The sequence below is a fragment of the Heterodontus francisci genome, chromosome 1 (genome assembly GCF_036365525.1).
Source record: "Heterodontus francisci isolate sHetFra1 chromosome 1, sHetFra1.hap1, whole genome shotgun sequence".
Lineage (NCBI taxonomy): Eukaryota > Metazoa > Chordata > Chondrichthyes > Heterodontiformes > Heterodontidae > Heterodontus > Heterodontus francisci.
The window spans coordinates 27,004,789-27,076,877 of NC_090371.1; the positions used below are offsets into that span (position 1 = coordinate 27,004,789).

General features: G+C 45.2%; 1 protein-coding gene across 1 annotated transcript; it reads left to right on the forward strand.

Moving 5' to 3' along the window:
- Positions 1 to 17,336: 17,336 nt before the first annotated feature.
- On the forward strand, positions 17,337 to 56,455 carry thnsl2 (threonine synthase-like 2). The gene is made up of 9 exons (XM_068028753.1): positions 17,337 to 17,433; positions 26,326 to 26,558; positions 29,428 to 29,622; positions 37,575 to 37,727; positions 41,245 to 41,475; positions 43,115 to 43,263; positions 44,031 to 44,156; positions 49,178 to 49,329; positions 50,764 to 56,455. The coding sequence occupies exons 2-9, from the start codon at positions 26,336 to 26,338 to the stop codon at positions 50,966 to 50,968; spliced, it is 1,434 nt and encodes a 477-aa protein (XP_067884854.1). The 5' UTR covers positions 17,337 to 17,433; positions 26,326 to 26,335; the 3' UTR covers positions 50,969 to 56,455.
- The last annotated feature ends 15,634 nt before the right edge of the window (positions 56,456 to 72,089 follow it).

A 72,089-nucleotide genomic window follows, 5' to 3' on the forward strand; every position in this document is an offset into this window, starting at 1 on the left:
GGGATTTGAACCCATGTCCCCAGGGCATTAGCCTGGACCTCTGGATTACTTTTCCCGTGACATTTCAATCATGTCACTGAATCGACTCAGCCACCTCCAAATGTCCGAGTGGCATTGTCAGCGAAGACTGCAGCTCTCCAGGGAGGTTGTCACTGACTCATGCACCATGCTGCAGGACGGGTTACAACCTATGGGATTCAGTGGACACCCTATGCCTGTGATCTAGAACAAAGAACAAAGAACAATACAGCACAGGAACAGGCTATTCGGCCCTCCAAGCCTGCGCCGATATTGATGCCTGCCGAAATTAAAATTTTCTGCACTTCCGGGACCGTATCCCTCTATTCCCATCCTATTCATGTATTTGTCAAGATGCCTCTTCAACGTCGCTATCATACCTGCTTCCACCACCTCCCCCGGCAGCAAGTTCCAGGTACTCACCACCCTCTGTGTAAAGAACTTGCCTCGCACATCCCCTCTAAACTTTGCCCCTCGCACCTTAAACCTATGTCCCCTGGTAACTGACTCTTCCACCCTGGGAAAAAGCTTCTGACTATCCACTCTGTCCATGCCGCTCATAACTTTGTAAAACTCTATCATGTCGCCCCTCCACCTCCGTCGTTCCAGTGAAAACAATCCGAGTTTATCCAAACTCTCCTCATAGTTAATACCCTCCAGACCAGGCAACATCCTGGTAAACCTCTTCTGTACCCTCTCCAAAGCCTCCACATCCTTCTGGTAGTGTGGCAACCAGAATTGCACGCAATATTCTAAGTGTGGCCTAACTAAAGTTCTGTACAGAACTACCAGGGTCATGTGTTGGGTGTCCCAGACAGCAGCCCACTGCTGCATCAAGGAGGTGTCATTGCCCTGTTCAAGAGGGCCAGCAACCATGTGCACGATTGGAATGATCCTGTCAGGCAGAGAGGGCCATCGGATTCCCCCAGGTGCAAGGTGTGATAGATTATACAGATATGGCCATCAAGGATCCAATGGACCAGCCAGCTGCCTTCATCAATAGGAAGGGCTTTCATTTCATCAACATACAACTGCTCTGTGACCACTGAAAGTAGGTGTGTGCCCATTTGGTGGGAAGCAGACATGATGCCTACATATTTCTACAGTCCCAGGTGCCACAGATTTTCAGGCTCCCCCACCCCACACCCCTCACCTTCAGGGATGGATTCTCGGGGACAAGAACAAAGAACAAAGAACAATACAGCACAGGAACAGGCCATTCGGTCCTCCGAGCCTGCGCCGATCTTGATGCCTGCCTAAACTAACACCTTCTGCACTTCCGGGGACCGTATCCCTCTATTCCCTTCCTATTCATATATTTGTCAAGATGTCTCTTAAACGTCGCTATCGTATCTGCTCCCACCACCTCCCCTGGCAGCAGGTTCCAGGCGCTCACCACCCTCTGCGTAAAAAAATTGCCACGTACATCCCCTCTAAACTTTGCCCCTCTCACCTTAAACCTATGTCCCCTAGTAACTGACTCTTCCACCCTGGGAAAAAGCTTCTGACTATCCACTCTGTCCATGCCGCTCATAACTTTGTAAACCTCTATCATGTCGCCCCTCCACCTCCGTCGTTCCAGTGAAAACAATCCGCGTTTTTCCAACCTCTCCTCATAGCTAATGCCCTCCAGGCTAGGCAACATCCTGGTAAACCTCCTCTGTACCCTCTCCAAAGCCTCCACGTCCTTCTGTTAGTGTGGCGACCAGAATTGCACGCAATATTCTAAATGTGGCCTAACTAAGGTTCTGTACAGCTGCAACATGACTTGCCAATTTTTATACTCTATGCCCCGACCGATGAAGGCAATCATGCCGAATGCCTTCTTGACTACCTTATCCACCTGCGTTGCCACTTTCAGTGACTTGTGGACCTGTATGCCCAGATCTCTCTGCCTGTCAATACTCCTAAGGGTTCTGCCATTTACTGTATACCTCCCACCTGCATTAGACCTTCCAAAATGCATTACCTCACATTTGTCCGGATTAAACTCCAGCTGCCATTTCTCCGCCCAAGTCTCCAAACGATCTATATCCTGCTGTATCCTCTGACAATCCTCATCAGCGTCCGCAACTCCACCAACCTTTGTGTCGTCCGTACACTTACTGATCAGACCAGCTACATTTTCCTCCAAATCACTTATATATAATACAAACAGCAAAGCTCCCAGCACTGATCCCTGCGGAACACCACTAGTCACATCCCTCCATTCAGAAAAACACCCATCCACTGATACCCTCCGTCTTCTACGACCGAGCCAGTTCTGTATCCATCTTGCCAGCTCACCTCTGATCCCCTGTGACTTCATCTTTTGTACCAGTCTGCCATAAGGGACCTTGTCAAAGACTTTACTAAAGTCCATATAGATAACATCCACTGCCCTTCCTTCATCAATCATCTTCGTCACTTCCTCAAAAAACTCAATCAAATTAGTAAGACACGACCTCCCCTTCACAAAACCATGCTGTCTCTCGCTAATACGTTCGTTTGTTTCCAAATGGGAGTAAATCCTGTCCCATATAATCCTCTCCAATAGTTTCCTTACCACTGACGTAAGGCTCACTGGCCTATAATTTCCTGGATTATCCTTGCCACCCTTCTTAAACAAAGGCACAACATTGGCTATTCTCCAGTCCTCTGGGACCTCACCTGTAGCCAATGAGGATGCAAAGATTTCTGTCAAGGCCCCAGCAATTTCTTCCCTTGCCTCCCTCAGTATTCTGGGGTAGATCCCATCAGGCCCTGGGGACTTATCTACCTTAATGCTTTGCAAGACACCCAACACCTCCTCCTTTTTGATAATGAGATGACTGAGATTATCTGCACTCCCTTCCCTAGGCTCATCATCCACCAAGTCCTTCTCCTTGGTGAATACTGATGCAAAGTACTCATTTAGCACCTCGCCCATTTCCTCTGGCTCCACACATAGATTCCCTTCTCTGTCCTTGAGTGGGCCAACCGTTTCCCTGGTTACCCTCTTGCTCTTTATATATGTATAAAAAGCCTCGGGATTTTCCTTAATCCTGTTTGCCAATGACTTTTCATGACCCCTTTTAGCCCTCCTCACTCCTTGCTTAAGTTCCTTCCTACTGTCTTTATATTCCTCAAGTGCTTCATCTGTTCCTCGCCTTCCAGCCCTTACAAATGCTTCCTTTTTCTTTTTGACTAGGCTCACAATATCCCGTGTTATCCAAGCTTCCCGAAACTTGCCAAACTTGTCTTTCTTCCTCACAGGAACATGCTGGTCCTGATTTCTAATCAGCTGACGTTTGAAAGACTCCCACATGTCAGATGTTGATTTACCCTCAAACAGCCGCCCCCAATCTAAATTCTTCAGTTCCTGCCTAATATTGTTATAATTAGCCTTCTTCCAATTTAGCACCTTCACCCGAGGACTACTCTTATCCTTATCCACAAGTACCTTAAAACTTATGGAATTATGGTCACTGCTCCCGAAATGCTCCCCGACTGAAACTTCGACCACCTGGCCAGGCTCATTCCCTAATACCAGGTCCAGAATTGCCCCATCCCTAGTTGGACTATCTACATACTGTTTCAAGAAGCCCTCCTGGATGCTCCTCACAAATTCTGCCCCATCCAAGCCCCAAGCACTAAGTGAGTCCCAGTCAATATAGGGGAAGTTAAAATCACCCACCACCACAACCCTGTTACCTTTACATCTTTCCAAAATCTGTCTACATATCTGCTCCTCTACCTCCCGCTGGCTGTTGGGAGGCCTGTAGTAAACCCCCAACATTGTGACTGCACCCTTCCTGTTCCTGAGTTCCACCCATATTGCCTCGCTGCATGACCCCTCTGAGGTGTCCTCCCGCAGTACAGTTGTGATATTCTCCTTAACCAGTAATGCAACTCCCCCACCCCTTTTACATCCCCCTCTATCCCGCCTGAAGCTTTTAAAGCCTGGAACATTTAGCTGCCAATCCTGTCCTTCCCTCAACCACGTCTCTGTAATAGTAACAACATCATATTTCCAAGTACTAATCCAAGCTCTAAGTTCATCTGCCTTACCTATTATACTTCTCGCATTGAAACAAATGCACTTCAGACCACCAGTCCCGCTGTGCTCAGCAACATCTCCCTGCCTGCTCTTCTTCTTAGTCTTACTGGCCTTATTTACTATGTCCTCCTCATTTATTTCACTAGCTGTCCTACTGCTCTGGTTCCCACCCCCCTGCCACACTAGTTTAAACCCTCCCGAGTGACGCTAGCAAACTTTGCAGCCAGGATATTAGTGCCCTTCCAGTTTAGATGCAACCCGTCCTTCTTGTACAGGTCCCATCTGTCCCTGAAGAGAGCCCAATGTCCAGATATCTGAAACCCTCCCTTCTACACCAGCTGCTCAGCCACGTGTTTAGCTGCACTATCTTCCTATTTCTAGCCTCACTGGCACGTGGCACAGGGAGTAATCCAGAGATTACAACCCTAGAGGTCCTGTTTTTTAACTTTCTACCTAACTCCCTAAACTCCCCCTGCAGGACCTCATCACTCTTCCTGCCTATGTCATTGGTACCGATGTGTACCACAACGTCTGGCTGTTCACCCTCCCCCTTCAGAATGCCCCCTGTCCGTTCAGAGACATCCTTGACCCTGGCACCAGGGAGGCAACATACCATCCTGGAGTCTCTTTCACGTCCACAGAAGCGCCTATCTGTGCGCCTGACTATAGAGTCCCCTATAACTATTGCTCTTCTGCGCTTTGTCCCTCCCTGCTGAACAACAGTGCCAGCCGTGGTGCAACTGCTCTGGCTGCTGCTGTTGTTTTCCCCTGATAGGCCATCCCCCCCCAACAGTATCCAAAATGGTATACTTGTTAGAGAGGGGGATAGCCACAGGGAATTCCTGCACTGACTGCCTGCCCCTTCTAGGTCACCCATCTATCTGCCTGCACCTTGGGTGTAACCACTTCTCTAAAACTCCTGTCTATGACACTTTCCGCCACCTGCATGCTCCTAAGTGCATCCAGTTGCCGCTCCAACCGATCCATGCGGTCTGTGAGGAGTTGCAACTGGGTACATTTCCTGCAGATGTAGTCGCCCGGAACGCTGGAAGCGTCACGGACTTCCCACATCTCACAGGTGAAGCACTTCACCTCTCTAACTGTCATTCCTAGCACTAATTAGTTAATTGATATAAAATAAAAAAATAGTTATCAAATCCTTCCTAAATTCTGATACACTTCACTATATGGTCCCTCGTGATAGATTTCTACAATAAATACTAAATGCTCACTAAATACCGTAATCTCCTCCCTCTGGTTTAGTTACTCTACTTATTAATTAGTTAATTAGTGCTTTAATCAATTTTTATCAGTTTTATTTTCAAATTTGGTACAGATTCCCTACCAGCCAATCAGGTCACAGCTTTCCTGTGACGTCACTTTTTCCGTTTATTTTTCCCCACCCGAGGTAACCTACCGGTCTGGAACTCCGCCCTCCGAGTCTTCTCCAAGAATCCCCGACAAGGGCGACCCGTTGAAGACATGGCTTCTCACACCTGCAGAGGAGAGGTACAACACTTTCCATGGCTCCACCCAAGTGACCATTGAGCAGAACATGCGGTACCTGCAAGGGTGTCTCATATTGTGGTGGTCTGCTGTGCTCTGCACAATCTAACACTGCAAAGGAGGAAGGCCTGGCATGAAGATGATATGATTGATCACCACTCCTCAACCGGCAAGGAGGACATGAAGGAGGCTAATGAGCACTGAATCTTGACCCCTTGCACTGGAGGCCAGGCACATGGAGCAATAGACCAGGAAGGCAAGAGACAGTTTCATACTTACCCTCTTTCAGCCACCATGATGGCCTCTCAGAGTGAATTCAGTAAAGACTCACCTCAATGGATTCAGTCTGTCAGGTGAGCTGTCAATACCACTTTTGTATTTGGGTTCATGCCTAATATCCAGCTTAACCACGCACTCTGGCACATCTGAGATACTTACCAAATGAGGGCTGTGCCTACACTGGCAGCCACTAAGGGGGAAGGGTGAAGTCAGCATCTCACAATAAAGGCATGAAAGAATAATGAGTACACAATGAGTATTAATCTCAATAGTGGAAATCTTTATAACACAAAACAAATGGAAAATGTCAGACACCTTATAAATCCCAAGTGTCTCTCGGTGGTTTTCCTTATATGTTTTTGTGTGCTTTTACAAAGGGTGATCCCTGCGCTAGCAGCTGGGCTGGGATGACTTTGGCAGCTATTTTTTATTCTTTCATGGGATGTGGGCATCATTTGTTGGCCATCCCTAATTGCCTTTGACAACTGAGTGGCTTGCTAGGCCATTTCAGAGGGCACTTGAGAGTCAACTGCATTCTTGTGGGTCTGGAGTCACATGCAGGCCAGACCAGGTAAGGATTTCCTTCCCTAAAGGACATTAGTGAACCAGATGGGTTTTTACAACAGTTGATGATAGTTTCATGGCACCATTACTGAGACTAGCTTTCAATTCCAGATTTTTATTGATTAATTGAATTTAAATTCCAACAGCTGCTGTGGTGGGATTTGAACCCAGATCTCCAGGGAATTAGCCTAGATTTATGGATTACTAGTCCAGTGACGTTAATACTACGTCACCATCTCCCCTTGCTATTGACCTCAGTCTCCCTGCGGTAAGAAGTGGAAACATACTGCTGATTGTTGCCCAGTGGCCATTGCTGGAGACCGCACCTGTGTGAAGTTGACATAATGAAATGTGGCTATGTGATGCTTCTCACGGTCAAATAGCCTGCCAATACACATTGTCCAGGTGCACATGATAGCTCCTATGGTGAGGCTCAAGGGTTGTCAGTGAATGAGCATAATTTCATTTAACCTATCATTCAATAGCTTAACACAATAGTTAAATAGACAACAACTTGCATTTATATAGTGCTTTTAATGTAATAACTCAACAAGCAGCAAATGTATCAAATCAGCCTAGTGAAGAACAATTTTCCTTTTAGTCTCTTTTCAAAAAATAGTTCTCTCTTCTAGCTTTAACGGGGGTAGACTAAGCTGACAAAACAAATACTGCATCCACAGCAGGAGATATATTTAAAGTAAACTTTACTCTGTCATTGCCTGACTATCTCAATAAATGAATAATCACTGACCTTGGCAGAAGGATGAAACATAGAAACATAAAAAATAGGAGCAGGAGTAGGCCATTCGGCCCTTTGAGCCTATTCCACCATTCATTATGATCATGGCTGATCATCCAACTCAGTAACCCGTTCCCGCTTTCGCCCCATATCCTTTGATCCCTTTAAACCCAAGAGCTATATCTAACTCCTTCTTGAAAACATACAATGTTTTGGCCTCAACTGCTTTCTGTGGTCACGAATTCCAGAGGTTCACTGCTCTCTGGGTGAAGAAATTTCTCCTCATCTCAGTCCTGAAAAGTTTACCCCGTATCCTTAGACTATGACCCCTGGTTCTGGACTCCCCCACCATTGGGAACATCCTTCCTGCATCTACCCTGTCAAGTCCTGTTAGAATTTTATAGGTTTCTATGAGATCCCCCCTCAGCGAATATAATCCTAACCGACTCAATCTCTCCTCATATGTCAGTCCTGCCATCCCAGGAATCAGTCCGGTAAACCTTCGCGGCACTCCCTCTACAGCAAGACCGTCCTTCCTCAGATAAGGAGACCAAAACTGCACACAATATTCCAGGTGTGGCTTCACCAAGGCCCGTATAATTGCAGCAAGACATCCCTATGCCTGTACTCGAATCCTCTCACTATGAAGGCCAACGTACCATTTGCCTTTTTTACCGCCTGTTGCACCTGCATGTTTACCTTCAGCGACTGGTGTACAAGAACACCCAGGTCTCGTTGCATAGTCCCCTCTGTCAGTTTATAGCCATTCAGATAATAATCTGCCTTCCTGTTTTTGCTACCAAAGTGGATAACCTCACATTTATCCACATTATACTACATCTGCCATGCATTAGCCCACTCGCTCACTTGTCCAAATCACCCTGAAGCCTCTCTGAATCTTCCTCACAACTCACTCTCCCACCAAGTTTTGTGTCATCTGCAAATTTGGAGATATTACATTTAGTTCCCTCATCTAAATCATTAATATATATTGTGAATAGCTCGGATCCTAGCACAATACATTACCCCCAATCCCCTGCGCTTTAATTTTACACGCTAATCTCTTATGTGGGACTTTGCCGAAATCTTCTGAAAGTCCAAATAAACCACATCCACTGGGTCCCCCTTATTAACTCTACTGGTTACATCCTCGAAGAATTCTAGTAGATTTGTCAAGCATGATTTTCCTTTCGTAAATCCATGCTGACTCTGTCCGATTCTACCACTGTTCTCCAAGTGCTCTGCTATAAAATCTTTGATAATGGACTCTAGAATTTTCCCCACTACTGACGTCAGGCTGACTGGTCTATAATTCCCTGTTTTCTCTCTACCTCCTTTTTTAAATACTGGGGTTACATTAGCTGCCCTCCAATCTGTAGGAACTGTTCCAGCGTCTATTGAATCTTGGAAGATGACCACCAATGCATCCACTATTTCTAGGGCCACTTCCTTAAGTACTCTGGGATGCATACCATCAGGCCCTGGGGTTTTATCGGCCTTCAATCCCATCAATTTCCCCAACACCATTTCTCTACTAATACTGATTTCCTTCAGTTCTTCTCTCTCACTGAACCCTGTGTTCCCCAACATTTCTGGAATGATATTTGTGTCTTCCTTTGTGAAGACAGAATCAAAGTATGCATTTAGTTGGTCAGCCATTTCTTTGTTCCCCATAATACATTCCCCTGTTTCTGACTGTAAGGGACCTACATTTGTCTTCACTAATCTTTTTCTCTGCACATAACTATTGAAACTTTTACAGTCAGTTTTTATGTTCCCCGTTTGTTGTTAAAAATGGATCTGGTATCTGGATCGGCGTCAGTTGGTTTTAATTTCAGTATGTTATGATCATTAAAGGAGGTCAATATCATTTTTATCCCTGTAAATTTTGTAGTTTAGAGAAAGAATGATTAATAATGTCAAAATTAGATGTCAGCTGTGAGCCAGACGCCAGCAGGCAGATGTAGGTTCAAATCCCATTCATGAGACATGAGCACAAAGTTTTGGCTGACATTCCAATGCAGGACTGAGGGAGTGCTGCTCTGTCGGAGGTACCAACTTTCAGATGAGACTTAAAACCAAGGCCCTGCCTGCCCTCTCAGATTGGAGTGAAAGACTCCACAGCACTATTTTGAAGAGCTGCGGTAGTTCACCCAGTGTCTTGATCAATACTTATTCCAAAACCAACATCACTAAAACAGAAGATCTGGTTGTTATTTTTGGGAGCTTGCTGTACATAAATCGGCTGCCATGTTTCCTACAATACGACACATGACTACACTTCGAAGGTCATTCACTGGCAATACAGTGCTTTGAGACATCCTGAGGCTGTGAAGAACACGGTGTAGATGCAAGCCTTTCTTTTCTCTCTTTCTCCAGGGGTACTCTATTACAAGTCAGAATGACCCAATTGAATGGAAACTTCCTGAATTCCAACTGTGCATTGATAAGATTAGTTATAATGGGTCAGGATTTTGGCTGTAAAAATTTCAACATGTTAACAACGCACAGCAGTACTAACGTGCAAATCAGACAGCCAGGGCTTAAGAGATACACCGTGAGTTGTGTTTCTCCTGAAATTGCTGGTCGATTTGCTGTCTTCCATCACTTGTTTCTTGCAAACAGCATCTCACCTCTTACCACCCTCCGTTATTTTAAAGAACTTGCTGGATTTGCACATTAATTGCCCATCAAACTGGCTGCACAAAAGTTAAATTTGGTAATCAATAGTGTAAGAAGCCTTTAACTAAGTTTTTTTTTATTCGTTCCTGGGATGTGGGATCGCTGGCTAGACCAGCATTTATTGCTCATCTCTAATTGCCCTTGAGAAGGTGGTGGTGAGCTGCCTTCTTGAACCGCTGCAGTCCATGTGGGGTAGGTTCACCTACAGTGCTGTTAGACAAGGAATTCTAGGATTTTGAACCAGTGACAATGAAGGAACGGCAATATTGTTCCAAGTCAGGATGGTGTGTGGCTTGGAGAGGAACTTGCAGGTGATGGTGTTCCCATGCATCTGCTGCCCTTGTCCTTCTAGGTGTGGAGGTTGTGGGTTTGGAAGGTGCTGTCTAAGGAGCCTGTAGATGGTACACACTGCTGCCACTGTGCGTCGGTGATGGAGGGAGTGAATGTTTGTAGATGGGGTGCCAATCAAGCAGGCTGTTTTGTCATGGATGATGTCGAGCTTCTTGAGTGTTGTTGGAGCTGCATCCATCCAGGCAAGTGGACAGTATTCCATCACACTCCTGACTTGTGCCTTGTAGATGGTGGACAGACTTTGGGGAGTCAGGAGGTGAGTTACTCGCCACAGGACTCTTAGCCTCTGACCTGCTCTTGTAGCCACAGTATTTATATGGCTACTCCTGTTCAGTTTCTGGTAAATGGTAACCCCTAGGATGTTGGGGGATTCAGTGATCGTAATGCCTTTGAATGTCAAGGGGAGATGGTTAGATCTGAGCCATTGGTTGTAGGATCGCTTAACTCTATCGCATGCTGCTTACACTGTTTGGCATGCAAGTAGTCCTGGGTTGTAGCTTCATCAGGTTGACACCTCATTTTGTGGTATGCCTGGTGCTGCTCCTGGCATGCCCTCCTGCACTCTTCATTGGACCAAGGTCGGTCCCCTGGCTTGATGGCAATGGTAGAGTGGGGGATATGCCGGGCCATGAGGTTACAGATTGTGGTTGAGTACAATTCTGCTGCTGCTGATGGCCCACAGCGCCTCATGGATGCCCAGTTTGAGTTCCTAGATCTCTTCAAAATCTATCCCATTTAGCAGGTGGCAGTGCCACACAACACGATGGAGTGCATCCTCAATGTGAAAACGAGAGTTCGACACCACAAGGACTGTGCAGTGTTCACAGCTGCCAATACTGTCATGGACAGATGCCTCTGTGGCAGGCAGATTGGTGAGGACAAAGTCAAGTATATTTTTCCCTCTTGTTGGTTCCCACACCACGCGCTGCTGACCCAGTCTAGCAGCTATGTCCTTTAGGACTCGGCCAGTTCGGTCAGTAGTGGACTACCAAGCATTGGACATTGAAGTCCCCCACCCAGAGTACATTCTGTGTCCTTGCCACCCTCAGTGCTTCCTCCAAGTGGTGATCAACATGGAGGAGTACTGACTCATTAGCTGAAGGGGGGCAGTAGGTGATAATCAGCAGGAGGTTTCCTTACCCATGTTTAAATCGCAGGGCAACTACCTCCCGAATGTATACCATTGTGCCACCACCTCTGCTGGGTCTGTCCTGCCGATGGGACAGGATATATCCGGCAATGGTGATGGTGTGTCTGGGACATTGTCTATAAGGTATGATTCAGTGAATACGACTATGTCAGGCTGTTGGTTGTGGGACAGCTCTCCCAACTTTGGCACAGGCCCCCAGATGTTAGTAAGCAGGACTTTGCAGTGTCAACAGTGCTGGGTTTGCCATTGTCAATTCTGGTGCCTAGGTCGATGCCGGGTGGTCCGTCTGGTTTCATTGTTTTTTTATTGACTTCGTAGCGGTTAGTTACAACTGATTGGCTTGTCAGGCAATTTCAGAGTAAAGGCCTGCTACCCGACCCGAACCCGACGGGACCCAGTGACATGTGTCGAGTTCAGGTCGGGTCGAGTTGCACTTCCGGGTCTGGCATTTGGGCTCGGGTCGGGCCAGGTCGGACGCGCTCTATCACAGGTAAGTGGCTCCATTGTTAATTTAATTTTTGGACTAGAAAGGTGGTTTTGTTACAGTTATTTTAAGCTTGTGCAGATTAGCAACAAAGTAAAAAACGGAAGGTAAGTTAACTGATGGTCGGGCGCAGGAAAAATGGAAGGACTCAGGCCGGGTCGGGCTCGGGTTGGATGTGGTTCTGTCGGGCTTGGGTCGGGTTTTTTTTTTGGAAACCCAAGCAAGCTTTTATTTCAGAGGGCATTTAAGAGTCAACCACATTGCTGTGGGTCTGGAGTCACATGTAAGCCAGACCAGGTAAGGACAGCAGATTTCCTTCCCTAAAGGACATTGGTGAACCAGATGGGTTTTTACAACAATCGACAATGGTTTCATAGCCATCATTAGATGAGCTTTTCTAATTCCAGATGTTTTTTTCTTAATTGAATTCAAATTCCACCTTCTGCAATGGTGGGAGTCAAACTCATGTCCCCAGAACAATACCCTGAGTCTCTGGGTTACTAGTCCAGTAACAATACCACTACGCCACCGCCTTCCCATTTAGGAGACCCCATCGGGGGATGAGGGGCTGCCACTAGCTAAAGTGTCCTGTTGTTCTACATGTGAGGTGTAACTGTGTCTCTCTTTCCACTCAGAACATGAGGACTGGCGGCAGGATCCCTGATGTGCGTCCTCTGATGCTGGCAGAGGAGGGGGCTCTGGAGCAAGCAGGGGCCCAGAGCAGCCATGCAATTGCGGTCTGTGAGACTGGAGTATCGCACAAGAGAGTGAGGATTGTGTTCATGTATCCTCCACCACACTCCACGACACATCGCGCATGGTTGACATGAGGAAATCTGAACAACCGAACCCACAAATGTTTGTAACACAAACAAGAAATGCTGGAAATACTCAGCAGGTCTGGCAGCATCTGTGGAGAGAGAAGCAGAGTTAACGTTTCAGGTCATTGACCCTTCTTCGGAACTGGCAGATATTAGAAATGTAAAAGGTCTTAAGCAAGTAAAGCGGGGGTGGGGCAAGAGATAACAAAAGAGAAGGTGTTGATAGGACAAGATCACAGAGGTTTGTGTTGTCTCATTGCAGGTCATGGCACATTGGAGGCAAGTGCAGCTGCTAGGATTGGGGCCTGCTGTTGACTTCTGAAGAGGAGGAGGAACAGTCAGATAATGCACTGTCACATCATTCCCCTGCAACCTCCATCAGCACAGATACGTTTACCTTGGTGCGTATATGGTCGGGCTTAGATTCAGGTGTACTAGCTGGTGAGAGCACCACACATGCACCCGAGCAGCTGGCTGAGGCTGTAACAGCCAAGGCCAATGACAGACGGAGGACTGTGGGTGGCTAGGCCCAGGCTGAACCCCAGGCTGATGATGAGATTCTGGTGTCGATAGCACAGGGCATGCTGGAGTTGCAGAGTGAGGTAAGGCAACATCTGATGGAAATGCCAGAGGCAATGCGTGGCCATGAACGGACGATGGAGGAATCCATCCATGCCATGAATACTGCCATGTCTCAGGCATGTGAGCATATTGTTTCCTCCATTGAGAGGTTTGCGATCCTCATGGTGAGCCTGATCCCACAAATGTGCACAGACCTGCACACTGTCGCCTTGGCCATGAGCTCAATGCAGCAGTGGCAAGATGAGAGAAGGACAAGGGCACCTGGAGGCTTCTGCAGCTGCTCGTCCTTCTCTGGACAGCATGGAGGTTCAGGTGAGCCTTGAAAGGGAGGAGGACAGGTGGACTTCCACATCTGGGGTCTCCCCTCAGGGTGCTCTGAGTGTGGACAGTGGCTCCCCAGCCCTTCCGCCAGTGAGTCCAGCTCCAGTAGCCATGACGACTGAGTTGGCTCCAGAACCTGTGCAGGAAACTCCCAGTCACCAGGGCCCTCCCAGCCTAAGGCAGCCGCAGGATGGCCGTCAAATTCATCCCAGGCCAAGGGACAGCCCGATCAGCAGTCAGCCTCCACCCTAGCTGCCAGGTCAGTGGTCACACCATATAGAAGCACACAAAAGCATATAAAGAAGAGCACATAGACACACTTGGCCTTCATGGGTGTATTAATGGTGGTCTTTGCATTGGTTGCTGTATTTGTGCTCATAAATAGAGGTCAGATTCATTGTTGTAAATGGCTCATGCCTTCATTGCTGAATTGTGAGATGCTGCCTTCACCCTTGTTCCCTCAATGGGCTGCCAGTGTCAGCACAGGCTGCATTTGGTCAGCATCTCAGAAGTGTCAGAGAGCATGGTGAAGCTGGAGGTTAGGCACTGGAGAGTGATAAGAAGGGAGGCAACAAGCAGATCACAATGAGGTGAGTCTTTATGGAGTTTGCTTTGCTTTGAGAGACCTTCATGGTGACAAGAACAGGTATCTATGAGATTGTCTCATGCCTCCTTTATTTGTCTTTCAGTGGCCTTGGCCTCTGGAACAAGGGAAACGAGATCCAGTGCTGGCTGCTCTGCATCCTCCTCCAAATCCTCCTCACCGGAGAGGATTGGCGATCAATCATATCAATCATGTCCTCTTCATGCAAGGCCTCCCCCCTCTGCAGCGCTAGATGGTGCAGAGCACAGCAGACCAGCACAATACGTGAGACGCTCACTGGGACATACTGGAGGGCACCACTGGATTAATTGAGGCACTGAAAACTCACCTTCAGCACCCCAATAGCCAGCCCGATGGTAACTTGGGCGGACACATACCAGCTGTTGTACTGCTCGTCCATTGTAGTGCGAGGGTTCCTCACAGGCATGAGTAACCATGTCTTCAGTGGGTCGCCCTTGTCCCCAAGAATGCATCACTGAAGGCGAGCGGGGGTCACCTGGAACTGTTGAAGTATGTCAGCATCGTGGTTGTTTCCCGGGAAGTGGGCACACACCTGCACAATGCACTTCCAGTGGTGGCAAAACAATTATATGTTGATGAAATGGAAGCCTTTCCTGTTGATGAAAGCCATTGACTGCTCTGTAGGAGCCTCAATTGCCACATGTGTGCGGTTGATGACACCTTGCACCTGGGAGAATCCAGCGATGACCCCGAATCCGATGGTCCTCTCGGCCTGACTGTCAGGGTCGGTCCAGTAGCGCGCATAGTCCTGGGCCCTCTTGAACAAGGCATTGGTCATCTCCTTGATGCAGCGATGATCTGCTGTCTGGGAGACCCTTCACATGTCCACTGTGGATCCCTGGAAAGAGCCAAACACATCGACATTGAGTGATTTGGTGATCTTCAGGGCCATGAGCACTTGGTGTCCACTGAAACCCTTGGGTCGCAGCTTGTTCTGCAGTGTGGCGCATTAGTCGGTGATAGCCTCCCTGAAGAGCCGCAGTTTTCACTGACACTGCCGCTCGGACATTTGGAGGTAGCTGAGGCGAGTCTGGTGCACTCTCTGATGCAGGTGGGCCCTTCTTGGCGTGGCTGGTGGCTGGTGGTTGGCTGCTACTGCTATCCTACTGGAGCTTCATGGGCTGGTCCAGCTGGATCCTGGCCCCTCCCTCCCTCTGAACTGCTGCTGTGTGCCACGGGGATGCACAAAGACCAGGTGTATGGGACACATGCCATCTGATTTTGTCCCTCCCGTGTGCTGCCATAGACTTGCCTTAGAACTTTCCCGTTGCTACTCTCCTCTGAAGATGCACTATTGCCCCTCAGTGCCAACCCTTGCAGAGAGCTCATCACCCATGACTGCACCCATCGTTGCAGACAGGCCCGTACTGCAGACTGACAATGGCTGCTGTTCCCCCCTCTCCACTGGTCCCCATGGCTGCCCTCCCATGGTGGCACTGAGGCTTGTCTCGGTCTTACTGCTCAGACTCCTCCCTGACAGCTGTTGACGTGTTCCTCCAGCGCTGTGATGATTAAACTGTAAGTTTCATTCCCAACTGTAGACTGTAGTCTTTCGGACAAGGTATTAAGCAGAGGCCCCAGTACTGTTGATTTCAAACTCAGAATGAGTACAGCAGGATACATATGGGGAAGGACATTTAAAAGACAGAGCAGGATACAGTCACCATTCAAGTATCACAGCCTCTGGAAGAATGGAACAATCGCTGATAAGAACATGTTGGCTGAAAGGAGTTAGGTCAATGGGAAAGTACATTTGCAAATGCCTTACAGCATGAAGGTTTAGTAAGTCAAAGGGTCATGGCGATTACCAGTTTATGGTAAGAATAGACCTGAAGGGGCCGTAGAGGCAGGAACTCTCACAACATTTAAGAAGTATTTAGATGAGCACTTGAAATGCCATAGCATACAAGGCTACGGGCCAAGAGCTGGAAAATGGGATTAGAATAGATAGGTGCTTGGTGGCCAGCACAGACACGATGGGCCAAAGGGCCTGTTTCTGAACTGTATAATTCTCTGACTCTATTATTCTTCTTGTCCATCGGGGATTTGGCATGGAGGTTGTTGCACGCGACAGTCCCGTGCAGCAGGTTTTTAAATCGATTCACGAACTCCCAGGCCGTCTGTAATTTCTGCGAGCTGGAGGAGTCGTGTTTCATGTTTATGTTTAGTGTGTGAGGTTGTGGCCTCTCTTCCACTATTTAAAGGGACTGCTGATCAACGTCTGGCTGCGGTGCAGTCCCACGCTCCTGATCTTTGGCCACCGGGTGCAGAGGGGAGAGGGCAGATCAGAAGACTTCCTCGCGGCATTGCTCTTGGACCTGGTCAAAGTGGTCAGTAACAAGGTCCAGAAAGCAGGTGGTCAAGGGGGTCATTCAGCCTGACTGCCTGCCTCTCTTCTATGGCTGCATCTGTGCCCGTGTTAGGGAGCATGCAGTGTCCACCGGTCCACTTCAGGCCTTCCATGACCAGTGAGCACTGAAGGGACTGGAGTGCATCATCACCTCCTAGAAAGTTTAATTTGATTTGTTACATTTCCTTTAAAGTTTTGTTTTTTGTTACAATTCATTAGTGATGATCCTTTAAGAAGGAGCACTTATTACCTCTTTTCATTGATAAACACCTGTCATTGGTCAAAATAAAAGAGGTAGAAAACCTGACTAGATGATTGGATAGCACCACAGCCTCACAGCTCCAGCGACCCAGGTTCAGTTGTGGGTACTGCCTGTGCGGAGTTTGCAAGTTCTCCCTGTAACCGCATGGGTTTCCACTGGGTGCTCTGGTTTCCTCCCACAGCCAAAGACTTGCAGGTTGATAGGTTAATTGGCCATTCTAAATTGCCCCAAGTGTAGGTAGGTGATAGGAGAATTGAGGCAAGGTGGGGATGTGGTGGTGAATAAGGGATTAATGTAGGATTAATATAAATGGGTGGTTGTTGGTTGGCACAGACTTGGTGAGCCGAAGGGCCTGTTTCAGTGCTGTATCTCTCTCTCTCTCTATGGGGTGCTAAAAGATCACAGGTGATCTACACAAAAATATACATGGCCACTAAGATGTAAATTCTGATTTCCTTACAGCTGTTACTTGTAAATGTGTATCGTTGCTGAAAGACACAGCCTAGGTTTGGCAGCTTTGCATTGCTATTTCAGAGTGTGATCAGAAAGCTTGTTGAAGCTTTCCTGTGTAGAGGGTGCTGTGTGGGGAGTTTGAACTGTTGGTGGAGCTGAGCTGTTCTTATTTACATTTGCTTCCATCCAAAGTCCTGAGAAGTTTTCTTGTTTTACTGTCTGCTGAAAGTAAGTAAAATAAGAGTTACAAAAGGAAAATTATAACCAGTGCTTTGAACAGTGCTAAAAGCAAAGTGAATTGTGAGCTCAGCCTCGATATTCTACCGTTATATTTTTAGCTGGACATTCTCTGTGTTATAGATAAGATTGACCGTTTAGAAATGTTTAAAGGGGCAGCCGTGCTGAGCTCTTGTGTGACACGCATAACATTATTTATACAGGGCTGTCAGCTCTGGTGGTTTAGTGACTTGACATTTGCTGCAGTCTGCCACTGTCATCACATTTGCTTTAAACGGGAATGGCCCTCCTGCCCGAAGCCAATCAAGGACCTTAAGTGGCCACTTAAAGGCTCCACGTCCGCCTCCATGGGTATTTTACCCGTGGCAAGCGGGCGTGCTGGGGACGTGAAAGGCCACCCAGCGATAGCTGGTGGTCTATCTGCGCGCGACCCAACCCGAACCTGACGGGACCCGACGAAATGTGTCGGGTTCGGGTCGGGCCAGGTTGTACTTCAGGGTCTGGCATTCGGGCTCGGATCGGGTCGGGCCGGGCCGGATCGGACACGTTCTATCACCACCTCAGGTAAGTGACTCTAATGTTAATTTATTTTTTGGACTTTAAAGGTGGTTTTGTTACAGTTATTTTAAGCTTATGCAGGTAAGGAACAAAGTGACAAACGGAAGGTAGGTTAACTGATGATCGTGTCGGGTCGGGCCCGGGCTGGGTCGGGCTCGGGGTCGGATGGGGTTCTGTCGGGCTCAGGTCAGGTCTCATTTGCAGACCTGAGCGGGCCTTTACAGTCGGAGACTTTTCTGTCTTGGGGTTTATGTGTCTTCAATGGGTCTTCATTCCATGAGAAAGAGATGGGAGCAGACAGGAGAAAGGTATTCTCAGTCCAGGAGCAAACAGCTTTCAGAGTTTCCAGCACTCTATGGCAAGTTCAAAAACAGCCAGTTAGTCATGTGACTAAACTGATCTGACCAGGTTTTCTGTGTATTGGAGAAGCGGGGATTAGGCCCTTTGTTCCAACACTTTCTGCCAGTATGCAAAAAAGGTCTTTCTGGAGAGGGGCCTGACAATTCCTTGCGATAGGCCCTCTTTTCTTCCCAGCAGCAACTTTTTAAGTTCTAATGTTCATGTGGCGAAATAATGTGTGCCTCATTCTTGGCAGGTGGGGGTCTGCATGACAAAGGTTGTCATTTTAACAACTGACCTGGGTAAGATAACATTGAAATTGAAACTCAAGAATGACCATGCATACTTCTGTTCCTTTAGTAACTAGACAATCTAACCATGCAAATATAAAATTAAGGGTTTTGAGAAGGTAGACTTAGAGAAGATGTTTCTGCTTGTCAGGGGAGCCTAAAACTAGGGGCCATAAATATAAGGTAGTTGCTAACAAATCCAATAAGGAATTCAGGATAAAATTCTTTGCTCAAGAGAGTGGTTAGAATGTGGTTGAGGTCAATTAAAGGCCAGCTACCTGACCTGAATCCGACGGGACCTGACGACAAGTGTTGGGTTCGGGTCAGGTTGCACTTCCGCGTCCGGTATCCGGGCTCTGGTCAGGTCGGACACGCTCTATCACAGGTAAGTGGCTTCACTGTTAATTTAATTTTTGGATTAGAAAGGTGGTTTTGTTATAGTTATTTTAAACTTGTGCAGATCAGCAAGAAAGTGAAAAACGGAAGGTAAGTTAACTGATGGTCAGGTTGGGCGCAGGAAAAAATGGAAGGACGCGGGCCGCATCAGGCTCCGGTCGGATGTGGTTCTGTCGGGCTCGGGTCGGGGTTTTTTTTGGCAGACCCAAGCAGGCCTTTAAGGTCTGGGTGCATTCACAGGAAACTACATAAACACATGAAAGAGAAAGGAATAGAAGTATATGTTGATAAGGTGAGATGAAGTAGGATTGAAGACGGCTCGCGTGGAGCATAAACACCAACATAGACCAGTTGGGCTGAATGGCCTGTTTTTGTGCTGTAAAATCTATGGAACATGAATCTATATATTTTCACTGGATTCCTCTTTGGAGCTGGAGACCGTGCCCTTTTTGTCACTTGGCTCCTCTACCAGGTACGTTCTGTCCTGTTCTTGCTGTTATTGGTAAATAAAGCTGCGGACACAGCGAATCTCCTCAGGGCTGGTCCTGCTCGACTGCCATAACTTCACAGGAAGTTAAACTGGCATGCAGCAGGGCACAGAATCCCATTTCCAAGACGCAGTTGGCAAAGTGATCCTGCAGGCGATCAATGACGGGAGTGTCAGTGACACTGACATACTGGGGATCCCAAGGAGAGCACCAGTAGAAAACAGGAAGGAGTTAACAAGCGAGGTAAGTGCCAGTTCTGGTGTTTGATGCAGGACTACACAAGGCTGAAACACTTTTAACGGCCGGGCAAAGTAAGAGAACGGGAACGGCAGCATTCTTTTGGGCCTCCTTATCTCGAGAGACAATGGATACGCGCCTGGAGGTGGTCAGTGGTTTGTGAAGCAGCGCCTGGAGTGGCTATAAAGGCCACGAGGGAGCAGTACCCCAGGACATGCGCGATGCCAACATCATCACCCTCTATAAAAACAAAGGTGACCGCGGTGACTGCAACAACTACCGTGGAATCTCCCTGCTCAGCATAGTGGGGAAAGTCTTTGCTCGAGTCGCTCTGAACAGGCTCCAGAAGCTGGCCGAGCGCGTCTACCCTGAGGCACAGTGTGGCTTTCGTGCAGAGAGATCGACTATTGACATGCTGTTCTCCCTTCGTCAGATACAGGAGAAATGCCGTGAACAACAGATGCCCCTCTACATTGCTTTCATTGATCTCACCAAAGCCTTTGACCTCGTCAGCAGATGTGGTCTCTTCAGACTACTAGAAAAGATCGGATGTCCACCAAAGCTACTAAGTATCATCACCTCATTCCATGACAATATGAAAGGCACAATTCAACATGGTGGCTCCTCATCAGAGCCCTTTCCTATCCTGAGTGGTGTGAAACAGGGCTGTGTTCTCGCACCCACACTATTTGGGATTTTCTTCTCCCTGCTGCTTTCACATGCGTTCAAATCCTCTGAAGAAGGAATTTTCCTCCACACAAGATCAGGGGGCAGGTTGTTCAACCTTGCCCGTCTAAGAGCGAAGTCCAAAGTACGGAAAGTCCTCATCAGAGAACTCCTCTTTGCTGACGATGCTGCTTTAACATCTCACACTGAAGAATGCCTGCAGAGTCTCATCGACAGGTTTGCGTCTGCCTGCAATGAATTTGGCCTAACCATCAGCCTCAAGAAAACGAACATCATGGGGCAGGATGTCAGAAATGCTCCATCCATCAATATTGGCGACCACGCTCTGGAAGTGGTTCAAGAGTTCACCTACCTAGGCTCAACTATCACCAGTAACCTGTCTCTAGATGCAGAAATCAACAAGCGCATGGGTAAGGCTTCCACTGCTATGTTCAGACTGGCCAAGAGAGTGTGGGAAAATGGCGCACTGACACGGAACACAAAAGTCCGAGTGTATCAGGCCTGTGTCCTCAGTACCTTGCTCTACGGCAGCGAGGCCTGGACAACGTATGCCAGCCAAGAGCGACGTCTCAATTCATTCCATCTTCGCTGCCTTCGGAGAATACTTGGCATCAGGTGGCAGGACTATATCTCCAACACATAAGTCCTTGAAGCGGCCAACATCCCCAGCTTATACACACTACTGAGTCAGCGGCGCTTGAGATGGCTTGGCCATGTGAGCCGCATGGAAGATGGCAGGATCCCCAAAGACACATTGTACAGCGAGCTCGCCACTGGTATCAGACCCACCGGCCGTCCATGTCTCCGTTATAAAGACGTCTGCAAACGCGACATGAAATCGTGTGACATTGATCACAAGTCGTGGGAGTCAGTTGCCAGCATTCGCCAGAGCTGGCGGGCAGCCATAAAGACAGGGCTAAATTGTGGCGAGTCGAAGAGACTTAGTAGTTGGCAGGAAAAAAGACAGAGGCGCAAGGGGAGAGCCAACTGTGCAACAGCCCCAACAAACAAATTTCTCTGCAGCACCTGTGGAAGAGCCTGTCACTCCAGAATTGGAACGGCAGCATAGTAGTAATGTTACAGGACTATTAATCCAGAGGCCTAGACGAATGCTCAAGACACAAGTTTATATCTCACCACAGTAGCTAGGGGAATTTCAATTCAATTAATTCAGTGCAGGAGTTCCTCAGTGTAGTGTCCTCAGCCCAAACATCTTCAGCTGCTTCATCAATGACCTTCCTTCAATCATAAGGTCAGAAGTGAGGATGTTCGCTGATGATTGCACAATGTTCAGCACCATTCAGGACTCCTCAGATACTGAAGCAGTCCGTGTAGAAATGCAGCAAGACTTGGACAATATCCAGGCTTGAGCTGATAAGTGGCAAGTAACATTTGCGCCACAAAAGTGCCAGGCAATGACCATCTCCAACAAGAGAGAATCTAACCATCTCCCCTTGATATTCAATGGCATTACCATTGCTGAATCCCCCACAATCAACATCCTAGGGGCTACCATTGACCAGAAACTGAACTGGAGTAGCCATATAAATACCGTGGCTACAAGGACAGGTCAGAGGCTAGGAATCCTGCGGCGAGTAACTCACCTCCTGACTCCCCAAAGCCTGTCCACCATCTACAAGGCACAAGTCAGGAGTGTGATAGAATACTCTCCACTTGCCTGGATGTGTGCCACTCCAACAACACTCAAGAAGCTCGACACCATCCAGGACAAAGCAGCCCGATTGATTGGCACCCCATCTACCAACATTCACTCCCTCCACCACCAATGCACAGTGGCAGCAGTGTGTACCATCTACAAGATGCACTGCAGCAACGCACCAAGGCTCCTTAGACAGCACCTTCCAAACCCGCGACCTCTACCAACTAGAAGGACAAGGGCAGTAAATACATGGGAACACCACCATTTGCAAGTTCCCATCCAAGTCACACATCATCCTGCCTTGGAACTATATCGCCATTCCTTCACTGTCGCTGGGTCAAAATCCTGGAACTCCCTTCCTAACAGCACTGTGGGTGTACTTACCTCACATGGACTGCAGCGGTTCAAGAAGGCAGCTCACCACCACCTTCTCAAGGGCAATTATGGATGGGCAATAAATGCTGGCCTGGCCAGCGATGCCCACTTCCCATGAATGAATTAAAAAAAACTTAATAAATCTGAAATAAGACGCTAATCTCAGTAATGGTGCTCATGAAACCACCTGATTGTCATAAAAACCCATCAGGTTCGCTCACGTCACTCAGGGAGGGAATGCTACACGGTCTGGTCTACATGTGATTCCAAATCCACAGCAATCTGGTTGACTCTTAACTGCCCTCTGAAGTGGCCTAGCAAACCTCTCAGTTGTATCAAACCACAACAGAATAAGTCGAATAAGAACAAAACCATATGCACCACCTGGAATTGACCTAGGCGCTGGAAACGACAAAGGCACATCTTGTCCAGTCAACTCTGCAAAGTCCTCCTCACTAACATCTGGGGATGTGTACCAAAATTTGGAGAGCTGTCCCATAGACTAGTCAAGCAACAGCCTGACATAGTGTTACTCACCAAATCATACCTTACAGCCAATGTCTCACATTCTTACATTACCATCCCTGGGTATGTCCTGCCCAACAGGAAGGACAGGCCCATCAGAGGCGGTGGCACAGCGGTATACAGTTGGAAGGGAGTAGCCCGGGGTGACCTCAATGTTGACTCCATGCCCCATGAAGTCTCATGGTATCAGGTCAAACACGGGCAAGGAAACCTCCTGTGGATTATCACCTACTGCCCTCCCTCAGCTGATGAATCAGTACTCCGCCATGTCGAACACCACTTGTAAGAAGCGCTGAAGGTTTTGTGGTACAGAAGGTACTCTGGGTGGAGGACTTTAATGTCCATAACCAAGAATGGCTCGGCAGCACCACTACTGACCAAGCTGGCCAAGTCCTGAAGGACATAGCTGTTAGACTGGGTCTATGGCAGGTAATAAGGGAAAAACCTACTTGACCGTGTCCTTACCAATCTACCTGTCACAGATGTGGAGATAAAGTCCTGTCTTCACACTGAAGACATCCTCCACCATGTTGTGTTGCACTACCATCATGCTAAATGGGATAGATTTCGAACAGATCTAGCAGCTCAAAACTGGGCTTCCATGAGATGCTGTGGGCCATCAGCAGCAGCAGAATTGTATTCAGCCACAATTTGTAACCTCAGGGCCTGGAATATCCCCCACTTGACCATTACCATCAAGCCGAGGGACCAACCCTGGTTCAATGAGGAGAGTAGGATAGCAAGGCATGAGCAGCACCAGGCATACCTAAAAATGAGATGCCAACCTAGTGAAACTACGACACATGACTACTTGCATGTTAAACAGCGGAAGCAACATGCTTCAAACAGAGCTAAGCAATCCCACAACCAATGGATCAGATCAAAGCTTTGCAGTCCTGTCACATCCAGTCATGAATGGTGGTGGACAATTAAACTACTAACTGGAAGAGGGGGCTCCACAAACATTCCCATCCTCAATAATGGAGGAGACAAGCGCATCAGTGTAAAAGATAAGGCTGAGGAATTTGCAACCATCTTCAGCCAGAAGTCCCAAGTGGATGATCCATCTTGGCCTCTTCTTCAAGTCCCCAGCATCACAGATGCCAGTCTTCAGACAATTCAATTCCCTCCACGTGATATCAAGAAACAGCTGAGTTCTTGATACAGCAAAGGTTGTGGACCCTGAAAACATCACGACTGTGGTACTGAAGACTTGTGCTCCAGAACTAGCTGGGCCCCTAGCCAAGCTGTTTCAGTACAGCTACAACACTGGCATCTACCCGGCAATATGGAAAATTGCCCAGGTATATCCTATCCACAAAAAGCAGGACAGTTCCAATCCAATAAGCCAATTACTGGCCTATCCGACTATTCTCAAACATCAGCAAAGTAATGGAAGAGGTGATCAACAGTGCTGTCAAGCAGCAGCTACTCACCAATAACCTGTTCACCGATGCTCGGTTTGGGTTCCGCCAAGGCTGCTCAGCTCCAGACCTCATTACAGCCTTGGTCTAAACATGACAAAAGAGCTGAACTCGAGGTGAGGTGAGAGTGAAAGCCCTTGACATCAAGGCAGCTTATGACCAAGTATGGCATCAAGGAGCGCTAGCAAAACTGAAGTCAATGGGTATCGGGGGAAAACTCTCTGCTGATTGGAGTCATACCTAGCACAAAGGAAGATGGTTGTGGTTGTTCACGGCCAATCATCTAATTCCCAGGACATCGCTGCAGGAGTTCCTCAGGGTTGTGTCCTAGGCCCAACCATTTTCAGCTGCTTCATCAATGATTTTCCTTCCCTCCATTACAAGGTCAAAGGTGTGGATGTTCGCTGATGATTTCAGTGTTCAGAACGCTGAACTCCTCAAATACTGAAGTAGTCCGTGCCTACATGCAACAAGACGTGGACAATGTTCAGGCTTGGGCTGATAAGTGACAAGTAACATTCACACCACACAAGTACCAGACAATGACCATCTCCAACAAGAGATAATTAACCATCTCCCCTTGACTTTCAATGACATTACCATCACTGAATCCCCCATCAACATCCTACGGGTTACCATTGACCAGAAACTGAACTGGACCGACCAACCAATTACTGCAGCTACAAGAGCAGGTCAGAGGCTGGGAATTCTGAGGCAAGTAACTTTCATCTTGACTCCCCAATGCCTGTCCGAGATCTACAAGGCACAAGTCAGGAGTGTGATGGAATACACTCCACTTAACTGGATGGGTGCAGCTCCAACAACACTCTGGAAGCTCAACGCCATCCAGGACAAAGCAGCCTATTTGATTGGCACCCCATCCACCATCTGAAACATTCACTCCCTCCACCACCGACAGTGACATCAGTGTGTACCATCTACAAGATGCTCTGCAGAAACCCACCAAGGCTGCTTCAACAGCACCTTCCAAACCCGTGACCTCTACCACCTAGAAGGACAAGGGCAGCAGGCTCATGGGAACACCACCTGCAAGTTCCCCTCCAAACCACACTCCATCCTGACTTGGAACTATATCACTGTTCCTTCACTGTCACTGGGTCAAAAATCCTGGAACTCCCTTCCTGACAGCACTGTGGGTGTACCTACACCACATTTGCAACGGTTCAAGAAGGCGTGTCGCCACCACCTTCTCAATTGCAATTACGGTTGTGCAATAAATGCTGGTCTGGCCAGTGACATTCACATCCCATGAACAAATAGAAGGGAATAAGCCAGCCAAACCAAACCTTCTCCAAATACACTTTAGTCCACGTCCTCCACCTTTTCCTCCTCCTTGTTAAAGTGCTTGAATTGTTATCATGCAGTAGTGCATTGCACTTTACACCAGAGCCTTGACTTACAAGTGTCTCTTCACATACATCCTCACATGCAATCACCTTGTGAATAACTGAAAATGGAATATAAGGATACACTTTCCATTCCCAGTGAGACTAGTGAATGGGGCGGGGGGTGGGGAGGGGTGCAGCGGCCAATTACCTGAAATGTACTGAAGGCCCTGAGCCTGCTATTTCCTGATTGGGCAGTATCTGCCAACAGTAGGCTTGTGCAGCTTATGATATTAACCTTATTAGAGTCTGAAATGTAGCACCTTCAGGAAGGGGTTTCCTTGTCTTGTACTCTATTTTCACCTCTTCTTAGTCTACTTTTATGCTATCCAATATCTCTACTGCAACACAAGCTTCAACCTATGCTTTTGTGAAGACAGATGCAACATTTTCAAAGTGCAAACTGGTGCAAAGTGATTAATGCCCTCTGCCTGCACATGCAGATTTCCGTTTTCTTGTTTCTAATTGTCTCTTTTTAACTCTTATCTTGTCACTTAGGTGGACTGCAATGAAATATACGAGTACACGGGGTGGATTGACTGACGTGAGCTTTGAGCAGGTCCTTTTCTCTGGCTATGCCCCAGATGGCGGCCTCTTTATGCCGGAGGAAATCCCAAGCCTTGAGATGGCCATGCTGCAGACATGGAGCACTTACAGTTACCCACAGCTGGTAGAGGAGATTTGCTCACTGTTCATTTCCAGAGAAGACTTGCCAAGGGAAGATTTACGTGGTAAGATTTTCTTTGTTTTATTTTTCTAATTTTCTCCCTTCCTCTCCTGAAGGCACTGACTCCTGCTGGGGCACAGATACATTGCTGCCAGGCAGCTTGAAGTATCTTGCCCATGTGTCCATTCTTCCTGTGTCAGCGATGTGGTGATTGATAAAATCATAGAGTAGGACAACAAAAGGAGGCCATTTGGCCCATCGTGCCCGCCCTGGCTCTTTTGAAGAGCAATCCAGTTAGACCCAGTCCCCAACTCTTTCCCCATATTCCGACAATTTTCTCTCCGTCAAGTATTTATCCAATTCCCTTTTGAAAGTTACTATTGAATCTGTATCCACCACTCAGCTAGTGCATTCTAATCCTAACCGCACATTGAGTAAGAATAGTTTTTCCTAATGTTGCCTTTGGTTCTTTTGCCAATCACCTTATATCAGTGCTATTTGGTTATTGACCCTTCAACTATTAGAGTAAATAATAAGGAACTGTTTCTGTCTAAGCCCTTTTGTACCCTCTTACGGTCAGGTGGTAAGGGGTGTGAGTGGTTCCCACTGTGCAACTCTCAACTGACTGCAGCAAGTGTTTTTGTTATTAGGGTTTTAACCCCTTTGTGTTTTGTCAAATAAATAGACAGTGACAGGTTTTCTTGTAGGTTTAAAACAGAAGATTAACTATTTATTTATTGAGCGATATTCATTCCTGAAATTGTTGCAACTGCCCCCACACACGCATTCACTCGCACGTGCACATGCGCACACACACACACACAAGAAGAAATAGAGAGAAAAAGGGCTAAGGGATTTAAACTAAAGTTTTCAGGGTTCACGGTAATGTTGAATCTTCTTGGAGGTCAATTTCTCTTTACAATTTGCAGTCCTGGGTTTTGTAGATTTCCCTGGCAGCTGGGACTTCAATCTAGAGATGGGGGATCACTTTCAGTTCTCTGCTGCACATGTTGAATTGCAGAATTCACAGCAGGACACCTTCTTTGGCTTTTGCTGAATTTCTCCCAGCTGTCAGTTGGATAGACTTTCATGATATTGTTCTGATCTCTCTCTGTCTCTGTCTCTCTCCAGAGAGCTACTTTTTAAGGTCAAAATGTTCTCTCTGTTTGGAGACGCAGAGCCCCCTCCCTGTGGTGACTGATAATGGCCCAGGATGTCGCTACTTCACACCTTCTTTGTTTCAGAAGAACCTATTCAATCCAAAAATGATGAGTTCAGGATGGGTGTAATTGGCACCTCTTAGCTTTGAATGTATCCCTTTTGTCCTTGCCAGACAGTAAGACAGTATAAAGGGCTGGGCGATTTGACCTTTGGTGGCCATTTTCAGCACACTGTCCACTTTTAAACGGAAAAATCAATTTTTTTTAATAACTCTTCACTTTGGGTTCTATATTTTAATCACTGCATGCCACGTAAGTGTGACAACCCACTCCAAAGCTTTGCGTTCTTCCTCAAGTAAGGTGGCCAGAATTGAACACAATAGTCCAGCTGGGGTGGAGCTAGTGTTTTATATCATATTTAACAAAACCTCCTGGCTTTTGTGCTTTAGGTAGGCTGATTACTCTATGGAAAGGGAAAAGCTACTTGGAGCTCTTGACATTACCACTAGAACGCAGGTGTCCAAGCTTTTGTCTTTGTTTGCTGTATAGTTGTGCTCCATACAGCTTCAGAAAGAACTTGCATTGACATTGAGCCTTTCATATCCTCATGAGATCCCAAAGTGCTTTATAGTCAATGGATGATTTTGAAGTGTAGTCACTGCTACTATGTCAGCAAATTTAACAGTCATTTTGAGCACAGCAAAGTCCCTCAAACAGAATTGGAATATTTGACCAGTTAATGTTTTGGTGATGTATGAAGGACAAATGTTAACTAGGACATTAGAAAAACTTCCCCTGCTCTTTGAATACTGCCATGGAATCTTTTACATTCCATCCGAACAGTTCTAATATCTCTTTCAAAAGGCGACACCTCGGACCATGCTGCACCGCATAAGTGCTGCACTGCAGTGTCAACCTAGATTACATGCTCAAGTCCCTGGAATGAGGCTTGAACCCATACCCTTCTGACGCAGTGACATGAATGCTACCATTGACCCAAGCTTACACAAGGGCCAAATATAAGAGTAAATTATATGAGACCATGCAGCATCAATACACGACCTCTCAAAGTTTACTCTGTATATTTTAAATCCATGTTCCCATTAGTTGCATCTTTCTCAAGTTGCTGATACTACTTGATCTAGGTGTTGTGAATTTACTCACTAACAAGGCAGCAGCATTTTCCAGATCTCCTGGCCTACGTAGTTCAAATGGGACCGATTGGTGAGTAAGAAATATATAAGTGTAAATGGGACTGAGTGCCATAGTTACATAGAATTTACAGCACAGACACAGGCCATTCAATCCAACTGGTCCATGCCAGTGTTTATGCTCCACACGAGCCTTCTGTCACCCCTCACCATCAGACCCTATAAGCTTACTCTTCTATTCCTTTATTAAATGTGTTACCTAGATTCCACTTCAATATATCAAGCAGTTTTATAAGTTAAGAAATTAATGTGATCCCAGTTACTTATGATTTGAAAGCTTAATTTCTAGGGCACGGGGCTAGATATAGCTCACAGACCCTGGCTGGAACACCTCTGCTTTACAATTCAGTTCACGCCTTATTAGTACAGCAGTGTGAAACGAATCTGCAGAGGATCAGTGGGCATCTAATAACCTTTGGCATTGTTATAAACTGGACTAGTGTCAAACTTGTGTTCAATGAGCAGTTTGGAGACTCTCTGCCCTAGAACATTGCTTCAGTCCACGAGCAATAGACAGTTTCACTGCTCCCAATTATAAAATGAACGATTTTTCACTTTTCAGACCTGATCAGCAAGGCGTTCAGGAGATTTCGACATAAGGACATATTGGAATTAGCCACCCTGAAAAATGGGCTGAACGTTCTGGAAATGTGGCATGGTGTGACTTATGCCTTTAAGGACCTCGCAATGTCATGCGTTGGACAGCTGCTTCAGTATTTCCTGAGAAAGACGAAGAAGCACACCACTATTCTAGTAGGTAAGTGGAATATAAAGAGATTTCTCCTGACTGAAAACCTAGAGGTTGGTTTATTTTGCATGACCTTCTCAAGTCGCTTTATAAATCACGTACCTTAGGAAGGATGTCTCGGCCTTGAAGAGGGTGCAGAGGGGATTTATCAGAATAGTACCAGGGATGCAGGACTTCAGTTATGTGCAGAGACTTAGAGCAAAGAAGGTAAGGGGAGATTTAATCTGTGTTGAAAACGATGAGAGATTTTGATAGAGTCGAATAGGGAGCAACTGTTTCCACTGTGAGGGAATGTTGGGTATGCTTACAACATGCATCAGAATCTCATGTCCCGCTGCACTTTCAATAGTAGCTCTTGTTTAGGTATCAGGGTTGTTTCTCGATTGCAAACTTTTGTTTTGGGCTGGTTGGTTCATACAGGTGTGAAATGTCGATATGCCAAACCCACAGCACCACCCAGTTCCTCTTTGTTTGACATTTTTAAGGTTATGCATGGGAGGAATGGATTGACTTTAGGATACATTGATATTGGCCAACACTTCCCAGCTTTACAATTATAACTGTTGTCAATGCCTTATGCCCAAATAAGCCCTCTATCCTGTTTTCCTCCACATCACCTTGTAGAAAATGCTTATTGCATAGAAGTGATAGGAAAAGTGCCATTTTGGGGCTTTCATGAGCATAGAAATTATTCTTACCAAAATTAATAGATGTGGCCTGGCTAATATTTATCCCTCAACCAACATCACAAAAGTAGATTACCTGGTCATTATCACATTGCTATTTGTGGGAGCTTCCTGTGCGCAAATTGGCTGCCATGTTTCCTACATTACAACACTGACTACACTTCTGTAAAGCACTTCGAGATGTCCTGAGGTCATAATAAGGCACTATATAAATGCAAGTCTTTTGTTCTCTTTTTTTTCTTCCAGATGAACACATCATTTTCTTATGCCATTCCTCTTTGGGGCATTTAGTGGAGATGTTAACTCAGTTAAAATAAATGGGTTAACACCTTTGTTGTAGTGGTGAGAAAAGGAATGACACACACATACATTGATGTTTCGATTGGTAATAGTACCAAAAAGAATTCCACGCTCTAGTGTCAGCCAGTTTTTGTCCAGTTGCTCCATTTGATATTTGGTGGCTGCCAAACTTGGTGTGCTAAATATTTTGGAAAACTACCCAGACTTGCATGGCAACACATAGGGAGTCATGTAAATGGGCATGGTAGACATATGCAGAGAAGGTTTACAAGAATGCTATCAGGGATGAGGGACTTCGCTTATGCAAGAATAGAAAAGCTGGATTGTTCTCTTTAGAACAGAGCAGGTGAAGGGGTGACTTAATAGAGATATTCAAAATTATGAAAAGTTTTGATAGAGTACATTGGGAGAAGCAGGAGGTAATCAGAGGACAGAGATTTAAGAGGATTGGAAAAAAAAAACAGAGGGGAGATGAGGAGAATTTTTTTTGTTACATCACTTTGTAGTGATCTGGAATGCAGTGCCTGAAGCAGGTTCAATAATATCTTTCAAAAGGAAAAAAGATAAACTCGAAAAGGAAAAATTTGCAGGGCTATGGGGAAAGAGCGGGGAGTGAAATTGATTGGATAGCTCCTTTAAAGAGCTGGCACAGGATGAATGTCCTCTTCCTATGTTATCTGATTGTATGATTTTTATGATACATGGAATTATGTAAATTGGCATCCGATTCAAGTAGCAGCATCAGTCTAGTGTGGCAGGTGCTGGAAAATATGTAAACCTGCGTGCAAGGAATTATCCAGACTGACATGGCAGATACCAGCTGATGTTTTCATAAACACCAATTGCATTTAGAGACAAAACAACAACAACTTGTATTTATATAGCACATTTAACGTAATACAACATCCCAGTGTGCTTCACAGGAGCTTAATAATACGAGCCACCACCTTCTCAAGGGCAGTTAGGGATGCCAACAAATGCTGGCCTTGCCAGTGATGCCCACATCCCATGAAAGAATAAACAAAGGACACTGAGCCACACAAGGTCAGATGATCAAATGCTTGGTCAAAGAGGGAGGTTTTAAGGAGTGTCTTAAAGGAGGAAAGTGAGGTCGAGAGGCAGAGAGGTGTAGGGAGGGTATTCCAGAGCTTAGGGTCCGGGCAGCTGAAGACATGGCCACCAAGGGTGGAGCGATTAAAATCGGGGATACTCAACTGGCCAGAATTAAAGGAGTGCAAATATCTTGGAGGGTTGTGGGGCTGGAGGAGGTTACAGAGATAGGGAGGAGCGAAGCCATGAAGGGATTTGAAAACAAAAATGAAAATTTTAAAATCAAGGTGTTGCTTGACTGGAGCCAGTTTGTCAGTGAGCACAGGAGTGTTAGCAGAATGGGACTTGGTGCGAGTTAAGACACGGGCAACAGAGTTCTAGATGACGTCAAGTTTACGAAGGGTACAATTTAGGACACTAGCCAGGATTGCATTGGAATAGTCAAGTCTAGAAGGCACGAACGAGGGTTTCAGAAGCAGATAAGCCGAGACAGGGGTGACATCGGGCAATTTTACAGAAGCGGAAATAGGCGTCCTAGTGATAGCACAAATATGAGGTCAGAAGCTCATCTCAGGGTCAAATGTGACACCAAAGTTGAGCAAAGACTAGTTTAATCTGTTGACAAGCAAAGGGATACAATTGGTAGCTAGAGAATGGAGTTTGGAGTTGAGACCCAAAACAATGGCTTCAGTCTTCCCAATATTGGAGGAAATTCTGCTAATCCAGTACTGGATTTTAGATAAGTAGTCTGATAATTTAGCAACAGTGGAGGAATTGAGACAGGTGATGGTGAGGTAGAGCTGAGCGTCGACAGCGTACATGTGAAAACTAACACTGTGCTATCAGTTGGTGTCCCTGAGGGGCATCAGGTAGATAAGAAATAGTGGGGGCCAAGGATAGATCCTTGGGCGGACACTAGATAACGCAGCGGGAGCAGGAAAAGAAGCCATTGCAAATGATTCTCTGGTGGAATCAGAATGGAAACAGGTGAGAGCAGTCCCACCCAGCTGGACGACAGTGGAGAGGAGTTGGAGGAGGATGGTGTGGCCAACTGTGTCAAACACTACAGACAGGTTGAGAAGGATGAGGAGGGAAAGTTTACTTTTAGTGACGTAGGATGTCATTTCTGACTTGGATAAGAGCTATTTCTGTTCTGTGGCAGGGGCAGAAACCTGATTGGAGGGGTTAAAACATGGAGCTCTGGGGAAGATGGGAATGGATTTGGGAGGTGACAACATGTTCAAGGATTTTGGAGAGGAAAGGGAGGTTGGAGATGGGACAGTAGTTTGCAAGGGTGGAGGCATCAGGGGTTGGTTTTTTGAGGAGATTGGTGATGACGGCAGATTTAAAGGAGAGAGGGACAAAACCTAAAGAGAGAGAACCATTTACAATATCAGCTAACATGGGGACCAGGAGGGGAAGTTGGGTGGTCAGCAGTTCAGTGGGAATAGGATCAAGGGAGTACGAGGTGGGTCCTACGGACAAGGTGAGGGGAGATGGGAGAGAAACTAGAGAAAGATGTATGTTCAGGGCTAGGGCAGGGGGAGCATTACAGGAAGTTTTGCCAGGTGGGCTAGTGGAAGGGAGAGACATGGGAGAGGCAGTTGATCGGATAGTCTTGCTCCTAGTGACAAGGTAATCCATGAGCTCCTCGCACTTACTGTTGGAGGTGAGGGTGGAGGAGATAGGGGCGAGGGTTTAAGAAGATTGTTTGCAGTAAAGCAAAGATGTTATCCTTGCATTCCAGGATGATCCTGGAATAGTGAGCAGTTTTAGTAGATGAGAGCAAGACCTGATAGTGTTTTATGGAGTCCGTCCAGATCTGGTGGTGAATGGCTGAACCAGTTGTCTGCTATATCCTGTCAAGTCTGAGTCCCTCCAACTTAAGGGAGTGGAGATGAGGGTCATGGGGAATGGAGAGAGAGTAATGGTGTTATTAGAGACTAGGGCATCAAAAGTGGAAGTGAGGGTGAGGTTGAGCTGCAGAAATGTTATGGCAAATGGAGGGCCAAAGGCTATACAGTTGGGATTTTGAAAGTGCAGTTTGTGAATTAGGGGATAGTTTTTTCCAGGTAAGAATACAGAAGGAGGTAGGGTTGGGGCGTGGAAGGGGGATGTGGGTAATGAGTGATACAACAAAGTGCTCAAAGATGGTCTTATCTGCAGTTGATATGATTGGACTTGCAAGACCACATGAAATGGCAAGGTCAAGGGAGTGGCTGTGAATATGGGTTGGGAAGTTTAATGGAGGATGAGATTTAGGGAGAATAAGAGGGCAGTGAACGCTAAGGAAAGAGAGCATGATGAGTTGAGATGGAGGTTGAAATCACCGAGAATGTGAAGTTATTCAGTGCAGAGGGTGAGGGAGGAAAGCAGTGAAGATATCGCAGTGAAAAATCTTTATCATACTTGGAAGGGTGGTAGAGAACTATGGTTTTGAAAGAGAGGTGAGAGGGGTGGAACAAGGTGAGATGCTCAAAGGAGGAGAAAGTGCCAGAGGAGTAGGAGGGTCAGGCCATGGCATGATCTGGTGATAAGTACCACTGCAACGGTCTTGATGGGGCAAGTGGTGGAATATGTAGCCAGGCAGGAAGGCTTTATTAAGACGCACGGCGTCATCGTCCCTCAGCCAGGTTTTCATTAAGGCAACGATGTCAAAGTGATCATCTACAGTAAGTTCATGGATGGCAAGCGCCCTGTTCACAATTGAACAGACATTCTGGAGGGAGATGCGTAAGAGGGATGGTGAGAACTGATCTGCTGGCAGAGCCCACAGAATCAGCAGTAGGAGGGGTGAGTTGGACAGGAAGGAGACTGACAAGATTAGCCCCAGTGGGTGCACTGAGCGGGAGGTTTACAAGAGAGTGGGATGGGGAAATTTGGGTTGCTGCTCATAATGGACCAGCGCCGAGTGCCTCGATAAGCCCGTCAGAAGGTGCCAAGAGAGGCTTAGAGGGAAGCTGTAGGCTTATCGAAGAGGGAGTCAAGCCTGGGATGGTGGCAGGAGAACTGGAAGGTTGAGTTGTACTGAAAGGTTGGGGTAGGGAATTGGGAGGGCAGAGTACCTGAGAGTGGAGAAGTGAAAGGAGGCATAACATAGAGGGGTCTAGGAGGGGTAAAGAGAAAAGAAGTTAAAATGCAAGAGCAGAAGTGGAAAGAGAGTGATGGGCTCTGGTTTGGAGCAGCAGTCAAAATGTGATGGGAATCATAGGCCTAGTACATAAAAATTAGGATAAATAAAAACCTGATAGGAAATGGGAAATAGGTAGGAGACAATAGGAAGGAGTCTAGGGTTAATGTCAGAGGGCCGTTGATGGGATAACAATGTGGTTGGTAGGGTGGAGTCAGCATGGAGCATCGATGAACTGTTGTCCGAGTTCAGAGACAGGTGTAGCGAGTGAATGCCAGAAGCTGTTCCAGGGTAGAATGTTGAAGGATGCACTGATGGAGATATTTTCATAGGAATGAAGATCCAGAAAGTCTATAGAGTCAGTTCCAGGATCAGAAAGATGATGGTGACGTTGGAGGACACCATAAAATCCAGAAGCAGCTGTTCTTCAGCCCGGGTGGGTGATTTCCTGACCAGGAACAGACTGAAAGTGAAGAACCAGTATAACCATCAGCCAATCACAGGCTCAACAGGAGACTGAAATCTCTCAATCACAGCAGTGGTGGGGGGAAGGGCTGTAAACTGATCAAAGTTACTTTAAATTATCCCAAAAAAAAGCAGTAAATCAGAATCAGAAGTTGGGCCTTACAGTATAGCCAGCATAGTCCAGAACAGAAGTGCCTTCTTGATGATGAGAGAAGTCCCAGAATTTGTAGCCAAGTTTGAGAGAAGACCTAGATCTAGATTTTTGCAGATCTTCCCAGCGCTCACAGATCAAAGGGCAGAAGATTATAGATAGAAGCAGAGTCTTGTGGTTTATTCTAATGTGGTTGAGTGCAAAAACGTGGTTTTGATGTCCAATGTCCAGGAATTTGAAACCAGATTTGAGAGAAAGTCCAGGTCTCAAGTTAAGGTTGCGGGATGGGGTTTGAACTAACAGAGACTGTTTAAACTAACAGTTAACTTGACAAACAAACCAAATGTTGATTAAGCCGATCATTTGGTTTTACCGCTCCAGCAAATTATGATTATAACTGCAGTTTTAGTTAGTTATTGAATAGACCTGCCTGTGTGATTGTATCTCGGAATGCTAAAACCAGTTGGTAGGTGATTACTCACAAGTTGGCACCTTCCTGTAATAGTGACTAATCATTAAGATGGACTGCAGTTCTTGCTTCCTTTTTTTTACAATGGCCATCACTGCTCTGAAGTATCTTTTTACTTCTTCCTAAGAATCAAGTTCAAAGTCCTACATTTTCTTGAACCAATCAGATAGGTTTTCTTGAGTTTAAACAAGAAAGATGTAAGTTCATTAGCCTTATCACTCTAACCCGGTTAAAATTACTAAAATACGCAAAGCAACCACGCTCGTATGCATACGTGAGACACACACAAATAGCTACAGAGGGAAAGAAAAGATTGGTGGGGGTTGAAGTAGAGTTTGTAATAAATGGAATACAGATACGGTTCTTAGTGTCCTTGCAGAGTATCCTTGATTGAAGTGAAGGTCTTGGAGTCCTTGCTGGGGCCCAGTGCACAATTTCAGGCTTGCTTCTCTGGTACCAGAAGGCCAAAGAGTGGCTTTGTCTGTAGTCTTGAAGTTTAAGCTGCCACCGTGGGTTCCCTGGGACTTTGCTGGAGAGAGAAAGCGAGAGAGAGAGAGACTTTTCTTCTGCCAGTCCAGTTGCAATTTGTTTCCTTTCTTTGAGGCACAATTCAAAAGCATCAGTCTTACCAGCAGGTAGGTCATGTGATCATCTCTTTGTTTGAAACAGCAACTTCTTGGAGGGTTGTTGGATTTCAGAGCCTTCCAGACATACTTGATTGGGGAGGGTTGGGGGGGGGGGGGGCGGGAGGTGGTGGAGTTTTGTCTCTTACAAAGTCAAAGCTGTCGATGTCTTTTGATCATCAGTATTGACAAAACCCATCTCGCTAATTGAATCAGTGAGCACTCCCATTGTCTATCTATGCAACTGTCTCTCAACTAGTCCTGGTCTTCTCAGAATACAAATGTGCAACCATATTTTCAGCTGTTCAGTTCTGATTTTTTTAAACAAATTATTTGCAATGTCCAGTAATAAAAAGTTTCAAGTAGTGTCCCATATGACAAAATTAATATGTTTCCATTTTGCAGCTGTGATTTCCGTCACATCAAGATTCACCTCACTCTCATACACTCACTCATTATTTCTTAGGACCTTAAAACTATGAATCAGCCAACAACAGCAGCAATTTGCATTCATATATCACCTTTAATATAGTAAAATGTCTGACAGTGTTTCCTGGGAGTGTAATCCAACAAGAAAGAATTAACATTGAGTCAAAGAAAGGGTCGTGACCAAAAGCTTGGTCAAAGAGATTTAAGGAGTGTCTTAAAGAAGGAGATGGAGGTGGAGAGGGTTAGGCAATGAATTCCTCAACGATAGGTCTAGACAGCTGAAAGCACAGTTGCCATTGGTGGATCAAAGGAAGGGAGGCTGCAGACAATTGGAGGAACGCAGAGTTGCCAGAGGGCTGAAGGAGATAGGAAGGGGCGAGGCCACGGAGGGATTTGAACACGAGGATGAGAATTTTAAATTTGAGTCATTGGTAGATCGGGAGCCAATGTAAGTTAGTGAGCAGAAGTGAATGAGTGAATGGGACTTGTTGCAAGTTAGGAAATGGGCTGCAGAGTACAATCCACAGGTTTTTTTAAAACGGAATTGCGATCCATGATTTACTGTGTTTTATTTTGACTCCGTTTACTGCCTGGTGCTATTGGCCTTGGGCTATTAACTCCAATAAAAAAAAGGTAATCCACTTCATCTCCACTGCAGGGACATCAGGAGACACTGGCAGCTCTGCCATTGAGAGTATCCGGGGTGCAGAGAACATAAATATCATTGTATTGCTGCCGCGTGGCCGATGTAGTCCAATTCAAGAGCTGCAGATGACAACTGTTATTGAAGATAATGTCCATGTTTTTTCAGGTTTGTGACTTGTTTCCAATTCCTCATGTTGACATTGTTGGGTGGATTTTGCGAGGCCTTTTCACAGTCACCACTTACCGGATAATTGTGAGTTGCCCATTGAGAGATCAACAGATGGAAAAATCACAGGCAAGCATGTCTAGATTTTCTGTCAATGGCATGGGGCCTTGCAAAGTTTAACCTTGTATTGGATATATGAAGAAGAAAGAAAGAAATTGTATTTAAATAGCATCTTCCATGACCTCCGATGTCTCAAAGCACTTGACAGTCAATTAATAACTTGAAATATTTGCAGGGCTGTGGAGAAACAGCAGGGGATTGGGACTAATTGCACGATGGACCAAATGGCCTCCTTCTGTGCTCTATGATTCTATGGGCGTACAATTGGCCTGTGCCAGCAGTGTAAACCAGGCTCGTAGTGAATCGGCAGCCAGTTTTTGCAATGCACCAATGTTTTTTTTCCACTGACTTGGAAAATATTGCCAAGATTTTTAATTTCACAGCAAGTAAAAACATCAGTGAGACTCCAAATAGAGGTTAGGCTATCATTCTGTGAACTTCAGTGGAAATGAGATTGTGTGTGGTTAAACAAAATCGTCTGCATATTTGCTACAAGCCCAGATCTTGCTGCTGGCATCGACCACTTTCACCCTTTATGTCTCCTGTTGATCAGCATTTTATTCAGGGCAGCAGCAATAGCAAAGGACAGGATCCTGCATTCTATCTGCAGTGATTAAATCAGGGTCATATGTGGTTAATAGAACTTAAGACATTGAGTAGAAGTCAGGATTCTGTATTCATTTTTTTTTGTTGGAGGCACAGACCAATTACACCACACATTTGTCCGATTGTGAAGCAGCGTTAGCATTGCAAACGACTCTGGAATTCAGACAGGAAATTATCCAATTGAGGCAGATGGTGTAAACCTTCATGAGAGGCACTGGAGAAGGTGCAAAAAAGATTTACTAGAATGATACCGGAATTGAGAGGTTACCTATCAGTAAATGGATTAAACAGGCTGGGGCTCTTTTCTCCAGTAAAGCAAAGTATGACACTGAGCCACAAAAGGAGATAACAGGTCAGGTGTCCAAAATCTTGGTCAAAGAGGTAGATTTTAAGGATTGTATGAAAGCAGGAAAGCGAGGTAGGGAGATTATTCCAGAGCTTGGGCCCTAGGCAACTGAAGGCGCAGCCTACAATGGTGGAGCAATTAAAATCAGGGAACAAAGAACAAAGAACAGTACAGCACAGGAACAGGCCATTCGGCCCTCCAAGCCTGCGCCGATCTTGATGCCTATATATAAATTAAAGATGTTTTCTTGTTATATTGTAATCACCGGAGGGACAAGATTTTTGATTGAAAAAAAACTTACAACCAAAGGCAGCAAAGCATCCTGCGCCAAAAATGGTTTGTGCCCCAAAATATTCATGCTCATGATTCCTAAAATAGATGCTCAGATCTCTATTTTGTTGAGTAAAAAGTGAGAAGAAAATCAGGTGCATTCACACAAGAAGCTTATTCGAGTCTAGGCTGTTCTCGCTGTCTGCTGCAGAACTGGGAGATCTGGGAATCTAATCCATCTATACCAACTGATTTACAGCTTAATGAATTTTGGAATGAAAGGTCAAACATAGATTTTTCTTTTACATGGGGAAGGAGGTTAAGTGATCTCAAAAGTGAAACTTCCTCTGGAAGGAGTCCTGAGAACAAGACACTTCTTTTAGGATTTTACACCTTCCAAAGTAGTGCTTGTATAAGTGTGATGTGCAAGTTGTGATAGCAGCCAACTACATTGTTGCACGAGGAAGATACCTGAAACTCAACACTGGACCAACTTCAGAGAAAATATCCTTCAACTGTTCTTCTGTAGCTTCATATGGAATATTCCCAACAAACACAGAGCGCAGCGAGAAGCACAAGAGGTCAGAATTAGAAGAGCACAGTTATTTTGGAAGGTTGTGAGGTTGGAGGAGATTATAGAGATAGGGAGAGGTGAGACCATGGAGGGATTTGCAAACAAGGATGAGAATTTTAAAATCAAAACGTTGCTTGACAGGGAGCCAATGTAGGTCAGCGAGCAAAGGGGTGACAGGGGAACGGGACTTGGTGCGAGTTAAGCCAGGGGCAGCAGAGTTTTGGATGATTTCAAGTTTATGGAAAGAAGAATGCGGGAGACCAGCCAGGACTACATTGGAATGGTCAGGTCAAGAAGTAACAAAAGGTATGACTGAGGGTTTCAGCAGCAGATGAGCTGAGACGAGTGAAGTTGGACGATGTTACAGGATAGGGAGTCTTCGTGATGGCACAAATATGAGGTTGGAAGCTCAACTTGGGGTCAAATGTGACACCAAGGTTTTTAACAGACAGGTTTAATCCCAGACTGTTGCCAGAGAGAGGAATGGAGTTGGTAGCTAGGGAATGGAGTTTGGAGCAGGGACCGAAAGCAATGGCTTCAGTCTCCTCAATATTTAATTGGAGAAAATTTCTGCTCAAGTACTACTGGATGGCAGATAAGCAGTCTGATAATTTAACAAAAGTGGAGGAGTTGAGAGAAGTAGTGGTGAGGGGGAGCTGAGTGTCGTCAGTGTACATGTGAAAACTAACGCTGTGCTTTTGGATGATGTTGCTGAGGGGAAGCATGTAGATGAGAAATAGGAGAGGGCCAAGGATAGATCCTTGGGGGACACCAGAGGTAATGGTGTGCGAGCAGGAAGAGAATCCATTGCAAGTGATTCTCTGGCTACGATTAGATAGATAAGAATGGAACCAGGTGAGAGCAGTCCCACTCAGCTAGACGGCAGTGGAGAGGCTTCGGAGGAGATGGTGTAGTCAGCTATATCAAAGGTTGCAGACAGGTGAGAAGGACGAGGAGGGAAAGTTTACCTCTGCCACAGTCACATAGGATGTCATTTGTGACTTTGATAAGAGCTATTTCTGTACTGTGGCAGGAGTGGAAACCTGATTTTAGAGATTCAAATATGGAGTTCTGGGAAAGATGGGAATGGATTTGGGAGATGACAACACGTTCAAGGACTTTGGAGAGGAAAGGGAGGTTGGAGATGGGATGGTAGTTTGCAAGGGCAGGGGGGCAATGGTTTTTTGAGAGGGGTGATGACGACAGATTTACAGGAGAGGGAGAGACAACACCTGAAGAGAGAGAACCATTAACAATATCAGCTAACATGGAGACCAGGAGGGGAAGGTGGGTAATCAGCAGTATCTTGTTGTCCTAGTATCTTGTTAGTCACCGGTCAGTTGCTAATGATGATGTAGAGTGTGACCGTGATTGTAAATATGTCAGTCAGTGCAAACTGTTCACCTCTAGTAAATGGCTGCGGCAGAAACTGTACCACCATTTAAAATTAGATTGGACAGGTGGATGAAGATAAATGGGAATGGGGGTGGGTATATGTGATTGGGATTGCTTGCTCTCCTGTTGTACAAATGTCCTGCTTCCGTGTTGTAACCGCTGTGTATTTCTACGGATTTTTACTCTGCCCTGCGCATTTTCTTCAGTTGATGGCACAAGTGATGAGTTGGACGAACCAATCCGGAATGTGTTTGCTGACACTGAGTTTGTGAAGAGACATAATATAATGAGCTTAAACTCCATCAACTGGGCCCGCGTCATGGTGCAGATTGCACACTATTTCTACGCATACTTCCACTGCTGCCCTTCGATGAATGAGATTCCCCTCCCTTTGGTAGAGATTGTTGTACCAACAGGAGCAGCAGGCAACATCACTGGTAAGAATAAGACAGAATATCCTACCTCATCCAGCTTCTCTGGTTAATTGTATTGTAACAATTTTTTACATCATGCTGCTTTTTTTTTTGGCTTGCATCCACCTGAGAGGGCAGACGGTGCCTTGCTTTAATGTTGCATCCAAAAGGCGGAACTTCGGACAGTACAGTGCTCCCTCAGTAGATTATGCGCTCAAGTCTCTGGAATGAGACTTGAACCCACAGCCTTCTGTCTAAGTGGTACTTATGCGACCACTGAGCCACAAACAACAGTGGGATAACATTTGGATTGCTCAGGCAAATAGCTAGCCTCTTTCCATTAACTCCTATGGCTGTGTGCAGCTATCCGAGAATTCCCATGCTCGCAGAATTCTGTCGGGTGCGTGAGGCATGATGTTGCAATGGGATATGCTTGCTTGCTATGCACTATAAGAAAGCAGGTTGTCATAGGAATGATGACTTGCTGGGGTTGCCACTCAAGTTCTATGTTCCTTTAGATTGTTATGACCAAGGCAGAAGTAATGCACTGTCAATTCAGTCCCACCACTCCATATTAGCATATTAGTAAATTTTCCACCTACAGGAAAATAGCCAAATTAAACACTTTATTTATCCCCCAGAATAAAGCACATCAAACCAGGTTTCTTTAAACAACAAAATTAACTATTTATTAACAAACTAAAATCTTAAACAGTAATGGGTTAAATCTATATATATATGAAAACATTTTATAACTCCTTATTTTTCCTAAACCTCACGTGCACACACACACATACAGTCAAAAATTGGTTAACTGGGGAAAAAGAGTGTTTTGAGTTGTAACGGTTTCTTAGGAATAATAAAATAATTGGTTGTCGCAGTCTGGTAGGATATTTCCGGATTCCCAGAGTCTAATAGTTGGATGCCATTCAAAGTCTCTCCAGGCGAGTTTAATGAACAGTCTGTGATGGGTAGACATTCAAGGCAATTCGTCTGCAGCAAGCATCACACAGATTTTTCAGCGAAGGGTGTAGCAACAGGTTTACTTAAATTTTAAAGTAGCAGTCTATCAGTAGAAGCTTTCTTGAGATTTCAAGATCTTCCAAAACACAAAAAGCAACAGGAATCACTCTTGAGGCAGGTATTCTTAAGACTGGAAGCAGTAGAAATCTGTTACCTTTAAAATGCAGGGCTTTCTCTCTGCAAAGCAGTGTTCCTCCACAGAGTGTAGCAACTCCTCCTTTATTGGGTCTTTCTCTCTTCAGGCAGGTCAAAACCACACCTTAAATGTAGAATTTCTTTCTAAGAGATGCAAGACTTCTTTTGCAAGTAACACTTTTTCTGGGTGTTCCTCTCTTTCCAGGCAAGGCAAAACAAAGATTTCAAAGCCTGCTCCTTGTAGAGTTCACTGGCTTCTTCAATCCCAAAATGAAACTAAAACCTTTTAACAACCAAGTCACAAGACAGTCATAAATTTTCTGGGTTGCTTGGAAACAAGTCTTGCAGTCTGTGCACATAGTTCAAACACCAAGTGTCAGCAGTGTTCACAGAAAATCCCCTTTTCCCAGCTTTCAAAACCACACAGAATTTCCCAGTTTAAAAAAAAAACTCTTTTGACAAGATTTATGTATTTTTCTCTCAATTTGGTTTCTGCTTTTCCCAGCTGGAAGTATTGCTCAGATGATGGGTCTGCCAATTCGGTTAGTCGCTGTAGTCAACGAAAATGACATAATTCACAGAACCATTCAGAACGGTGACTTCTCATTGGCTGATTCAATTAAAGCTTCATTGGCACCATCCATTGACATCCAGGTACGCTAATGTTGAGATTCATTCCTGGGTTATCCCACTAGTGGAAAATTGCTTCGATTGATTCTTGATGGCAGTGTCCAGTTGTACAGGCACATGTGAACCGTTCTTTCACGCTTGAGAATGAAACCCGCTCGATAGAGCCAGTTGGTAACTTGAGAACAGAAAGCAACAGGAGTTGAAATCCAACCTCCCATCTCCATCTCCATCCCCATCCCCATGAGGGGCTTGCGAGCTCCTCAAGCCTCACCTCCTCTCTTGCTCCTGCTCTGCAAGGCAAGTAAAAAAAAATGACGTGCATTTAGACATCATCTTTCACAATGTCCCAAAGTGCTTTACAGCCAATTAAACACTTCTGAAGTGTAGTCACTATTATAATGTAGGAAACACGGCAGCCAATTTGCGTACAGCAAACTCCCACAAACAGAAATGCGATAATGACCAGACAATCCTGTCTTTTGATGTCAAGGCAAGAATAAGTATTGATCAGGAAACTGGGGACAACTCCCCTACTCTTCTTCAAAATAGTGTTATGAGATCTTTTACATCCACCTGAGAGGGTATACGGTGCCTGGGTTTGATGTCTCACCCAAAAGACAGCACCTCCAACAGTGTGGCACTCCCTCAGTACAGCACTGAAATGTCAGCCTTGATTTTTGTACTCAAGTCCTGGAGTGGGACTTGAACCTGTAACCTTCTGACTCAGAGGCAAGGGTGCTACTAGCTGAGCCATGGTTCATAACCTGAACAAACTTTTCTTACTTCTGAAGGAACCGTACAACATGGAAAGAATATTCTGGCTGTTGTCGGACAAGGATAGCAACTTAATAAAAACGATGATGGAAGAATTCAAGAAACTGGGCAAAGCTAATGTGCCAGAAGTTTTGTCTGCAAAGGTCTGTACTTGGCTTCTTTTGATATTTATTAGGTATTGGTTTGATTTTGCTCTCAGTTGCCAAGGAACAGCGTTGGTAATTCATCTCACTTGCAGCTGCCAATAGATGGGCTTGTCAGCAGAGATTTCCCCTTTTCCAGTGTGGCACCCTCTACAATAGATCGGTGGCATCTATGAACAGGGAAAGCAACAGTAATGCTTTTCAAGCAGTCATTGAAATATCCTCACTGAGGCAGACGGAGTCCAAACCAGGAAGTATACAGCAGGAAATATAAATTAGATTTAAATGAAGTGAAGTAAAGGTTGGGGAATGCAGATAGGAGAAGGGCAAAAGATAATAGTGACAAACATAAAATGTAAAAACAATTTTTTTTTAAAAAAAGCTGCAACATTAATTTTCTTCTGTGGGAATAAGACTACACACTTGTAAAATTAATTTTTCAAGGCCAAAGTGGTTGTTCAGCAGTAATTATCACATTACTCCATTTAAAAACTTAATTACTTCTATATGTGCCACCCTTAATATTTTTGAACTGTCTTCAGTGGGCAACTAGTGGGCAAATAGACCAAGTTCATGCCATTACAGTTATTTCAATGCAGAGTCTTTCAGTGAGGTCTGCAATAATGCTTCCTGTAGAGGAACATGGTATCTCTGACAGCAACTTATGGAATTCCACATTTAACTGCGCATGCCCATGTGTGCACACCAGAAGTGAGCGTTGATAGCCTCGCCACTATTAGAGCAAAATCTGACCCTTTATACTTTAGAAATAAGATAATCCATTGAACATGGATCAGAACTTATCAGCAGTACTGTCACTATATTCACGGGAAGGAATGTTTTACTTTTTGAGGCCATTCAACTCAGTTGACACCCAAGTTATGAGGAAAGATTAAGGAAATTTATATGATACCGATTATACTATAGGCCCCCCAATAGTCAGAGGGAAGTGGAGGAGCATATATGTAGGGAAATCACAGATAGGTGTAGGAATTACAGGGTTGTAATAGTAGGTGATTTCAACTTCCCTAATATTGACTGGGACTGCCTTAGTACTAAGGGATCAGATGGGGAAGAATTTGTTAAGTGTGTCCAGGATAGTTTTCTGAAGCAGTATGTGGATGGCCCTACTAGAGAAGGGGCTACACTCGACCTCCTCTTAGGAAATGAGGATGGGCAGGTGGTTGATGTGTCAATGGGGGAGCTCTTTGGGACCAGTGACCATAACTCTATTAGCTTCAAGATAGTTATGGAAAAGGATAGGACTGGTTCTCAGGTTGAAGTCCTAAATTGGGGGAAGGCTAATTTCGATGGCATCAGACAGGAACTCTCAAAAGTTGAAGGGGAGAGGCTGTTTACAGGTAAAGGGATGTCTGGCAAGTGGGAGGCTTTTAAAAGTGAGATAGGAAGAGTTCAGGGCCGGCATGTTCCTGTTAGATGGAAGGGCAAGGCTGGCAAGTTTAGGGAACCTTGGTTGACGAGGGATATTGAGGGTCTGGTCAGGGCAAAGAAGGAGGCATATGTCAGGTGTAGGCAGCTGGGATCGAGCGAGTCCCTCAAGGAGTATAGGGGATGTAGGACTATGCATAAGAAGGAAATTAGGAGAGCGAAAAGGGGCCATGAGATTTCCCTGGCAGATAAGATAAAGGAGAATACTAAAAGATTCTATAAGTACAGTAAGAGTAAAAGGGTACCAAGGGAGAGAGTAGGTCCCCTTAAGGATCAGTGTGGTAATCTGTGTGTGGAGCCACGGGAAATGGGCGAGGTCTTAAATGAATATTTCTCGTCCGTTATTATCGTGGAGAAGGTCATGGAAGCTAGTGAGTTCAAGGGAGGGAACACCGATATCCTGGAGCATATCAACATTACAAAGGAGGAGGTGTTGGAGGTTTTGAAGCGCATTAAGGTGAATAAATCCCCAGGGCCTGACTAAGTGTATCCGAGGATGCTATGGGAAGCAAGGGAGGAGATTGCTGGGGCCCTGGCAGAGATTTTTGTATCATCGTTAGCCACAGGTGAGGTACCGGAAGACTGGAGGAGAGCTAATGTTGTGCCTTTATTTAAGAAGGGCAGCAGGGATAAACCAGGGAACTACAGGCCGGTGAGCCTTACATCAGTGGGGGAAAGTTATTGGAAGGGATTCTGAGAGACAGGATTTATATGCATCTGGAAAGGCATGGTCTGATTAGGGATAGTCAGCATGGCTTTGTGCGTGGGAAATCATGTCTCGTGAATTTGATTGAGTTTTTTGAGGAGGTGACCAAGAGGATTGACGAGGGCAGGGTGATGGACGTTGTCTACATGGACTTTAGCAAGGCCTTTGACAAGGTCCCACATGGTAGGCTGGTCCAGAAGTTTCGAACACATGGGATCCAGGGTGAGCTAGCAAATTGGATACAAAATTGGCTTGGTGATAGGAGGCAGAGGGTGGTAGTGGAGGATTGTTTTTCAGATTGGAGGCCGGTGACCAGTGGTGTGCTGCAGGGATTGGTGCTGGGCCCTCTGCTGTTTGTCATATATATTAATGACTTGGATGTGAATGTAAGGGGCATGATTAGTAAGTTTGCAGATGACACCAAAAATGGTGGTATAGTGGACAGTGAAGAAGGTTGTCTAAGGTTACAACAGGATATAGATCAACTGGGAAAGTGGGCAAGGGAGTGGCAAATGGAATTTAATGTAGACAAGTGTGAAGTGATGCATTTTGGGAAGTTAAACCAGGGCAGGACATATACAGTGAATGGCAGGGCCCTGGGGAGTGTTGTTGAGCAGAGAGACCTTGGGGTGCAAGTACATAGTTCCCTGAAAGTGGCAACACAGGTAGACAGGGTGGTGAAGAAGGCGTATGGCATGCTTGCCTTCATCGGCCGAGGCATTGAGTACAAGAGTTGGGACGTCATGTTACTGTTGTACATAACGTTGGTTAGGCCGCATTTGGAGTACTGTGTGCAGTTCTGGTCGCCGGACTACAGGAAAGATGTGATTAAGCTAGAGAGGGTGCAAAAAAGATTCACAAGGATGTTGCCTGGTTTGGAGGGCTTGAGTTATAAAGAGAGATTGGATAGACTTGGTCTATTTTCCCTGGAGCGAAGGAGGCTGAGAGGGGACATGATAGAGGTATATAAAATTATGAGAGGCATAGATAGGGTAGATAGCCAGAGTCTGTTTCCCATGGTAGGGGTGACTAAAACTAGAGGGCATAGATTTAAGGTGAGAAGGAGGAGGTTTAAAGGGGATCAAAGGGGTAAATTTTTCACAGAAAGAATGGTGAGTATCTGGAATGAGCTGCCTGAGGAGGTGGTGGAGGCAGGAACAGTAGCAACATTTAAGAGGCATCTGGACAGGTACTTGAATGAGCAAGGCATAGAGGGAAATGGAATTAATGCAGGCAGGTGGGATTAGTATAGATGGGTATTATGGTCGGCATGGACGCGGTGGGCCGAAGGGCCTGTTTCTCTGCTGTACGACTCTATGACTCTAAGCTGAGCTTGTTTCATTAGGGTCCAAGAGACTAAGGTGACCCGTTGAACATTTGAGGGAACCTAAAAAAGCTAACTATACATCAGTACTTGGGGCCACCATGGCAAAGTCCAATCTTGTTTTCAACCGACATTCACACATCAAAAAGCAGAATTTGCATTTCTATAGCACCATTCACAACCTCAGGGATGTCCGAAGTGCTTTACAGCCAATGAAATGCTTTTGAAATCTAGTCATAGTTGCAATGTAGGAATCGTGTCAACCAAGCTCAGCAAGCTCCCTCAAACAGCCATGTAGTAATGATCAGATAACCTGTTTGTTTTGTTAATGAGGAATAAATATTAGCCAGGCATAATTCTTTCATTTAAGGTATTTAGAGTAACTTGAGGGAGAATTTTTTTACCATTTGCAGTGTAATTTCAGTGCAGAATGGGGGCCATCCTGCAATTTGAATATATTATAATGAGGGTTGGTGGTCCCACAGCTCCGAGATTCCTGTTTTGACTCTCAAACTGCCTAGGTTTTAGATTGAGATTTATAAAGCACACCAGTTGCTGAGATCGACTGAGATGGGTTGAAGCAAGGCATTTCACTAGCGATTTCTACAGCTGGGAAACAGTTTTTCCCATACAGACCTGAATTTGCTTCTCGCTAATTCTGACAGGGTAAGGCCACCAGGAGATTTTCACCCCACATCCCGACCCTACCCACCCTACTTCTCAGTATGACATTCCCAATGGGCAGGAGGATGAGGGGTACAGCATGGTGCAAAGAAGTGTCAGGCAACATTTAATGAGTTCTGATGAAAGGTCTGTTTCTTTCTCCACAGATGATGCTGAGTATTTCCAGCATTTTCTATCTTTATTTCAGATTTCCAGCATTCACAGTACTTTGCTTTAGCATAGAATGAGGATGCTCCCATCAGATATCACTCCTGTGCAATAAACAGGCAACACAGGTTATGTAAGGGCCTTGGTGAAGATTATAGGAAAAACTTGCTTCACCAAATAGTCAATAGGAGAAAATTGCCGTCTACTGCACTGGGATCTGCGGCCAAGTAATGCTACTTGAAGGTGACCACTGCATTGTGTTTTTATGGAACAGGCTTATTTAAGGCAGCCATGACGGATCTCTGAAATCTCAGTCAAGAGACGGTCTGGGCTTCCCTGTAATGCCGCTGTGATCAGAGAACCTGCTGATTGTACATTGTCTTGGCTCACACGTGAAGAATGGTTACTCAGGCAAAATATCAACAGGGCAGTGAATAGCAATGGGAACGGTGTCCCAGTAAAAGTTAAACAGATTCTGCATCTAAAGGGTTTTGTAAAGAATGCCAACCCGTCATTTTCTCATTCTTCACAACTGTTAAACACAGTGATAGACTTACACAAATGCCAGGCAGCTGGGTGAACCCCATTTCCTTCCCCCACCACAGGTCTTTTGAAGGCTATAGTTGAAGGGAGGGAGGTTGGATGTTATTATGAGCATTGTTGGGACACTGAGATGACCTTTAACCTATTGCCTTTCTTGTTGACATGCAGCTGTCACAAGCTCTCCGTTCATCCACTGTGAATGATGACAATGTGATTGAAACTATGCTCCGCTGCTGGAAAGATAATCAGTATCTACTGTGTCCTCACTCTGCTGTCGCCGTCACGTATCATTATCAGCAGTCGGACCTGGGCACAAGCAGGTAGTGGTATTAGTCAACCTTTCACTCATTGAACAGTTATACTTAAATTCGTGCACCGAACACACAGGAGCTGTTCAGACTGCAAAGCAAGGCACTGTATTCATACCCATTTGTCTAAAGAAAAGTAACTTCAACTCATATCGCACCTTATTAAGCCTGGAAGCAAAGTCCCGACACACTTCACACACACTGAATTACTGCGATTGATGTTATGGAGGCAAAAGAGGCAGCAATTTTTCACACGGCACAATCCCAGAAACAGCAATGAGATCTATTTGAGGTGTTTCAGACAATTATAGGATTTGATGGGATAGATAGAAACTATTTCCTCTGGTGTCCAGAACAAAGGGGGCATAACCTTAAAATTAGAGTTGGGCCATTCAGGGGTGATGTTAGGAAGCACTTCTTCACACAAAGGGTAGTGGAAATCTGGAACTCTCCTCCCCCAAAATGCTGTTGTGGCTGGGGGTCAATTGAAAATTTCAAAATTGAGATTGAGAGTTGTGTTTGCAAAGGGTATTCAAGATTGTGGAACCAAGGCAGGTAGATGGAATGAAGATAGAGATTGTCATGTGTGTGTACACCTTTAAGAGGTGTGGCAACAAGATCATGTGAGTCATGTGAGAGCTATGATGTAACACGCCATGTGATTGAGTGTTTCGCAGTCTTGAAGAAACACCTGTACAGTGAAAATCTCATTGTACTAGTTGCTCTACCGTCGCTCAATAAAGAACCCACGATATTGCATTACTGATCCCATCTGGAGCAGTCAGTCTTTGTGCACGGTCTATAGTAATACAGAAGTTCATGGAACATGCAACAGAAATCAGGTTTGATCTAATTGAATGATGGAACAGGCATCAATCAACATCATAAAAACAGATCATCTGGTCATTATCACATTGCTGTGTGCACATTGGCTGAAGCATTTTCTATATCACAACAGTGACTAAACTTCAAAGTACTTCATTAGTTGAAAAGTGCTTTCAGATGGGCAGTGGTCATGAAAAGCGCTATATAAATGCAGTTCTATTTTTTTGAGGGCCTGTTCCAGTGACTGACTAGTTCGTCTGTTGTTAGTGATGTGGGTTCAGGGATGAAAGTTAGTCAGTGTTCTTGGAATAGTGTCTGGTCAAACAAGCAGATTTGGGCCTTTGTTTAATGTCTGCTTCAGACTAGGAAGGAAGGAGAGTAGGTGTGGGGCGGGGTTTACAGGAGCAGGAAAAATAAAACCATCAGAAAGAGCTGTTTTCCTTAGAGCAGAAGAGAATAAGAGGTGATTTGACAAGAGGAGCACAAGGAATATTGTAAAATGGCGCTATAGAAAAGGCAATTGTCTTTGTCTTTTTTTCCTCGTTGTGACTGTCCAAGAATAACTCAACAAAACAAAAACTCTTTCCTGACTGCTAATTCTTTTCATCTGTCTGCACTTAGCGTCCCGAGATGTTGCCTAGCGACTGCTGCTGCTGTTAAGTTCCAGGAGGCTGTGCTGAAAGCTGGGCTAACTCCAGAGATTCCACCCGAGATACGTGCGCTGGAAACGATGGATACACGCTGTGCAGCAATGAAGAGAGGAGAAGACTGGGAAAAGATGCTCTACCACAAAATTGAGGAAATTGATGCACTCAGAAAAATGTAAATGCCTTGCCAGAATCAAACGTATGAATATTCTTGGTTTCACCACAGTGATATTTTGCACCTAGATAATAGAAGGCCAAATTCTCTGATTCTGCATGTGTGTGTTTATAGTCTCTTGCCCAAATCAGGCAAACTTTTAGCATAACCTTACCTTTTTCTTTTTATATCTTCATTTGTGGAATGTGAGCATCGCTGGCAAGGCCAGCACTTATTGCCCATTCCTAATTGCCCTTGAGAACGTGGCGGTGAGCTGCCTTCTTGAACCGCTGGCAGTCCATGTATTGTTGGTACACCCACAGTACTGTTAGGAAGGGAGTTCCAGGATTTTGACCCAGCGACAGTGTTGTTGGCACTGACTCATCCAGGCAGATGGAGAGTATTCCATCACACTCCTGACTTGTGCTTTGGAGATGGTGTAGCAGCAGATTTGATTTCACTTTTCAAATCCCAGAAGTGGTGTTTGTCTCCAATGGGTCAGTTCTTGAATTGTTATTGGGTTCAGATGAACTAACCTATTGCATACATCAACTCAATCCTTTCCCCATTCCCTTGTTCATGATGGTACTCAACTTCTATATTCTGGCTGCCTAGTCAATTAATGTGGAATAGATATTGACTGACGTTGAGGTTATCAATCAAAGAAAACTCCCATTACCAGGAGGGACCAATGCTGTACCTCCCAGTGCATATCAGTATTACAGGATGCTGCCCGTGTGGGCTCCTCCTTCACCCTCGAACCCCAAGGACTAATCTGCAGGCTGGCTTGGTGTCAGAGTTGGATGGATTTCCTAAGGCCCTGTGCTGTGAGTTGCTTCAGTTGTTTGCAATCCATCAGTTTTCACCCTTCAGCATTCCTTGCCTTTCCTACTCACCTGCTGCAATTCAAACCTTACCCCCTCTTAGATAAGCCTGCTACTTCCCTCTATGCCTCTCTTGGCATCCTCCAAATAGCCCATCGAGCACTCGTTGCTGCCTCCTTAGGAGCAGCAATCTCAACTGCTCCATCCTACTGTCATGCCAACCTTCCTGCCCAGCGTGCTGGATGGGTGATAATCTTGCCAATATCTACATACCAAACTCACTTCTCCCAATGCTGATCCCATGGACTTGGCAAGTGATCCAGCTTTCACTGCCCACTCTGCATCTCTCTCCAGAATGTCCATTCACTTGTGAACAAGGCCCTTGCCATTCATGAACTTATTGTGGACAATTGCATTGACGTCATGGCCTTGATGGAAACCTGCCTGAGGGATGATGACAGCTTCCCACCTAGCTATACTTTCCACCACCTGCCCTTTCCAGACTGTTGTGGTGGTGTGGCTGTTATCACCAAATCATACCTTAGTCCGTCTCCTTATTCCTCTGGCATTTTCTCCTCTATCTTACCTTGTTCCATCCCCTCACCTCTCATCCAAAATCCACATTATCTAGATCTAGCAAAGTACCACCCCAGGTTTCTCACTGAGATAGCTTCACTGTTTTCCACCCTCTGCCTCTGCACTGAGTGACTGCTCATCCTCGGCGATTTCAACCCCCATCTTAATTCAAGTAGTTCTTTCTCCTCTGAGTTCACTACCCTCTTATCCTCCCTTAATCTCTCCCTCCATGTAAACTTGCCAACCCATATTCACAGCTATTTCCTTGTCTTGCCATCTCACATGGTCTCACCACTCCCATTGTATCTATCACAGAGAAGACTATCTCTGATCACTTCCTTGTATCACACTCCCCCGTGCCTCCTTTCCATGTCCCAACCTTACTTCCTTCTGTATCCATACCTGGAAAAATCTATACCCTAACTGCAGTTTCAAAATCACAACTGTCTAGCCTTCCATTCACCACAAATTTTCTGCAGCTACCGATCTGCTCAACCACACTCATCCTGGAATAGAAACCATCTCTACGACAAACCATCTTCTTAAGCCCTTCTTCCTCATCCCCTCGATCGTCCCCTCTAACAAAAAGTGCAAGGACTTTGTCACTAAATTTGAGCTCATCGGATCAGCTGCCTCTGCCACTTCCCTCCCTTCCCCCTAGTCCACTGGGACAAATATCTTTCAAGGTCTCCCCTGCCCAACCCTGAACTCGCATCTTTCTCTAGTTTCTCTCCTTACTCCCCTCATAGCCTCTCTGAGCTCATCTTGTCCATGACTGAGACCCACCTCCTACTCCCTCATTCCTATTCTCAATAAACTGCTGACTAACATCCCTTCCTGGCTTCCAGGTTAACGAATATTGTTTAACACTTCAATATCCTCACATACTGTCCCTTCTCTTTCAGATCCACCACTCTCCTCCACAAAAACCCTTCACCCCTCCGTCATGGCCAACTATCACCCCATCTCCAACCTCTCTTTCCTCTAAAGTCCTTGAACGTGTTGTCACCACGCATGTCCGTGCCTATCTTTCCCGGAACTCCATGTTTGAATCCCTCCAATCAGGTTTCCGCTCCTGCCGCCATAATGAAATGGCACTTATCACAGTCACAAATGACATCCTAGGTGACTGTGGCAAAGGTAAACTTTCCTTCCTCGTCCTTCTCAACTGTCTGTAGCCTTTGACACAGTTTACCACACCACCCTCCTCCAATGCCTCTCCGCTGTCGACCAACTGGGTGGGACTGCTCTCATAGAATCATAGTATGGTTACAGCACTGAAGGAAACCATTTGGCCCGTCATGTCCATGCTGGCTCTCTGAGTCCCACTCCCCTGCCTTTTTCCCATGGCTCTGCAAATCTCTTTTCACTTCCAGTTCCTTTTTGAAGGCTGTGATTGAATCTGCTTCCACCACACTCTCAGGCAGTGCATTCCAGATCCTAGCCACTCGCAGCATAAAGATGTTTTCATCGTGACACCTCTGTTTCTTTTGCCAATCACTTTAAATCAGTGTGCTCTGGCTCTCGACCCTCCCGCCAATGGGAGCAGTTTCTCCCTATCTTCTCTGTCCAGACCCCTCATGAGTTTGAACACCTCTTTCAAATCTCAATCTTCGCTTCTCTAAGTATCACAGTCCCAGCTTTGCCAATCTATCCATGTAATTGAAGTCTCTCTTTGCTGGAACCATTCTCACAAATCTTTTCTGCATCCTCTCCAATGCCTTCATATTGTTCTTCCTACCAAGATGAGTCACTTCACAGTTATCTGCATTAAATTTCATCTGCCACATGTTTGCCCATTCCACCATCCTGGCTATGTCCTCTTGAAATCTATCACTCCACACAGTTCGCAATACTTCCAGGTTTTGATCCATCTGCAAACTTTGAAATTACGCCCTGCACACCCAAGTCTAGGTCATTCATATATATCAAGAAAAGCAATGATCCTAGTCCTGACCCTTGGGGACCCCACTGTATACCATTCCACAGTCCGAACTGTTCACTACTACTCTCTGTTTCCCTTTACTCAGCCAGTTTTGTATTCATGCTGCTGCTGTCCCTTTTATTCCGTGGGTTTCAACTTTGCTGACAAGCCTGTTATGTGGCATTATATCAAATACCTTTTGGACGTCAATGTGCATCACATTAACTACACTACCCTCATCAGCCCTCTCTATTACCTCATCAAAAAACTCAAATTATTTAAACACTATTTGTCCTTAATTAATCCATGCTGGCTTTCCTTAATTTCCTTAATTAATTTTTCCAGGATTATCATTTCTAAAAGGTTTCCCACCAACGAGATTAAACTGACTGGCCTGTAGTTGTTGCGCTTATGCATATTTTTGCAATTCTCCAGTCCTCTGGCACCACCCCGTATCTAAGGAAGATTAAAAGATTATGGCGTGTGCCTCTGCAATTTTCACCCTTACTTCTCTCAGTATCTTTGAATGCATCTGATCTGGTTCTGGTGACTTATCAATTTTAAGTATAGCCAGCTTATCTACTACCTCCCCTTTGTCAACTTTTAATGTATCCAGTGTCTCAACTACTTCCTATTTCACTACAACTTATGCAGCATCTTCTTCCTGGGTAAAGACAGATACGAAGCCCTCATTTAGTACTTCAGCCATGCTCTCTGCCTCCATGTCTAACTCCTCTTTTTGGTCCCTATTCCGCCTTTTATCACCGTTTTACTATTTATATGCCTATAGAAGACTTTCGGATTCCCTTTTACATTAGCTGCCAGTCTCTTCTTGTACTTGCTGTTTGCTGCTCTTATTTCATTTCCCCAGTGAGCTGGATTTCACTTGCATTATCAACTTGGCATCTGTCATACGCACCCTTTTTCTGCTTCATCGTACTCTCTCTTTTATCATCCAGGGAATTCTGGATTTGTTTGCCCAATCTTTCCTACTCGTGGTATGTACCTTAACTGTCCCAAAATATCTCCTCTTTAAAAGGCAGCCCATTGTTCAATGACAGTTTTGCCTGCCAATCTTTGATCCCCATTTACCTGGGCCAGATCTGTTCTCACCCCATTGAAATTGGCCATCCCCCAATTAATTATTTTTAGTCTGCATTGCTCCTTGTTCTTTTCCGTGGCTAACATAAACCTTAGTTTGCTTTGATCACTGTCCCCTAAATGTCCCCCTACTGACTAGGCTTACAATTCATTGTAGCATTAAGGGAATGCTGCATTGTCAGGAGTGCATTTGGATGAGATGTTAAACCAATGTCCCATCTGCCCTTTCAGGTAGATGTAAAAGATGTAAATCAAACAAAGGCAGGCAAGTTCTATTCGTGTTGTGGCCAACCGCATCACAATAACAGATTATCTGGGGGGTTTTCTCATTGCTGTGATTCGAGAGGGCCTGAAGTAGCTATATAAATGAATTTTATTTGTGACTATTTTGATCTTTCTGCTGGCCTTCATTGTAGCAAATAGCTCTCCTAATACTAAGTGCTGTTTCTTTAGCAACAGGAACAAGGGCTAACTGCATGGAGACAAACTTTCAACATTGACTGGTGGTGTAAAATGGATGGTACCAGATCAACTACCCTTATACACCATTCTTCACAATAATAGAACAAAGGATGTTATTTTGTGGAGTAACATGACCACCCTTTTTCTTCCATGGCAGTCCCAAGAAATTTCAATTATGCCCAATTGTATGAGGTGATTGAAAATATGCATTTTGTTGTCATGCTGGGGAGGAGTCAGGGAATGATGGTGGGTAGAAGAGAGATGGAGACTGGATCCAAAACCCAAATCAATCAGGATGCTAATCCTTCATTTTTGTGCCGCTCACGAGAATTAGCTCTCGCCTGGTTCCATTCTTACCTATCTAATCATAGCCAGAGAATCACCTGCAATAGTTTTTCTTGCCTCTCCCACATGGTTACCTTTGAAGGAATTTTCCTCCACACAAGATCAGGGGGCAGGTTGTTCAACCTTGCCCGTCTAAGAGCGAAGTCCAAAGTACGGAAAGTCCTCATCAGAGAACTCCTCTTTGCTGACGATGCTGCTTTAACATCTCACACTGAAGAATGCCTGCAGAGTCTCATCGACAGGTTTGCGTCTGCCTGCAATGAATTTGGCCTAACCATCAGCCTCAAGAAAACGAACATCATGGGGCAGGATGTCAGAAATGCTCCATCCATCAATATTGGCGACCACGCTCTGGAAGTGGTTCAAGAGTTCACCTACCTAGGCTCAACTATCACCAGTAACCTGTCTCTAGATGCAGAAATCAACAAGCGCATGGGTAAGGCTTCCACTGCTATGTTCAGACTGGCCAAGAGAGTGTGGGAAAATGGCGCACTGACACGGAACACAAAAGTCCGAGTGTATCAGGCCTGTGTCCTCAGTACCTTGCTCTACGGCAGCGAGGCCTGGACAACGTATGCCAGCCAAGAGCGACGTCTCAATTCATTCCATCTTCGCTGCCTTCGGAGAATACTTGGCATCAGGTGGCAGGACTATATCTCCAACACAGAAGTCCTTGAAGCGGCCAACATCCCCAGCTTATACACACTACTGAGTCAGCGGCGCTTGAGATGGCTTGGCCATGTGAGCCGCATGGAAGATGGCAGGATCCCCAAAGACACATTGTACAGCGAGCTCGCCACTGGTATCAGACCCACCGGCCGTCCATGTCTCCGTTATAAAGACGTCTGCAAACGTGACATGAAATCGTGTGACATTGATCACAAGTCGTGGGAGTCAGTTGCCAGCATTCGCCAGAGCTGGCGGGCAGCCATAAAGACAGGGCTAAATTGTGGCGAGTCGAAGAGACTTAGTAGTTGGCAGGAAAAAAGACAGAGGCGCAAGGGGAGAGCCAACTGTGCAACAGCCCCAACAAACAAATTTCTCTGCAGCACCTGTGGAAGAGCCTGTCACTCCAGAATTGGCCTTTATAGCCACTCCAGGCGCTGCTTCACAAACCACTGACCACCTCCAGGCGCGTATCCATTGTCTCTCGAGATAAGGAGGCCCAAAAGAAAAAAAGAAGGATCTATCCTTGACCCCCTCCTATTTCTCATCTAAATGTAGGCCCTCAGTGACATCATTCAAAAGCCTGTCAGTTTCCACATATACACTAACGACACCCAGCTTTACCTCACCATCACCACTATTGACTCCTCAACTATTCCGAAATTGTTAGACTGCTTATACAACATCCAGCACATCAAAAGGTTTGTCCAATTAAATATTGGGAAGACCAAAGCCATTGTCTTCAGTCCTTGGGATAAACTCCATTCTTTAGCCACTGATTCCATCTATCTCCATGGAAACTGTCTAAAGCTGAACCAGACTGTTTACAACCTTGGTGTTTTATTTGACCCTGACATATATCCATGCCATCACTAAGACCGCCTATTTCTACCTCTAACATCACCTGACACTACTCCCGCCTCAGCTCATCTGCTGCTGAAACCCTCACCCATGCTTTTGCTACCTTTAGACTATTTCAACACATTCCTGGCAAACTTCATACTGTCTGGAATGGTTGCAGCACAGAAGGAGGCCTTTCGGCCTGTTGTGTCCCTGCCAGCCGTTTGCAAGAGCAGCTCACCTAGTCCCACTCTCCTGCCTTTTTCCCATAGCCCTTGGTTTTTCAAGTCAGTTCCCCATGGGCATAAATGCACTGCACAGAACCGCCACTAGGTTAGCATTAAACCATTCAACTATGCCTTGAGGTCATCCAAAACTCTGCTGCCTGTGTTCTGACTCTCACCAAGTCCTGTTCCCTGTTTGTTTTATTCATTTGTGGGCGTCGCTGGCTAGTCCCATCCCTAATTGCCCTGGAACTGAATGGCTTGCTAGGCCATTTCAGAGGGCATTAAGGGTCAACCACATTGCTGTGGGTCTGTGAGCCAAATGTCCCCAAAGGGAATTAATGAACCAGATGGGTTTTTATAACAATCGACAGTGGTTTCATGGTCACCAATAGACTAGCTTTTTAGTCCAGATTAATTGAATTCAAATTTCACCATCTGCCGTGGTGGGCCATGTCCCCAGCGTATTAGCCTGGGCTCTGAATTACTAGTCTAGTGACATCACCACTACACCACCGCTTCCTCTGTGCTCATTGGCCTACTTTGGAAAGGAATGCCTCAATTTTAAAATTCGCATCCTTGCTTTCAAATCCCTCCATGGCCTCACCCCTCCCTATTTCTGTAATCTCCTTCAACCCTACAAGACTCCGAAATATCTGCACTGCTCCAATTCTAGCCTCTTGTGCACATCCAGTTTTTATTGCTGCTGCATTGGTACTAGTCCCTTCAGCTGAGTGTGCCCTAAGCTCTAGAATTTCCTCCCTAAACCTCTGTCTCTCGATCTGTCTGACCAAGTTTTTGGTCAACTGCCCTAATATGTGCGTATCTCTTTGTGTGGCCTGGTGTCAAATTTTGTTTTATAATGCCTCTGTGCAGCAGCCTGGAGCAATTTATTATGTTAAAGGCCCAAGGGGATCGAGCAAGGGAGTGGGACTGACTCGATTGCTCCACGGAGATCTGGCATGAACTCGATGGGCCAAATGGCCCCCTATGCCGTAAATGACTCTATAACTCTGATATAAATGCAAGTTATTTTTTTGCGGAGGCCCTTTTTCTGGCGAGACAGGGGTCGACATCTTCAGGCCCGAGTTACAATCATGATGCACATGTTGTGCCAGTTTCTGAAGCTGCTTCAATTTCTTGGCCTGAAGTTCTGCTAAATTCCTTGCCAAAGGTTGTTCATTCTTTCTGCCCCTTTCCTTTAATTGTCTACATGACTTTAAATGTCATCTCTGTGCTCTCAGCTCCCACCTCTTGTGTGCAATTAAGTCTGTGGAGCAACAAGTAATTATCCAAATGCAATTTTTTTTCAGAAAATAACATAAGGGATGCAATGTATGAGTAATTTTACACCTGATATGTGGTAAGTGTAGGGAGCATGGGAGGAACAAATGACTTTGGACCTATAGATCCCAAAGTTCTGCACCACTGGGGTTTTGCTTGCCTCATGTCTGGGTCTGATATAGATTAATTGATAGCGATCGATCACTATCATCCGTCAACAACTCTTATCATTGTATCATATGACTACCAGGATGGTAGAAGGCAAACTAGATGGACTTTGGTCTTTGTTCAAATCGGAATTCCTATTTTTCCTTGCAAATGCCTGGACCTGGAAAATTGAGTGCAACTAGCACATTGACAACTCTTAACTGATTTACACTAGCATATAAAATATTGTGAAATTGCACTGTGCAAATTTTACTATAAAACACTTGGTGCAATTGTATTAAATTTCTTTGTATCAATTCAACTTGAAGTTTTTCTATGAGTGAGAAATGCATGGGCTAGCTCACAGCTGATTTCTCTCAATTGTTTGGTCCATTTTCGGGAAAAATGTTTAAATTATGTATCAATGTCTGAGTGTCTCAATGAGAATTCTCATCCTTCTTTTCAAATCCCTCTATGGTTTCACACCTCTGTGACTCTGCAACCTCCTCGAGCCCTACAACCCCCTGAGATCTCTGTTCTCCTTCAATATGCTGTACAGTTTGTGGATTGAGTGGATGTTTAAGATGGTGGTTTGGGATCAAGCAGGTTGCTTTGTCTTGGATGATGTTGAGCCTCTTGAGTGTTATTGGAGATGGTCTCATCCAGGCAAGTGGAGAGTATTACATCCCACACTGGACTTGTGCCATGTAGGTGGTGGAAAGGCTTTGGGAAATCAGAAGGTGAGTCATTTGCTTCAGAATACCCAGCCTCTGTCATACTCTTATAGTCACAGTATTTATTTCGCTAGTCCAGTTAATTTTCTGGTTAATGGTGACCACCCCTCCCCCTACAATATGTTGCTGGTGGGGATTTGGCGATGGCAATGTCATTGAAAGTCAAGGGGAGGCGGTTTGGCTCTCTTGCTGGAGATAGTCATTGCCTGGTACTTGTCTGGTGTGAATGTTACTTGCCACTTATCAATCCAAGCCTGGATGTTGACCAGGTCTTGCTGCACATGGGCATGCTTCATTATCCAAGGCATTGCGAATGGTGCTGAACATTGTGCAATCATCAGCGAACTTTCCTACTTTTGATCTTGTGATGGAGGGAAGGTCATAGATTAGAATTAGAATTAGAACATTACTGCGCAGTACAGGCCCTTCGGCCCTCGATGTTGCGCCGACCTGTGAAACCATCTGCCCTACACTATTCCATTTTCATCCATATGTCTATCCAATGACCACTTAAATGCCCTTAAAGTTGGCGAGTCTACTACTGTTGCAGGCAGGGCGTTCCACGCCCCTACTACTCTCTGCGTAAAGAAACTACCTCTGACATCTGTCCTATATCTTTCACCCCTCAACTTAAAGCTATGTCCCCTCGTGTTTGCCATCATCATCCGAGGAAAAAGACTCTCACTATCCACCCTATCTAACCCTTTGATTATCTTGTATGTCTCTATTAAGTCACCTCTCCTCCTCCTCTCTAACGAAAACAACCCCAAGTCCCTCAGCCTTTCCTCGTAAGACCTTCCCTCCATACCAGACAACATCCTAGTAAATCTCCTCTGCACCCTTTCCAAAGCTTCCACATCCTTCCTATAATGTGGTGACCAGAACTGCACGCAATACTCAAGGTGCGGCCTCACCAGAGTTTTGTACAGCTGCATCATGACCTCGTGGCTCCGAAACTCGATCCCCCTACTAATAAAAGCTAACACACCATATACCTTCTTAACAGCCCTATTAACCTGGGTAGCAACTTTCAGGGATTTATGTACCTGGAAACCAAGATCTCTCTGCTCATCTACACTACCAAGAATCTTCCCATTAGCCCAGTACTCTGCATTGCTGTTACTCCTTCCAAAGTGAATCACCTCACACTTCTCCGCATTAAACTCCATTTGCCATCTCTCAGCCCAGCTCTGCAGCCTATCTATGTCCCTCTGTACCCTACAACACCCTTCGACACTATCCACAACTCCACCGACCTTCGTGTCATCCGCAAATTTACTAACCCACCCTTCTACACCCTCATCCAGGTCATTTATAAAAATGACAAACAGCAGTGGCCCCAAAACAGAACCTTGCGGTACACCACTAGTAACTAAACTCCAGGATGAACATTTGCCATCAACCACCACCCTCTGTCTTCTTTCAGCTAGCCAATTTCTGATCCAAAGCTCTAAATCACCTTCAACCCCATACTTCCGTATTTTCTGCAATAGCCTACCGTGGGGAACCTTATCAAACGCCTTACTGAAATCCATATAGATGAAGCTGATGAAAATGGTTGGACCTCGGACACTATCCTCAGGAACACTTGCAGAGATATCCGAAGGCTGAAATAATTCACCTTCAACAACCACAGAGATCTAGGTAAGATTCTAACGAGTGCAGAGTTTTCCGCCTGATTCCCATTGATGTCAATTTTAATAGGGCTACTTGGTGTTACACTCGATCAAATTCTGCCTTGATGTCAAGGGCAGTGACTCTCACCTCTGGGACATTTTATATAACACCTTTAAGAGAGCAAATGCAATTTGTTTTAAAATCTTCCAGGCATTCATATTTATAAAAACATGTATATAAATAACTCCTGGGCATGCACTATTTCATACGTAAACAACCAAGTCCTTTAATTGGGTTACAACTTGTCAGTGTTCTAATATCTGTCACAATGAATAAAACCTATAGTCTAGAAATTACTATTGATGATATTAAAAGGGAATCTTTCTGCAACCTGCTATTTCACTGGAGGAATTAATCTGTTTATTTGCAATGGGTTAATGCTTCTGACAAAACATCAGACTAGGTTCTGATGAAAGGTCACGGACCTGAATCGTTAACTTTGCTTCTCTCTCCACAGATGCTGCCAGACCTGCTGAGTATTTCCAGCACTTGTTTTTGTTTCAGATTTCCAGTGTCTGCAGTATTTTGCTTTTGTATTGGACTAGGATTTCAACCAGCTGCATTAATTATTTGTTCACTGTGTAAGAATTAGTATCTTATGAATTAATTCCTTGTAATAACTTCTTTTAATAATCCTTTAAATTGTTAACAATGATTTACTAAAGGTCGAGAAGCAAGACTGTGTGCTTAGTACAAATTGCTGACTGAGTGGAATGTGCCTTTAGCCACATGTTCTGTAACGTAATAACCTCTGTAAATAAGAGTTAAATTCTGACCATGTCTCCTGCCCAATAACAAAGACATCATGACAATTTTAAACTAATTAAGCCCATAGCGAGAGCAAACTGATCAAGTAGACAAAGAGCTTATGGTGACCTAATCAGGATAGCTAATGATGAGGTTTTACCCTACTCAAGGGTAAAATAATTAATCACCTTATGGGATAAGGCTAGGCCCAGAAAAGCATATAAAAAGTAGATTCTTGAGACCCTCATTGCGCAACCCAATGAGAAGAAAGAAAAGGGAGAACTTTGGTCAACAGAAAACTTCAAGAACCAGCGCCACAGAAACTGGGCTTCTACATTCCAGGACTCAGCTGAACAAGCTGTTTCCTATTGCCTGCATGATTATTACTTAATAAATTTACTCAATCATTAAAGACGAGCACTTGTACCTGTATTGGGTTGTGACCAGTCATGATTCCGGGTCCCTGAAGTGAGTTAATTCTGGTAATGATCTTACAACTGATATTAATAATAGGAGTCTCCAGGCTCACCAGCTTACTGCCTCATAATCATATGGAGGCATCCATTTTTCTATTTAAATGGAAAGAGAACTATAGGAACTGGACTTCCTTACTAAGTAAACATTAAAAGTTGAAGGTTTTCATGGTGAGAGCGGTAATGCTGTGTAAGACAATTTTACAGTTTTACAGCATGTGAATTTGCTCTGAAAAGAGTAATTGTTTCCTTGAAAAAGGAGTTCTTAGAAGAACTGTCAGGCCTCAACATTTCGGGCAGCGTACTCTGCCCATCGTCTGGAGCAATAACTAGAACAGGTGGAAACAGCAGGTTTATATGTGGTGGAGAATGGAAATGTGGGCGGGATCCTACAGCTGATAGGTCATTACATATTCTTGTTGCTATTGGTCAGTTAATTATTTTCATGGAAGAGTTCGAACAAGCCGCACTTCAATCAGCCACTCTTCAACCTAAATCCTGGCTCTGATCTGTCAGTGACACTTTCATCATATGGGAACTTGATAGGAGAGATCTTCATAGTTTTCTACAACATCTTAATAATCAACATCTGAAGATGAATTTCATCATGGAGATGAAACAACTTTCCATACCACTCCTTGATGTTCTCATTACTATATCTCATAACAGCATACCAGGTCTACCGCAAGCACAGTTATACCATTCTTTTCATCATCCCTTCTCTCTTCAATCAGTCTCCAACACCCTCATCAGAAGAGCTTACTCCATTAGCGGTAAGAAACATCTACAACAAGAATTGTGCCATATGAAGTTCACCCTTCAACTCAATGGATTTCAAATAGTCATTTCGTAGTACAGAACTTGAGTATTGCTGAAAATAGAGACATGTTGGCGAAGCTTTTCGTCTTGCACTTATCATGACAATCCGCAAGAATAACCAATGTAAGGGAAAAGAACAACTTATACTGTATGAGAAGAGAGTGCTGATTGGTTGGCAAGCGAACTCTGATTGGTAGAAGCATTGCCATGGAGAATGCACCAGTTTATGGTGGCTGAGAGTTAACTGTCAAGCTTTGTTTAAAATTTAAACCAGGCAGCTTGACTCTGGTCAAGGCATTGCCCTGAGGAATGAACCAGCGAATGGCTGTCACTTATTTTGTTCAGCTGAAACAGGTGCAATGTTTGTACATATTCTTTCTGTCTTCAAAGAAAAGGGCCCTGTGTATTAATATATGTAGCTCCAGTACGCGCAAATGCACCACACTGTGAGCCCCACTGACAATCCATCCCAACCATTTGGCCAATTCATGTTGTGCAGAACTGGTCATAGATAAGATAGGACATAGAGGGACATCACTTTTGTGCGCCCTGGGCAATCCATACATGCACGGGCGCAGCAAGCCGTGAGGACGAACCCTATCATATATATCACCCGGCAGCTCATTGCTCTTACACAAGTGCATCAAGCGCTTTTTCACTGCCAGTGTGATGCTAGGCATATAGGCTGTATGTCCCAAAGACTGGCAGATCCTATCAAACAACATGTCCCTTCAGTTATTCGCAACGGACAAGATATGGGCCGTACCCAACCAGCCCGTGCTTGCAAAACTCAAAACACAATGTCCAACATTAGATGTGATTCCGCGATTAGACAACATTTGCTAAATAATCCTCTGTGTGCTAAGAATTACACTGAAAATCAATTTAAGATTGTCAGTAGGGCTCAAAGTGTGCTGAATTTGCACGTACAGGAAGCTACGTATATTAATACACAGGGCCCTGCTCTCTGAAGACGGAAAGAACATGTGCACACTTTGCGCCTGTTTCAACTGAACAAAATAAGTGACAGCTGGTTCATTCCTCAGGGCAATGTCTTGACCAATCAGAGTCAAGCTGCCTGGTTTGAATTTCAAACAAAGCTTGGTAGTTAACTGTCAGTCACCATAAACTGGTGCATTCTCCATGGCAACGCCTCTACCAGTCAGAGTTCACTTGCCAACCAATCAGCCCTCTCTTCTCATGCAGTATAAGTTGTTGAAGCTTGCTTAAAACACAATGAATGGGACAAGTCAGCCATCATCAAGCATGCTTGACTCAATGTCCACCACATCAAATGGTCCAATTTTAAACTTATCGCATCCATTACCCACGGCATACAAGACACATCAGGCTAAGGAGATCTATCAACACCGCACCGTTCACCAAGACAGTGGCCTGCTCATCAGTGATATCTGGCTACCTCTACTCAAGAAACACATTACCACCTGCTCTGCAGCCAAAGTACCCCGACAAGTATGTAATATGTATCAACTTACCATGAGACGCAGTAGCTGACCAACCAGCAGCAAGAACAATAACATGTAATGACCTATCAGCAGTAAGATCCTGCCCACATTCCCGTTCTCCACCACATATAAACCCACTGTTTCCACCTATTCCAGTTATTTCTCCAGACGATGGGCAGAATACGCTGCCAAAACGTTGAGGCTTGTCAGTTCTTCTAACAATTCCTTTTTCAAGGAAACAACTGCTCTTTTCAGAGCAAATTGACATGGTGTAAAACCATAAAATTGTCTTACTCAATGTAAATGAGGTGCTTCTCAACAAAAACTTTGCTGGGTTGAAGAGGATGCCTAGAATAGCAAAAAGGAGATTTCAGGGCTTGGGGCACTGTAGTAATGAGAGACTTTTCATTTTAAATTTTCATTGAAGAAACGTTAATGATGGAAGAGGACATCACAGAATCGGACCCATTTGATCTCATCCTACTAACCCTAATGTCTTATTGGAAATTACAGCACAGGAAGCCCATTGTACCTGCACCAATGCTATTCTTTAATGAGATAGCTACTACAGTCTCATGACAGCAACTAGTAATTTCTTAAATGACCACTAGCTCTACTGTCCTTCTCCTCCTGCCAATCCAGCTGTTATCACCCTTATGTTAAGAACCGTTGCCCTCTTGTTCTGCTGCCTTGAGGTATCTTAAAATATTGTTCCGGATCTTTGTTGCAGATGTTGACACAACATAGATATAGTGTAGAATCCAGCATTCTGCAGATAAAGGAAATTGTTGCACTCGCCTGGAGTTTGGATACATGCAGTAGATTCATAGCTATGTGTCCATTAACCCTATCAGAAATGAATTGGGTAAATATTTGGTTAACAATCATTTTGAAAGCGATAAGAATAATTGTGAACACAGATGATTCAAACACGGTGTGGAACACATTAGAACATAGAACATAGAACAGTACAGCACAGTACAGGCCCTTCAGCCCACAATGTTGTGCCGAACCTTTAACCTACTCTAAGATCAAACTAACTACCTACCCTTCATTCTACTATCATCCATGTACCTATCCAAGAGTACACATTGTGGGAGCACGGACCCAGTCAGGATACAACAGTGGAGATGGACAGATATTCTGGAATGGACAGTTATCCTGAGATGAATGGATAGTCTGGGAGGGGCAGGTACACTGGGATGGAATGGAAAGAACGGATATGCTGAAATGGACAGATTATCTGGGATGATCAAGTATTCTGGGATGGACAGATAGGGTGGAATCCTACCACCACTGAAATATTTATGCCGACGGGACCAAAAGCAAGTCTCACCCCAATGGTATTGAATAGCTGCACGACATCATGAGATTCCAAGAGGCGGCCAATTAACAGGCTATCTCTGGGTTCGCCATCCAATTCAGGACAGCGGATGGGGGCCCAAGGCAGGAGGCCTAATCAGAGGGCCCAAAGAGGTGGATGGCCAGCAGCCCCACCAGGGGAGGTGTGCTCTGAAGACTTCCTCAAATTTAAAATAAAGTATGGCCACAGCTGTCAGGCCATCACCGTGCAGGGGAAGCTCCTCCACAGGGATTTCTTGTGGCTGCGGTTCTGGCCCTCTGATCCCCATGGCGCCAAAATGGGGGGATTGAGAGGAGGCGTCCATGGTCCCCCCCAGCCTGTCACCAGGAGGCTGCCTCCAGGTACCTGCTGGACTTCGACCTGAGCGGTCTGGTATTGGGAAGATCCCGGCGGCAGCATCTTGGCTCCAGTTGGTCCCTAAAGTGGCTTTACTGGTTATTTGCTGCTGCAGCGTTGACCCCACCCCAGGCAAGATCGCTCAGAGGCGTGAATGCATCGGGGAGGCAACTCAAAGCACTATCTTCAAATTTTACTCCTGGTCCCACGTCCAATTTCTCCTCTTCAGGACAGGAAAGATTCCGCCTATATTCAAAGAACAAAGAACAAAGAACAAAGAAAATTACAGCACAGGAACAGGCCCTTCGGCCCTCCAAGCCTACGCCGATCCAAATCCTCTATCTAAACCTGTCGCCTATTTTCTAAGGGTCTGTATCTCTTTACTTCCTGCCCATTCATGTATCGGTCTAGATACATCTTAAAAGACGCTATCGTGCCCGCGTCTACCACCTCTGCTGGCAACGCATTCCAGGCACCCACCACCCTCTGCGTAAAGAACTTTCCACGCATATCCCCCCTAAACTTTTCCCCTTTCACTTTGAACTCGTGTCCCCTAGTAATTGAATCCCCCACTCTGGGAAAAAGCTTCTTGCTATCCAACCTGTCTATACCTCTCATGATTTTGTACACCTCAATCAGGTCCCCCCTCAACCTCTGTCTTTCTAATGAAAATAATCCTAATCTACTCAACCTCTCTTCATAGCTAGCGCCCTCCATACCAGGCAACATCCTGGTGAACCTCCTCTGCACCCTCTCCAAAGCATCCACATCCTTTTGGTAATGCGGCAACCAGAACTGCACGCAGTTTTCCAAATGTGGCTGAACCAAAGTCCTAAACAACTGTAACATGACCTGCCAACTCTTGTACTCAATACCCCGTCCGATGAAGGAAAGCATGCCGTATGCCTTCTTGACCACTCTATTGACCTGCGTTGCCACCTTCAGGGAACAATGGACCTGAACACCCAAATCTCTCTGTACATCAATTTTCCCCAGGACTTTTCCATTTACTGTATAGTTCACTCTTGAATTGGATCTTCCAAAATGCATCACCTCGCATTTGCCCTGATTGAACTCCATCTGCCATTTCTCTGCCCAACTCTCCAGTCTATCTATATTCTGCTGTATTCTCTGACAGTCCCCTTCACTATCTGCTACTCCACCAATCTTAGTGTCGTCTGCAAACTTACTAATCAGACCACCTCTTCTTTCCTCCAAATCATTTATGTATATCACAAACAACAGTGGTCCCAGCACGGATCCCTGTGGAACACCACTGGTCACACGTCTCCATTTTGAGAAACTCCCTTCCACTGCTACTCTCTGTCTCCTGTTGCCCAGCCAGTTCTTTATCCATCTAGCTAGTACACCTTGGACCCCATGCGCCTTCACTTTCTCCATCAGCCTACCATGGGGAACCTTATCAAACGCCTTACTGAAGTCCATGTATACGACATCTACAGCCCTTCCCTCATCAATCAACTTTGTCACTTTTCCTTTAGAGATACAGCACTGAAACAGGCCCTTCGGTCCACCAAGTCTGTGCCGACCAACAAGCACCCATTTATACTAACCCTGCAGTAATCCCATATTCCCTATCACCTACCTACACTAGAGGCAATTTACAATGGCCAATTTACCTATCAACCTGCAAGTCTTTGGCTGTGGGAGGAAACCGGAGCACCCGGCAAAAACCCACGCGGTCGCAGGGAGAACTTGCAAACTCCGCACAGGCAGTACCCAGAATCGAACCCGGGCCCCTGGAGCTGTGAGGCTGCAGCGCTAACCACTGCACCACTGTGCTGCCCTATTCTGGGATGGGCAACAATTCTGGGATGTACAGTTATTCTGGGATAAACGGGTTCTCTGGGATGCACAGATATTCTGGGATGAACATTTATTCTGGGAGGGACAGTTATTCTGGGAGAAACAGGTTCTCTGGAATGCACAGATATTCTGGGATGACCATTTATTCTGGGAGGGACAGTTGCTCTGGGAACAGAGATGCTCTGGGATGGACAGCTAATCAACAGCAATGCCCAATATAGTGTTTTTAATGTAGTAAAATGTACCAAGTAGCTTCACAGGAATGTTATCAAACACAATTTCGCGCAGGGTCGCATAAAAAAAAATTAAGACAAGTGTCAAAAAGCTTGGTCAAAGAGATAGATTTTGAGGAGTGTCTTAAAAGAGGAGAGACAAGTAGAGAGGTTTAGGGAGGGAGTTCCAGAACTTAGGGTCTAGACAGCTGAAGGCACAGCTGTCCATGGTAAAGTGATTGCACTTAAGGGGCCAGAATTAGAGCAGCACTTATTTCTTGGAGGGTTGTAGGGCTGGGGGCCATTACAGAGATAGGGTGGGGTGAGGCCATGGTGGGATTTTAAAGCATAGATGAGAATTTTAATATTGAGGTATTACTGGACTCTGACTCATAGCCTGGGAAGAACAAATACTCTGGGAACACAGATACTCCAAGAGCAGATACTCAGGAATGAACAGGTACTCTAGGAACACAGATACTCTGGGCACATAGATACTCTGGGATGGACAGATACAGAAGGAAGGATAGATACTCTGGCAGCACAGATACACCAGGACCACAGATACACGGTGAACACAGATGCTCTGAGAACACAAGTACTCTGGGATGGACAGATTAGAACATAAGAACATAAATAATTGGGGCAGGAGTAATCCATACATCCCCTCAAGCCTGCACCACCATTCAATATGAGCATGGCTAATCTTGGGTTTCAACTTCATTTTTCCATCAGCTTCCCTTGATTCCCCAAGAGATCAAAAATCTGTCTGTCCCAGCCTTGGATAAACTCAACGATGGAGCATCCACAACCCTCTTGGGTACACAATTCTACAGATTCACAACACTCTGAGTGAAGAAATTTCTCCTCATCTCAGTCCTAAATGGCAAACACTTATCCTGAGTCTGTGCCACCATGTTCTAGATTCCTCACCTATTGGAAACAATATTTCAGTATCTACCCTGTCAAACCCCTTCAGAATTTTGTATGTTTCAATGAAATCACCTCTCATTCTTCTAAATTCCGGAGAATATAGGCCATTTACTCAGCCTCTCGTTGTAGGACAACATTCTCTTCCCAGGAACCAATCTAGTGAACCTTTGCTGTAATGCCTCCACAGCAAATATATTCTTCCTTAGTTATGGAGACCAAAACAGTGCACAGTACTCCCAGGTGTGGTCTCACCAAAGGAAGACTTCCTTACGCTTGAACTCCAATTGCCTTGAAATAAAGGTCTTCATACATTAGAACATACGAATTAGGAGCAGGAGTAGGCAACTCAGCCCCTTGAGCCTGCTCCGCCATTCAACAAGATCATGGCTGATCTGATTGTAACCTCCACTCCCAATTCCTGCCTACCCCAATAACCTTTCACCCCCTTGCTTATCAAGAATCTATTGATCTCTGCCTTAAAAATATTCAAAGACTCTGCTTCCACCGCCTTTTCAGGAAGAGAGTTCCAAAGACTCCCGACCCTCTGAGAAAAAATTTCTCCTCATCTCTGCCTTAAATGGGTGATCGCTTATTTTTAAACAGTGACCCCTAGTTCTAGATTCTCCCACAAGAGGAAACATCTTTTCCACATCCACCCTGTCAAGCCCCCTCAGGATTTTGTATGTTTCAATCAGGTCGCCACTTACTCTTCTAAACTCCAGCGGATACAAGCCTAGCCTATGTGGTCTCACCAAGTCCTATACAACTGAAGCATAACCTCCCTACTTTTTCTCCTTGCAATAAACAATAAACAATTCTTCTTGCAATAAACAATAACATTCTATTAGCTTGCCTAATTACTTGCTGTACCTGCATACTAACCTTTTGTGCACTATGCACTGGGACACCCAGATCCCTCTACATCTCAGAGCTCTGCAATCTCTCACCATTTCGATAATATACTTTTTTTATTCTTCCTGCCAAAATGGACCATTTCACATGCCATAACTCGATGGGCTGAATGGCCTCCTTCTGTGCCGTAAATGACTCTATGACTCTATAACGGCTTGCTGTATCTGGAAGCTAGCTTTATCTGTTCCATGTATGAGCACACCTAAGTCTCTCTGAACATCAAAATCTAAAAATGTCTCACCTTTTAAAATAATTCTGCTTTTCTATTATTACAAAAGTGAATAACCTCACACTTCCTCACATTATACTCCATCTGCCACCTTGTTGCCTACTCATTTAACATGCCTATGCCTCTTTGCAGCCTCTTTGAGTCCTGCTCACAGATTATATTCTTACTTAGCTTTGTATTGTCAGGAAACTTGGATACATTACTCTTGGTCTCTTCCTCTCAGTTATTAATATAGATTATAAACAGCTGAGGCCCCAACACTGATCCTTGAGGCACTCCATTAATCCCAGCCTGCCACTACACAGGGAACATGGAGACCCTGGGAAACAGATACTCTGGAAAGATCACATTCTTTTGGGAACACATACTCTGGGATGGACATATACTTTGGCACCCAAATACACTGGGAACACAGATATTCTGCAATAGACAGATACACTAGGAACACAGATACACTGGGACCACAGGCACATGGGGAACCCAGATAATCTGGGAACACAGATAGACTGGAAACAAACACAGATACACTGTGAACACAGATAGATGGGGAATGCAGATACACTGGAAACGCAGATACTCTGGGAGCACAGATACTCTGACAACACAGACACACTGGTAACAAAGATACTCTGGGAACACAGATGCACTTGGAACACAGATAGACTGGGAACACATATATACTGGGAACACAGATACATGGGGAACACAGATTCACTGGGAACACAGATATACTGGGAACACAGATACACTAGGAACACAGATACTCTAAGAACACAGATAGACTGGGAACATAGGTGCACTGGGAACACAGATAGATTGGGAGCACAGATACATGGGGAACACAGATTCACTGGGAACACAGATAGACTGGGAACACAGATACATGGGGAACATATATTCACCGGGAACACAGATACTCTGGGAACACAGATAGACTGGGAACATAGATACATTGGGTACACAGGTACTCTGGGAGCACAGATACTGTGGGATGGGCAGATATAACAGGAAGGACAGTTTACTCT

Coding starts and splice junctions, on each gene's coding strand:
- thnsl2 (XM_068028753.1), top strand. CDS start 26,336: ATGAAATATACGAGTACACGGGGTGGATTGACTGACGTGAGCTTTGAG. Junction 29,623..37,574: donor GCACACCACTATTCTAGTAG/GTAAGTGGAATA, acceptor TCTCCACTGCAG/GGACATCAGGAGACACTGGC. Junction 44,157..49,177: donor CAGAAGTTTTGTCTGCAAAG/GTCTGTACTTGG, acceptor GTTGACATGCAG/CTGTCACAAGCTCTCCGTTC.